At 36.6% G+C, this 72,089-nt stretch overlaps 2 protein-coding genes and 1 pseudogene across 6 annotated transcripts; 2 read left to right on the top strand and 1 right to left on the bottom strand.

Moving 5' to 3' along the window:
• Positions 1-26,205: 26,205 nt before the first annotated feature.
• Positions 26,206-29,258, top strand: LOC113290270. Of its 5 annotated transcripts, none has more exons than XR_003331571.1 (4): positions 26,207-26,387; positions 26,826-28,273; positions 28,411-28,742; positions 28,900-29,258. XR_003331571.1 is itself a non-coding variant. In XM_026539872.1 (4 exons), the coding sequence occupies exons 2-4, from the start codon at positions 28,156-28,158 to the stop codon at positions 28,940-28,942; spliced, it is 546 nt and encodes a 181-aa protein (XP_026395657.1). In that variant the 5' UTR covers positions 26,209-26,387; positions 26,826-28,155; the 3' UTR covers positions 28,943-29,258. The 5 variants fall into 5 exon arrangements, 1 of the variants encoding a protein (XP_026395657.1); XM_026539872.1 differs by having other exon boundaries at positions 26,209-26,387; positions 28,411-28,716; positions 28,821-29,258; XR_003331570.1 differs by having other exon boundaries at positions 26,206-26,387; positions 26,840-28,273; positions 28,411-29,258.
• Positions 29,259-37,261: 8,003 nt separating this feature from the next.
• Positions 37,262-39,221, top strand: LOC113286485. Its single transcript, XM_026535096.1, has 4 exons — positions 37,262-37,554; positions 37,657-37,899; positions 38,181-38,357; positions 38,803-39,221. The coding sequence occupies exons 1-4, from the start codon at positions 37,354-37,356 to the stop codon at positions 38,923-38,925; spliced, it is 744 nt and encodes a 247-aa protein (XP_026390881.1). The 5' UTR covers positions 37,262-37,353; the 3' UTR covers positions 38,926-39,221.
• Positions 39,222-46,229: 7,008 nt separating this feature from the next.
• LOC113290269 lies at positions 46,230-50,278 on the bottom strand (annotated as a pseudogene).
• Positions 50,279-72,089: the final 21,811 nt, after the last annotated feature.

Here is a 72,089-nt window from a genome sequence, read left to right as displayed (position 1 = left end):
ATTTTCATCACAATTTCCTTTTGAATAATAGTCTTACCAATGCAAAAGATACATTAACAATTTCAGACACTTTGTGATTAAACTCATCAAATGAATCTTCATCTGCCATGCAAAGGTTTTCACATTCAGAATTTAGGTTTTGAAGCCTAGCTTCTTTTTCACAGGTATTCCCTTTAAATACGGTTTCTAAGATATCCCACACATCTTTAGACCGAGTGCACGTAGTCACATAGTGCTGAAGATCTTGGTAATCGCATGGATGATTGCATTCAATCCGTCAGAATTTTTCTTTGCAGCAAGAATCTCGATAGCATCATAATCACCAATATCCTTTGGAACAGTTACATCGCCTACCGTAACAACCGGAGGAAAATAGCCATTAACAACATAAACCCATGATTCAAAATCTCGTGCTTGAAGAAAAGCACGCATAATAATTTTCCACCATAAGTAATTCGATCCATCAAAGAATGGCGGTTTGTTTATAGAGATAACACTTCTGTCCATAGAGTCAGATCGCTACAAACACAGACTTATAAGGTCTTAAACGTGTTTGCCTGCTCTGATACCAATTGAAAAGCGGGGGTCTAACAACCACACACAATATTTCGCTTAGCAATCTGTATGGACTAACTACAATATATTTTCAAGAGAATCAACTAAACAATCAGACTCAATCTTAAGTTTAGTATATCAAAGAGTTATATCTCTATTTCTCAATTCAATATACAATCAAACAAATATGAATTTGCAAGCCCGATTGAATATAAGAAATAACTTGGATTGTATCAAAAACCAATATCAAAGTGTCAATCAATTTAATCAACAACCAAAGGTTGGATTCACAGTTGATTGAACTTACGCACAACCTGTGATATTTCAATTATATAGAAAATATAATTCGGAAAAGAAATAACACAGACACCAGAATTTTTGTTAATGAGGAAACCGCAAATGTAGAAAAACCCCAGGACCTAGTCCAGATTTGAACACCACACGGTATTAAGCCGCTACAAACACTAGCCTACTCCAAGTTAACTTCAAACTGGAATGTAGTTGAGCCCTAACCAATCTCACACTGATCAAGGTACAATCGCGTTCCTTATGCCTCTAGAACCACGCCGGATTCTGCGCACTTGATTCCCTTAGCTGATCTCACCCACAACTAAGAGTAGTCGAAGACTTGATAAACTAATCTGTCTCACAAAGAAAAGTTTATTGAATAGATAAATATGTCTCCCACATATATACCTATGAGTTTTGTTCCGTCTTTTGATAAATTAAGGTTAACAGGAACCAATTGACATACCAGACTTATATTCCCGAATAAAAACCTGGAAATATCAATCACCTCACAATAATCTTAATCGTATGGTAGCGAAACAAGATATTGGAATCACAAACGATGAGATGAAGATGTTTGTGACTGCTTTTTATCTTGCCTATCGGAGATTAAATCTCGAGCAAATCTTAGAGAAGATAGTACTCAATCACGATAGAAAACAGCAAGATCAGAACATGCAACTACAGAGAAAATAGTTGGGTATGGCTTCACAATCCTAATGAAGTCTTCAAGTCGCTGACCTATTGGGTTTTAGAAAACCTAAGGTTAAAGGAAATAGACTCTAGTCGCAGCTAGTATCACACATAAGTTGTGGGGGTTAGGCTTCCCAGTCGCTAGAGTTCTCCTTTATATATTCTTCAAATCAGGGTTTGCAATCAATGTTACCTTGGTAACAAAGCAATCAATATTCACCGTTAGAGGAAAACCTGATTAGAATCAAGTTAATATCTTTCAACTGTTAGATCGAACTTAGCTTGTCACACACAAATGAAAAGTGACTTCATTTAGATATGAGTAACCGTACCTAAACGTGTACACCTTTGTTGGCTCAACAAAAGTTAACCGAAGTTAGCCATATAAACACTTTCATATCAGCCTTACTCATCTTAACCATAATTAGCTAAAATGACTCAAATGAAACTAGTTCTAGAGTTGTTCAATTGTTTATATTCTCATAGAAGTATACAAGACACAATTGAAGCAAAATCAGTTTTGATTCACTCAGATCAATTCATGAACATTGTAGCCGCGGTTTGCAAAAGATTGCAATATTCCTTATTATATAAATGTATCAGTTCATGAACAAACCAATTTTAGAACATAACCTACTCAAGTATGCAAACGGGTACGCATACTTAAGTAGCCGGACTTGGACTGTGTTTGCCAGTATGCAAACGGGTACGCATACTGTCATACACTTCCAAATTTCAGTTGAATCAAGTATGCGTACTGGTACGCATACTATAGTACTCGGACTTCAACTGACTTCGCAAGTACGAGTATATGTACGCATACTCTAGCTCCCAGACTTTACCTGACCTCGCCAGTACACATACGGGTATGCATACTACATTCCGGTATTGGATCAACACATATGCAAGTACGCATATTGTGCACATAATCCAATTATGGTTAAGTGTTTTAAACTCCCATTTCAATCATCGAAACATTATTAGAAGACGATACTAGATGTTTGACACAAACTATTAACTTCAAATCAATTTTCAAGTGATTGAATGATCAATACGAAACATTCTGAGTCTACATCAAACGACTGTCTCACACAAATCATGTAAGATGTTACCAGGTGATTTTCATTAAGAATATAAAATGAACTTGGTTAAAACGAAAGCTTACCAACATATATTTTGAGAAATATGTAAGTGAGTTAAACTCAACTCGAAATATCAAATGTGTATAATTGAAGTCTTGAAAAAGCGGGGGTCTAACAACCTCACCCAATATTTCGGTTAGCAATCTGTATGGACTAACTCCAATATAATTTCTTGGAGAATCAACTAGACAGACAGACTCAATCTAGATAAAAGTATATCAAAGAGTTAATATCTCAATCTCTCGATTTGATTTATACGAGCAAATGGAAATCTGCGAGTCTTTATCAAATACTAGAGAGATAAACTTGGATGGTACCAAAGACCAATATCCAAGTGTCAATCAATTTAAATCAACAACCAAATGTTGGATATTTTAATTAATTGATCTTAACGCACAACCTGTGATATTTCAATTATATAACAAAATATAATACGAAATAGGAATAACACAGACACCAGAAATTTTGTTAACGAGGAAACCACAAAAGCAGAAAAACCCCGGGACCTAGTCCAGATTGAACACCACATTGTATTAAGCAGCTACAAACACTAGCCTACTACAAACTAACTTCGGTCTGTACTGTAGTTGAACCCTAATCAATATCACACGGATTCAAGGTATAGTTGCGCTCCTTACGTCTCTGATCCCAGCTGGACACTACGCACTTGATTCCCTTAGCTGATCTCACCCACAACCAAGAGTTGCTACGACCCAAAGTCGAATACTTTAATAAACAAATCTGTATCACACAGAAAAGTCTACGATGATAGATAAATTTGTCTCCCACAGATAAACCTAAGAGTTTTGTTCCGTCTTTTGATAAATCAAGGTGAACATGAACCAATTGATAACCCGAACTTATATTCCCGAAGAACAGCCTAAAATTATCAATCACCTCACAATAATCTAAATCGTATGGTAGCGAAACTAGATATTGTGGAATCACAAACGATGAGACGAAGATGTTTGTGATTTCTTTTTATCTTGCCCTATCAGAGATATAATCTCAAGTCAATTATTCAATTGAACTCGTATGATAGAAAATGGCAAGATCATATCGCTCAACTACAAGAGAAGTAGTTTCGTCTGGCTTCACAATCCCAATGAAGTCTTTCAGTCGTTAACCTACAGGGTCTCGAGAAGAAACCTAAGGTTAAAGGAGAATCGACTCTAGCAAAACCAACTAGTATCACACAAGAGGTGTGGGGATTAGTTTTTCCAGTTGCTAGATGTCTCCTTTATATAGTTTTTAAATCAGGGTTTGCAATCCAAGTTACCTTGGTAACAAAACACTCAATATTCACCGTTAGATGAAAAACCTGATTTAACCAAGCTCATATCTTTCAACCGTTAGACCGAAACTTAGCTTGTCACACACAAATGAAATGTATTTCATTTAGGTTTGAGTAACCGTACCTAAACGTGTACACTTAGTTGGTTCACAAATAGTTAACCAATGGTTAGCATATGAGCACTTCCATATTAATCATATTCATCTTCTTCACATAACTAGTTCAAATGACTCATAAGAACTAATTGAAGAGTTGCTCAATTGCTTAGGTATTTATGTATAGAAAACAATTGAAACAAAATCAGTTTGATAACTCGAATCAATTCATGAAAAATATAGCCACGGTTTGCAAACATTGCATTCCTTATTGATTTATTGTTTAAGTTCATGATCTTCCGATTTGAGAAATATAACCAGCTTGGGTATGCGTACGGGTACGTGTACCATAGCTACCGGATTTGAGTTTAAAAACTCAACAGATATTTTCGGTCGAAAACTTCCATGGGAACGCGTCCGGGTATGTGTACCTAAGGAGAATAGTTTAACAGTTTGCAAACTCACAAACTTAGCAGAAATTTTCGGTTCGAAAACTTCCGCTGGTACGGGTACGCGTACCCAACCTATCTCCTTCACCAATACCGTATGCACACATATGCATACACTTGGTTTCCGTCACATGGATTTATACACTAATGTGCGAACACACTATAAATGCTTATATCCATAGTTGGTTACGTAATCTCAACTCTACATTTCAATCATTGAATCATTCTTCTATAATGTTATAACATTCGTTATTCACAACTATCGTCATCAAAGCTATTTTTAAGATTAAAACGTCATCATGACTTTCGTCACGGGTTAAGATGAAAAGTGGTTAAATCTAAAGCTTACCAACACATATTTCGAGAAAAAGATAGGCGATTAAGCTCGGCTCGAAATAGCAAATGTGTATGTATGAAAACTATCGTACTTATACGACTTTGTCTCAAGAGTAGGAGATAGAGTAGATAGACTTTTGAGTGATAGACAAGTTCAAGTATCCACATACCTTTTTGGTCGGATGAAGTTCCACTGGTTCCTTGAGTAGTTCTTCGTCTTCGTAAGATGATCACCATGGAGTCTGGAGCTCAACTACACTAAACTATCCTAAACCGAGATTTAGCTATAAGTAGTCTAGAAATCAAGACATATAGTTTTGACAACTAAACTTGAAAAACATGCTTGAGATAGCAACGCATGCAAGTTCGACCGAGCAATGCTCTAACAAGTCTATATAGCTATACGACTTTTGTCTCAAATAGGAGATAGAGTAGATAGACTTTTGAGTGATAGATGAGTTCAAGTATCCACATACCTTTTGCCGTGAAGTCTAATCCTCAACTACACTTTTTATCCTAATCCGAGACTTAGCTATATGTAGATTAGAAATCAAGACTTATAGTTTTGGCAACTAAACTTGATAACAAGCTTGGGATATCAACGCTTACGAGTTCAATCGTGTTGATAGTGGATTTTCGGCAAGGGCCAAAATCGTAAAGTCATGATACTGCATGTTTCTGACCCGGCTTCAGGAATGTATGTGACGATTCATATTTTATGATCCGTGAACCGTTTCACGATCTTTGACTGAGAGAACATTCCTCTCAGATCTATGATGAATATGTTTCTCGAAAGGCCTGCCAGCTGAGTGTTCGATGCTTCACACATTTCATCATCACATCTATATAGAATCAAATGATTGGGCGGTTCCCTAGACATGATGTTTGTTAGGGATCTTAACGCCTTCAGGATGCCACGCCGCTCGTTGTTCCCTGACTATACACCCCCTCGGAACGAGCATGATGCTTCAATTATCTCATATCTCGATTCTGCAAATAAATTAATTTTAGAGTGTCATTCATCAACTGAATTCCTAGAAGATAATCTATTATATCTCATTACTCCGTTCCATGGCGGATCCTCAGCTGGATTCTATGGATTAGTGATAGATAACCTTTTTATCGCATTACTATATTCCCTGAATCCCCACATGGATTCATGGATTAGTTATAGATACTCAACTCATTTTATTACTTCGTTTCATGAATCATTCTCAACCGAATTTCATGAATTAGTAATAAATATTCAACAATCAGGCGTCTGGGACACCACCGAGTATAAGTGTCGAGAAAATGGTGCAAGTGTACTTGGACATAATGCATGAACGAGCATTCGAAAATATGGACGAACGAGGAACTTATGAAGGAAAATAATAAAATAAATAAGAGGCTTGGGACCGGGCCCACCGTCCGGCCGGTCCCCTCTTCCGTTATTTTATTTTCTTAATTTTTCCCTCATCTCATGGAAACTCCTTCATTTGAGAAAACTCCCTCGTTTGAGCGAAACTCTTAGTTTCTCCATACTTTAATCGAACAAAATAGGGAAAGGTGTCACGGGACCGGCCACCTAGACGTCCGTCCATGCCCTAGTCGTGGCCGGTCCTACACCTTACAATCCCTTATTTTCTCATATTATTATTTCCTTCATCTCAGGGAACTCCATCGTTTGAGCGAAAACCCTAGTTTTTCAATATTTTCTCAAATATTGCTCAAACCATAAAAAAGCCAAAAAGTCAAACGGTCACATGACCGACTAGGGTACTTAGTCAAGTATTAAAATATTGTTATTTTAATATTTTCAAAATAATGGTCGCACGAGCAAAGTTCTATTTGCTCATTCGAGCAAAATCGAGATTTTCAGTCAAGATCAAACTCTTCTGAAAATCCAAAATATTGCTCAAACGCGCACCAGAAAAATACAAAAACTCTCAGGACTGAGACACGGACACTGAGGTGACACGGACATGCTACCTTGACCGACCAAGGCCGGCCCTAAGGCTTGCAATGAGACGGTCCCACACATCTTCATAATTTTGACCTAATTTGCTATCAATTGTTCGTATTGGGTCCAAACTCTCTCCAACCAACTTGGAATTTTCTCAATCGACCATCAGCTGGTCCCACGACCACTAAGGGTCGGTCCTATGACCCTTTGGTTTGTCCATCATCTCCCCATAACTAGGTTTTACTACCTAACGCTCGCACGCACTGTTTTAATAAATGATTAAACCAGTATTTGATCATTCTTTCACCAACTGGTCAACAAAGGACTTTGGTGCATGCTCACTCGAGCACTTGGGCGCTACATGGTTGGCCATCATCCCATGTAGCCGTTCCCTCCTTCACTCAGTGATTTATTTTCGGTAAATCAACAATTGATCAAAATTAGGGTTTCGAACTAATGTTCCGCAAATCATAATTTTGTGCAAATTCAAACACTAATAATTTTATGTTGATCCAGCAATCAACATCTGGATTAATTATACAATATTCGGTCTATCTACCAATATTTTAATTTATATTTTATTTGGTTATGCTACCATTAATTCACCGAATGAGCAATACTTGCTCAGATGCTCAAATATTGATTCAGCTATCAATATTCAGTAATTCACTGAACGAGCAATACTTGCTCAAATGCTCGAATATTGATTCAACCATCAATATTCAGTAATTCATCATACGAGCAATATTTGCTCATACTATCAATATTCATTATGTTTATTCAATTATCAACATCATTCATTCGAGAACCATACGTCCCAGCAGACATGTTCAATTCATGAATCCTAGAGAATTCAACAATCATGCTCGACTGAACAATACTTAGACCCATCGTTTAATCAAGTCAATGACTGAATAATCAAATACACATCTGCTCTGCAGACTCCACGTTTGTGAGACATCAATCACGTCACATGGGGGATATCAATTAGGGTTTTGGTCTGGCGACCAACAACACGTGTGTTCATCCATGATGAGAAATGTGAGTAACTTGTGCAAGCGGTTGAGGGAGTTAGAAAAGTAACGGGTGGACAATCAACCAAGTCTCCACACGACCTGGAACTGGTTAAACCACGATTTTCCACTTTCCCACTCTTTCACTCGAGCAACCGTCACACTTACTGGGGATCAATGTGTCTGTTGTTCTGGCAGTATAAATAAATCTCTGAATCCACGATTGAAAGAGAGACAACTTTCGTCAAACAAGAATAATTCTAATCCGAGCAATCACTCTCAAGAATTCAATCAATCGACCAGAACTTATTCCAACTCAACAGTTCACAGGAAACTTGCATAAACCTTAAACACATTCACAATCCTTGATCATCATTGATCTCACACACTTCTCAGCTTCCCTCCTACAGATCATCCATCTTCCCTCTTTGTGACCGAATTGACTCTGGAACGTACATTGTCTTGGTTTAGGCCGGAGTCCTACAGATTTATCTCTCGAACTCAAAGTACTCCCGTGCAGTGCATCTGTTTGAGGTTAGACAGTTTGGTCGGTTGAGGAGCCTCCGTCCACACGGTCGTCTCTCCATTTCCTAAAAAAATAGCAAATCGTTTTCCCCCATCTACAGATTGGCGACCATAGTGGGAGATTAATCTCTCGGTTGCAATCTCAAAATTTCACAAAATGGTTAATCTTAGGTCAGGTTCAGTTACAAATCCTAACACAAACAAACCCAGCACTAGGAACAACGGTGGTACCCCAGAAACTACTCCTGCTTCCAACAATGGTATTGGTTATACAACTCCTCCTCAAACTAACATCGAAAATCATCCTCTCTTCGGCCGGTCTTCCGAGAAAATTAGAGAAAATCAGCCTATCATAGATGATCTCATGAAGGTCCAAGAAGTTCTCGCTATAAATCAGAATGATATGGCTACCATTCAGAAGGAGTTATGCAATTATCTCAAAACTCTCACAGACAAAATGTTAGAGAAAACTCAGGAAGGGTCGGAGACATGAAAATCCAAAGAAGTTAATCCCGAAATCTCCCCAATTCACGTAGTGGAGGATGATGAAGTTCGCAAATCTGCAAAAAACTCACCAGAGAAGGAGTCTACAGGTTTCATCACTCGTGAAGATCTGGAACGCTTTCTGGAGGATCGAGGGAAAGGAAAGACGCCATCTGTCCGTCGTCACCAACATTCGTATCCTGCTGCTATGCAAAGAATTCCTCTCCCAAAGGGCTACACTTCTCCAATGTTTACACTCTACAATGGAACAGGAAATCCCCAAGAACATGTTTCTCAATTCTCAGAACCATTAGGAGAACACGAACACAACCATGTCGTACGCCTGAAGAAATTCTTGAAGTCTCTGACAGGTCGAGCATATACTTGGTACAAAAAAATTGCACCAGGGAGAATCATTAGTTGGGGAGAAATGGTTAATGCTTTTTAGAGGATATACTTCTTCGTCTCAGAGCAGATTACTCTCTCTGATTTAGGAAGAATGTCTCAGAAGAATAATAGACATCCAAACGACTATGTAGATAGGTTCAGAACCCAGACCCTGGATTGTCATGACCTGAATGTCACCGAATAATAATTGGTAGACTTGTGCATCAACGAAATGATCCTGGTCTACAGAGCCTTACTAGAAAATCTCTGGTTCCAGACTTTCTCAGAACTTCGTGAAGCAGCCAAGCGGTCAGGAACTACTGCTTCGGCCTTACTGGAAAGAAAAAAATATATAAAAGTTGAGGAACCACAAACTCAAGGAAGTACCAGTCTCCTAATCAACAAGAAGTACAATCTCTAACCTTCCATGAATGTTGCTGAAGGAAGCAAGAGGAAAGCCGAAGCGCAGCAACATAAGAACGCTCCTCCAACGTCCCATCCTACAAAAGCATCAAGGAAGGACAAACAAGCTCAAAACGCACAAACACCGACTCAACGTCAGTAAAATGACCAGGAAGAACCAGACTTTCCTTTCCCAATTGAAGAGGTGATCGAGCTATTGGAAGTATGGATTCAAGACGGTGCGATCAAACTACCTCCCGTTATGAGAGAGACGACAGAGGAGGAAATGTAGAATCCGCGCTACTGCCGCTTTCATAGGTATATCAGTCATCCAACAGGTGATTGCAGAACTTTGAAACTCATATTCAAAGAAAAAGCTGATTTAGGGTAACTGGGGACTGAAGGAGTACATAAGAATCCTCTCCCAATTAGAACCTTCACACTCTCTGAAAAACCAATCAAAGAAGTTGTTCAGTCATTGATCGAGCACATCTCTAAATTGCTTTATCTGTCAAAGGCTCGAAAAAGGGACATGTTCGCGGCTTCGAACCATATAGTGTCCGGGAAACGTCTGTCCATTCCAGAAGCGCTCCTTGAACCTCTGGTCACTGATAAAGAGATGTATGACTGAGGAATTCTTACCACGGTCAATCTCAAAGGAAATGAATTCAGGAGAGCGTTGGTCGATGTTGGCACGGCTGTCAACATTATCCCTTTGAAGACTCTCAGAGCTGCAGGCATCACTCGACAAGAAGCCGCTCATGCTCCCGTTTCAGTAAAAGATCACGAAGGAATCTTCAGGGATGCGTATGGTTACATCATTCTCAAAATGAAAACTGGTTCAACCTGGGCGGAAACCAAATTTCACATAATTATGGAAGACCCAGTATATGATATGATCCTCGGACGTACGTAGATTCATACTGAAAAGGTAACTCCAACACCTTCAATTGCACATTTCTCTGTTGAAGAAAGCTCGGATTCGGAAGAAATAGAAGATACTCCATCGTTCGAGTATCTGGAGGGAGTCAAAGCCTTGATGGAGCTAACGCGAAAATCGGAAAAAAATACGCATGCTTTCATCAAAAGGTTCCGCACTCAGGCAAGTCTTATTCCCCCTCATGCATCCATATTATCAATTTTCAAACATGTTGCTCTGGTCCGAGGGCTTCAGTCCACCAACCACTTAGCTATTGAAAAATGCTATGAATGGATAACCTCACCTCAACAATATTTCAGCAAGTGGTTGGATGCGGAGCCTCTCTGAATCGAACATCTCACCGATATAATCATTGCTGATATAATGACCAAACACAATAAGCAGTATCCTAGATATTCTCCCTTGCACGAGTGTCCATATGTGCCGCATGATTGGAAAGCTCCAAAAACATGGAATCCCACTGTATGAGGAATTCCGAACCAACAAAAAATATTTAGGGCACGAACGATCAAGCCTAACAAATCATGAAGGGGATTTAGTTATTAAAGCAACTAAACACAATCTCCATTCTGCAACAAACTCTAACTGAGAAGGGCCTTTTATGATTGCTAAGTCCACTGTTGAAGGATATTACAAGTTGGCTAATATGAAGGGCAAGACGAGTGTACCAGTGATACAGGAGAATTGGATCAAAACCTTTAACGCATGAGACATTCAACTTTTTGGGGTGTTATATGTTCAAGGCATGCTCGAGACACGTATTGCATTTTAGGATTTTATTTCACCTGTATTTTCAATTCCTCCAAAACGTTTGCAATACTTGCATTTAGTATTTGAATTCAATTTATCAAAGTTATTTTATTTAAAGAAAAATCTCTATCAAATCTAAAAGAAAATCATCAATCACTTACTTATCCAAAATCAATCAAAAAATCAAAACCAAAATTAAACCTCACATCTCTCAGAAGTTCAAGGTTCAAAAGATTATGGAAAAGAAACTAAAGGAAATTAGCAAAGAAAGATTTTTGCTCCTCTGCAATCTTCAGGTCTCGTAAGGAAGCTTTATCCAACTCTAGTTCTTCAATCAACTGAGCGATCTTAGCCTCCTTCCTCATCACAACATCACTTGTCAGAGGTACATTCTTTTCGACTACTTCTTTGATAGCTTCAATTCTCTCACGAAGCCAAACCACATTAAAACCCATTTGCTCAGAGTGGTCCGAATTGTACTCCCAATCAAAGAGTACATCTGAAGTAACAGTACTTCTAGCTCTGGTTCGTATATCATCTATAACCCGCAAGATATCTCCTACTTGCTTGGTCGAGAAATAACTTCATTTTGGGTCTATGGTGACGACGATATGACAGTATATCTTCCGTATTTCTTCATATATGCCGGCATATGCAATAGGAACGCTAAATCCACCAAATATTTCATGGTGTGGGAGTAACTCACCAAATGGAGGAACGAAAGCAATCCCTGCAATAGAATATTTATGCACCACTATACGAGTCTCAGTCATTGGAGCAGCTTCTCCTATTTATGGAGTAATCATTTCCATCAGTGGATCAAGAGCAGTTTCTTCCAGCTTCTTCTATTCCTGGCCCGGTTCCCTCCGTCTCTGAAATAACAACAAATTGAGCATCATTCTCTTCAACAAATTCAGTAGCAATATTCTTATGACCCTAAGATACGGAGCTGATAACACCACCATTTTGATTCTCAATATCGTTCAAATCATTGGTTCCATTATTCTCAACTTCGGCATTTGGCACCTAATACGAAGATTACATGATATTTGAATGATCCAAGAATGGAAACCAAAGTCAATCATGAAATATAATATGTAAGTGAACTAACACTATTTAAGTTCTTTACTATGCATTCAAAACATGGACAAATAGTGTAAAAGTCATAAAAGCACGTTTTACGACAAGTTCGCCTGAAGAGATTTTACACTTCCATGTATAAGACGATGAACTAGGAGAAATTGATGAGGAATATAAGGTTACTCATATACCATTCTCTTCGTATGAATTTTCTCTACAACATATCGAAATTTCATAACAATTGGATAAACGAGCAAAGAGATGTGGCCGAAACATTGGACTACATGCCAGCTGAAAATTTTCTGGAAGTCTCCTGGAAGTTTACTGTTTCGCCGATTTCAGCCCCAAAACATGCTCAAAATTCAAAAATTTTCTGTGCTAAAGCTTGGAAATTTCCTTGGCATGAGAAAACCGGGGTAGACCATAAAAATCCGATAACGGACGAAGATTCTACAACATTTTTACTAAGGGACCGAATTCTGGATTTTCTGGTGACGTATTTCGGGAAAATTTCTCGTGTATTCATATGGATTTTCATTCATTCATTCACAAATCAACAATTTTATACTTCTATGAATAGAGTACAGGAGGAACACTTACTTGAGGGGTTTCTAAGACGCTCGAAGGATTGATGTTATCGAAACCATGGTTAGTAGCATTATTATCTCCATTCGGTTCCGGGTTTTGAAGGTTCTCCATCTCCTCATTCCCCAAGGAAGAATGAGCATCATAAATGTAATGTTTATCCACAATAATCTCCTCCTGGATACATCAACAACAATTATTATTATTTCATTCAAAGAGATGCCATGATCGCTTGTACGAAAGAGATACTTACATCGACTTCTTCATTGGTGTTGAATTCCTGAATTGTTTGCCCGGGAGCAAGATGAAAACCGTCAATGATCGATTGAGAAAAATTCTGAAATAAATTAAAAAATATTTGTTTTGGGATCACGGACAAGAAAACCGTGATAAAGGAAGCATTAACAACTAAACAAAGAAGCGGCTGGGGACTGCACACTATTTGGTAACATCCTGTAATTCCTACTTGTGGGTTCTCCGCTTCAGGGACTTTCTTCAATTTCCGTGAAGTCTATATCAATCTGGGGTCTTATTACACGACCATCATGTGGTAAAATTAACGAAATAATTAAGAGGTGATCATTATGTATCTATGAAAGTCATAAGAAGAATACTTACTTGTGAACATATTGGAAGTACTTTTCGTTTATCACCACCGGAAGGATACTTCAACCTTGATCGCTCAGAAACCATCTCAATAGAAGGAGGTTCTTGTGCCAGAGTTTGAACAACCATTATAAAATCATATAAACGATCAAGTTGATGATTCCAGAAAATTACATAACCTGGAGTTGCATAGGCGACCCGGTCAGAGCAAAGGTACTGATATTCATGCCCATTCAAATATGTGCAATCTAAAGAAGATTTAAGTTGGCCGACTGACGGTTTTTCTTTCCGAACATCTGGGACACACTGATTGAGACCCATTTTTCAAGCTGTTCTAACGATGTTATATTCCCCAACTAGAAATTTTCCATGTATTATTGATACTAAGTAACCAGGAGTACAACTCAGTATGAAAGATCTCTCACCTTCACTCAGGTATGCACCAGATTCCAAAATAACATTCTCTTCATTGTCATTAAAAGTGACCATCTGTGAGACAAAAGGAGGAGTCGACACCCAAGAACGAAAATTAAACTCAAACTCATTGTCTAAGACACTGGTGAGGCGTGCCTTGCATCGAGGCTTCTTAGTAGACCAACGCATAATCTTGCATTATCCTTCTCAAAAAGAACTTAACGAGTATCAACATTCGGTCCTTGCAAGATGCTACGAGGAATTGGTGCATGATTCTTGAAGCGCTCCCACAATAAGGCTTGTAGAAACATTGTATTAACATATGTTTCAACTTTCAGAAAACCATTGGAAACACTGGAATCCACGACTAAGGAATTTAAATTGGAGAATAGTGAACCTAGGAACAGACTACCAAGGGGAAGTTTCTCACCTTGAGCTATCTTAATGGAAAAAAGAATCACGAATGGCTTCAGCAGGTTTCCATTATCTTCAAATACATCTCTGGATAACCACAGGAAAAAGAAAGCAGCAATATTTAATATGCCATTCACGGGTCTTTCAGGAGTCTCATCTCTCGGCCACCAGTGTTTCAAGCATTGAGCATAACAAGATTTACTGGATAATTTGTTAATATCATGCATTGTAGCTGTCAAGACATCGGATATTGCATTCTCGTCTGCCGAAAGTGCTGCAGGGAAATTACCCGTGACAGGAAGATGTAATAAAGCAACCACATCCTCTAAAGTTATGGTAAATTCTCCCCACCTGCATATGAAAGTATGAGTAGGAATACACCGGAGAGAGAGCAAAGCTACTATACCTCTCATATCATGGTAAACCGATAAATCTCCAGCTGCTTGAATAGCTCGTGTCACTTCTGCATGATGCAACATGGTTCTCACATGACTATACCCCAACATATGTCTTTCCCTTCCGGAAAAGTCTGTTAAAGGTTTTTGAGAAAGCTTGAAGTCTATTTTGAAGCAGTATAATGTTTCCCTTGTAGACAAAATCGAATAGTCGCTCGCGGAGACACCAATTTTCTCTGAAAAATATCCATGGGATTTATAAGAAGACGAAACGAGGAACCTGGGAGACGTTTTTCAGGTCTATATTGAACCACAAAGAAATCGTCATCAGTGTTGGGAATATTATTTGTTCCAGTTGTTTATTTTTCTTCTTCATCATCAACAGAAATCCTAGAAGAATCGTCTCTCGAAGTTGCATCCACAGAGATGTCATCTCTGGAAGCATCATTTTTGGAAGTGTCATCTTGGGAGTCAGTCATTCTTACAAGGAGGCTGTGACAGATGCATAACATTTCTACTTCACATCATTCAACAAAACAATGGATCATGGAATGAAAGTGCACATCTACAAAAACGGTAACAATTTAACTCTTACCTATTTACAGTTTCACTAGCTGTAGTGATTATAACACGAAAATTTTGAGAGTCTGTTGGCTTCTTTAAACCTGCAAAGACGAAAAAAAACCCTCATTATTCAAAATCATAACTTGATTTTCATAAAACTGCGAGCAATTCACGAAATTTCCATCATGTGAGCAATTCACATAATTTTCACCGTGTGCGCGATTACACAATCTTCACCGCGTGAGCATTCACTGATTTTCTACTGTGTGAGCATACACTATTAAATCATGAAAATTCACATAAAACATTATTTTATCACAAACAATTGTTTGCTTTCAAAAATTGCCCAAAATCAAAATTTGCTTTAGCCAAAAGTTTTAATCACGAGTAACTCACGTATTTCTTTTAAAAAAAATACGTGGGCAAATTTTTTAATTTTTTTTACGTGAGTTAAATAACTCACGAGTTTAAAAAAAAAATTGACGTGAACTAATAACTCAAGGAAAAAAAAAAATTCGCTCGAACGAGCGTTTGTCTATCAAACAAGAGTCTTTTCTATTTTTGTACAAGTCCAAATAAATTTTGTTTTTTATGAAATCTCATAGATAAAAAATTTCTTTACTGCAATTGGATCATATCCATTCAAAAAATATATACATATCTCTTTCATATTAGGGATTATTGTTCGTTCCTTATACTAACATACGGACGTACATTCGTTTCCTAAAACAAAACAAGTTTTCATTTACGCATGCATAAACGCATATGGGTTTTGAACAACTCATGGACAATGGACGTCCGACCTCCCAAATCAGCAGTGCCTCGTCTCTCCGTACTCACGAGATGACACTCTATCATGCTGACATGATCCTTATCTGGGCATTTTCTCGTACATGACATCATTGGAGAAAATCGCGGATTCTGAAAATGCCTTTGTACGACTAAGTTCAACTACTTATCTCGTTCACTGGAAAATCACCATCTAGTGCTTACTGCGGAGCATGACTGTCCCTCACTAAGCAGAGGACTTAATGTTGATGGTGGATTTTCGGCAAGGGCTAAAATCGTAAAATCATGATATTGCATGTTTCTGACCCGGCTTCAGGAATGTATGTGACTATTCATATTTTATGATCCGTGAACCGTTCCACGATCTCTGACTGAGCGAACATTCCTCTCAGAGATGATGAATATGTTTCTCGAAAGGCCTCCCAGATGAGTGTTCGATGCTTCACACATTTCATCATCACCTCTACATGGAATCAAATGATTGGGCGGTTCCCTAGACATAATTTTTGTTAGGGAGCTTAACGCCTTCAGGATTTCATGTTGCACGTTGTTCCCTGACTATGTAGAGAGACCGTGTATAAAATTTGATGATTGGGCGGTTCCTTAGACATAATGTTTGTTAGAGAGCTTAATGCCTTCAGGACGTCACACCGCTCGTTGTTCCCTGACTATACACTCCCTCCGAACGAGTATGATGCTTCAATTATCTCATATCGCGATTCTGTAAATAGATTAATTCTAGCGTGCCATTCATCGACTGAATTCCTAGAAAATAATCTATTATATCTCATTACTCCGTTCCATGGCTGATCCTCAGCTGGATTCCATGGATTAGTGATAGATAACCTTTTATCTCATTACCTCGTTCCCTGAATCCCTAGATGGATTCATGGATTAGTAATAGATACTCAACTCATTTTATTACTCTGTTTCATGAATCTTTCTCATCCGAATTTCATGAATTAGTAATAAATATTCAACAATCGGGCGTCTATGCCACCACCGAGTAAGTTCCGAGAAAATGGTACAAGTGTACTTGGCAATAATGCACGAACGAGCACCCGAACGAGCATTCGGAAATATGGACGAACGAGGAACTTATGAAGGAAAATAATAAAATAAACAAGAGGCGTGGAATCGGCGGGCCCGCCGTCCGGTCATGCAGCCGTGGTCGGTCCCCTCTTCCATTATTTTATTTTTTTAATTTGTTTCCCTCATCTCATGGAAACTCCCTCGTTTGAGCGAAACTCTTAGTTTCTCCATACTTTCATCGAACAAAATAGGGAAAGGTGTCACGGGACCGGGCCACCTAGCCGGCGGGCCATGCCCTAGACGTGTCCGGTCCCACACCTTACAATCCCTTATGTTCTCATATTATTATTTCCTTCATCGCATGGAACTTCATCGTTTCAGCGAAAACCCTAGTTTTTCAATATTTTCTCAAATATTGCTCAAACCATGAAAATGAAAAAAAATCAAACGGTCACATGACCGACTAGGCTACTCATGTCAAGTATTAAAATATTATTATTTTAATATATTCAAAATATTGGTATCACGAGCAAAGTTCTACTTGCTCATTCGAGCAAAATCGAGAGTTTCAGTCAAGATCAAACTCTTCTGAAAATCCAAAATATTGTTCAAACGCGCACCAGAAAAATACCAAAACTCTCAGGAATGAGACATGGACACTGTGGTGACACAGACATGCTACATTGACCGACCAAGGCCGGCTCAAAGGCTTGCAATGAGCCGGTCCCACACATCTTCATAATTTTGACCTAATTTGCTATCAATTGTTCGTATTGGGTCCAAACTCTCTCCAACCAACTTGGGATTTGATAAATCGATTGTCAGCTGGTCCCACGACCACTAAGGGCCGGTCCCATGACCCTTGATCGGTCCCTTATCTCTCCATAACTAGGTATTACTACCTAACGCTCACACACACTTTTTTAATAAATGATTAAACCCGCATTTGATCATTCTTTCACCAAATGGTCAACACAGGACTTTGGCGCATGCTCACTCGAGCATTTGGGCGCTACATGGCCGTCCATCATCCCATGTAGCCGGTCCCTCCTTCACTCAATGACTTATTTTCAGTAAATCAGCAATTGATCGAAATTAGGGTTTCGAACAAATGCTCTGCAAATCATAATTTTGAGAAAATTCAAAACTAATAATTTTATGGTGATCCAGCACTCAACATCTGGATTAATTACACAATATTTGGTACAACTACCAATATTTTAATTAATATTTTATTTAGTCGTGCACCAATAATTCACCGAATGAGTAATACTTGCTCAGATGCTCGAATAGTGATTCAACTATCAATATTCAGTGATTTATTGAATGAGAAATACTTGGTTAGATGCTTGAATATTGATTCAACTATCAATATTCATTAATTTGTCGAATGAGCAATACTTACTCAGATGCTCGAATATTGATTCAACTATCAATATTCAGTAATTTATCGAATGAGCCATACTTGCTCAGATGCTCGAATATTGATTCAACTATCAATATTCAGTAATTTATAGAATGACCAATACTTGCTCAGATGCTCGAATATTGATTCAGCTATCAATATTCAGTAATTTACTGAACGAGCAATACTTGCTCAAATGCTCGAATATTGATTCAACCATCAATATTCAGTAATTCATCATACGAGCAATATTTGCTCAGACTATCAATATTCATTATGTTGATTCAGCTATCAACATCATTCATTCGAGAACCATACGTCCCAGCAAACATGATCAATTCATGAATCCTAGATCATTCAACAATCATGCTCGACTGAACAATACTTAGACCCATCGTCTAATCAAGTCAACGATTGACAAATCAAATACACATCTGCTTTGCAGATTCCACGTTCGTGAGACATCAATCACGTCACATGAGGGATATTAATTAGGGTTTTGGTCTGGCAGCCTACAACATGTGTGTTCATCCACGATGAGAAATGTGAGTAAGTCGTGCAAGCGCTTGAGGGAGTTAGCAAAGTATTGGGTGAACAATCAACCAAGTCTCCACACAACCTGGAACTGGTTAAACCACGATTTCCCACTTTCCTACTATTTCACTCGAGCAACCGTCAAACTTACTGGAGATCAATGTGTCTACTATTCTGGCAATATAAATAAGTTTCTGAATCCACGATTGAAAGAGAGACAACTTTCGTCAAACAAGAAGAATTCTAATCCGAGCAATCACTCTCAAGAATTCAATCAATCGACCAGAACTTATTCGAACTCAATAGTTCACAGAAAACTTGCAAAAACCTTAAACACATTCGCAATCCTTGATCATCATTGATCTCACATACTTCTCAGCTTACCTCCTACAGATCAACCCTCTTCCCTCTTTGTGACCGAATTGACTCTGGAACGACCATTGTCTTGGTTTAGGCCGGAGTCCTACAGATTGATCTCTCGAACTCAAAGCACTCCCGTGCAGTGCATCTGTTTGAGGTTAAGAAGTTTGCTCGGTTGAGGATCCTCCGTATACACGGTCGTCTCTCCATTCCCTAAAAAAACAATAAATCATTTTTCCCCATCTACAGACCGAGCGTGCTCTAACATGTTGGATCAAGAATCTCTACGAGTATCGTTGGTGGAAAACTAGATAATTGCAGTGTTATTAGTTTTCGATTGATTTGATTGACTAACAGTTGTTGAAACTTTAATTTCACCTTGTTTGTTTATGCTTGAGAATCTTCTCTTCTGATATAAGATTCACTCAAACTAGATCAGAGTATCTACGCAATCTTTAGAACTGTTTTTAGATCTAAAGAAATCTTGTGATAATCCACTGTTAACAGACTCCGTTCTGTGCGTGATTGATCACAAGAGATACAAGTGGTGTTGTGTGGGTTTTGAAGATAAAAGAAGATTTGAAGACGAAGAAGATTTCTTATTATTTCTCGTATCTTGTGAATTGTGTGCACAAACCGTGATCGGCTGGGATCCAACTAGAATCATTTTATCTTTGATACATCTGATTGATTAGTTGCGCGAAATCGACATTCTCTATATTTCTCTTAGAGATTTATATTGATAGAGTGCCAATCTATACTTAACTATTTCGGTAGTTAAAGTTAGATTGATCTAACCAGACAAAGGAGTTTATTATATTAAACATAAGAGCCTTTGTCAACGACTCATCTAAATCTTGTAGCAAGATTGATTAGAATGGTTACCAAATAGATTCTTCCTTTGTTGTTTGGAATACGATCCAAAGGACTTGCTATTCACGTGTGTGACTCTAGAATTCGAAGGCGCGGGGATACTGAGGGAACTAAGTAGCTAAGGGTAATCTGCTTGGTCTCAACCATATGAAGTTGGTATTTGATTTTGTATAACGGCTTAATTATGAGAGTATTCAAAACTGGACTAGGTCCCGGGGTTTTTCTGCATTTGTGATCTCCTCGTTAACAAAATCTTGTTGTGTCTTTTACTTTGATTTCCGCATTATAATTGTTTATTTTAATAAATTAAAATATACATATACGTGATAGACGCATTTATGTGTATAATATATCTCAATTGTATATAGTGTTAGTGCTCGATTCTATACTTATTTGGTTATTTTATTTATTTGTAGGTGTTTTTAGAAGAATAAGGTTTTGCGGCAAAATTGGCTAAAAATATGGCATTTGGACCTCTGTAGATAGCATACCGGAAGCTCCCCAAAAGTGTACCGGAAGTACCCCAAAAATAGCTCGGAGGAACCACGAAAAAGTGCGGAAAACATCCCAGAAGAATTGCTAAAGGAACTCCTAAGTTAGATAAGGGGCACCCAATTTCAGGGCATGTGCTAAAGGGACACCATAACTGGATTAGGGGGAGGTCAGTTTCCTTCTCAAAATTCAAAACAGAAACTTGCGGGAAAAATGGCAGCAGCGAAGAACAGTTTTGAAAGTGGAAGAGTTTGGTGGATATTTTATAGCTAACAGACGCGTACAAAGCAACAGAAAAGAGATTTCTCTCTCAACTGCACGTGAAGAAAAAGGGATATAAACTCGGATTTAATCGAGTTATTTGGACCCTGTTGTGTATATAAAGGCTGTTGAGAAGTGGTAGAGAGTTTTTATCAAGAGTTTGGGGTCGAGCCAGAGCCATGGGGAGCGAAGAAGAAGGAGTAGCAGCAATGTTCACCTGCTGCTGCTGCTGCCATTAAAGAGCTTCAAGAACACGAAGAACAGACTCTCCAGGATAGTCTTATTTTCAGCAGCGTCAGCAGCAGAGAAGCGTTGTTCTTCAACAGTTCCAGCGCAGTGGATAAGTGTCGCAGTTTAGCTGCAGTTTTGTGGTATCGTTTCTTTTTGGACGTGTTTTGTGAGTCTCAGAACCACTGTTTTATAACTTTTGACTCTTTTAATCATACTTTGAGCATCAAATATATATTTTGAAAACATGATTATTATGATTAACTAAACCCCAACACTGGGATGATGGAGGAAGTCGTTCTTTACGCATATGATAATTATATTAATTCTTTTTTTGACTACTTGCACTTTTTATTAATCGATTTATGATTTTTCTTAATTGGTTGTGATATCGTATGATGATGTATGCTTGGTCGTAGTTCTTTTGATGCATCATGCTAGTGATATACAATAAATATTCTAAAAATCTACCTTGGAAAGAATGAGAGTCCTTATGATTTGAGCTATAATTGTTTCGAATAAATATATGAATTGTGTGAATGATTAATGGTGGAATCCTGAGTCCTAGTATCTCTTGATCCTGTGACAAACGTTTGTATATATTTTTATGTTTTTAAATCTTTACAAGTCCGAGCAACGAACCCTTATTTACCACAATCGAAATTTTACAACAAAACGTTAACTCCGTAATACTTGATAGTGATCATATAGAGTTTGGTTATTATCTAACCTATTATCAAGTAACACACTTTGCTGTAGTATTGTACTAATCTTGTATCCATACTCAATTACACAAGTTATCTTGTTGTTGTATTGTCTCGATCTCGTATACATAAACAATCACACGAAGTGTGAACCCAATCGTCGTATTTTCTCGATTTTGTCCATAGACGATCACATTCGGTAGAGGACTTATAGGTTAAACAAAAAGATTGTGGTGTATTTGGGTACCCTCGTCTTTTCAATTGGTATCAGAGCAGGCAAACACGAAAAGATCTAACAATCTGTGTTTGGTGCGATCCAACCTATAAGAAATGAATTCGAGTTCTCATGAATCGATTTCAGTTAACGTACCGCCAAGATTTGACGGAACAAATTATCTGTGGTGGAAATCTTCTATGAATTTTTTCTTCAATCACGCGATTTTAATACCTGGTTATTAGTCGTTGATGGATATAATCGCCCAAAAATTAAAAATGCGGAAACTAAGTTTAAACACTTAGTAGATTATACAAGGGAAGAAAAGACATCTGCTAAACAGAATTCAGATGGTTTGAATGCTATTATACATGCTTTAAGCAATAATCTGCAATGTCATGTATCCACATGCCAAACTTCAAATGAAGCTTGGGATAATCTTCAGATCGTATTCGAAGGTAACATATCAGAAAAGGAAGCTAGACCTCAAACTCTCACCTTTGATTGGGAAAACCTCCGAATGGATGACAATGATACTTTTGAAGAGTTTCATATTAAACTCTCTAAGATAGTTAATGCTTATTTCTCTCTTGGAAAAACTATTTCTGAAAAAGATATAATGTGCAAACTTCTCAGATCATTGCCATCTAGATACGAATCTAAAAAGCATGTAATCATAAAGGCAAACGATCTTTCAACTCTCTCACGAAGCACACTTGTTGGGAGGTTAAGATCTTTGATCATGAATCACAATCTATTCAAGCTAAAGGAATCGCTTTTAAAGCTGAAAATTTTACAAAAGCTCCTATCGAGAAAAATAGATTATTAGATGATTATGATGAATTGATTGCGGAAGATTCTGATGATGATGTAGAACAAACATTATCACTGATTACAAGACAGTTTCAGGATCTCTTAAAGAACAGAAATAAGAGATTTGTAAAAGATGTTCATCGATCTTCTCGCCTTCATGATCGAGTTCCATTCAAGAACAAAAAGGATCAAGAAGAAGATGATGAATATCAACCTCAATGCTTAAAGTGTAAAGGTTTTGGTCATTTGGCTAAAGACTGTCCTAATTTAAGGAAATACACTGGAAGCAACGCATTAGCTGTAACTTTAGACGAGACCTCTGATTCATATAACTCTGAAGAAGAGAAACATCTAATATTGCAATAGTTGTTAATTTAATTCCCTCATGTTCCATTAGTGATTTAACCGTTTTAAAAATGGGCATGTTTTCCGAGGTTGAAAAATATCTAATGGTGGAAGGAAAAATAAGACAAAGTGCAAAACTGTCTCAAAAACAAGGATTGCTGAGAAGTGCATATACAATTCCAACCAATCTCCGGAAACTTCATTAATTCGAGGTAACAAGAGAATCAGTCCAATCTCCGGAAACATGAAGTGTGAGCCGAATCGTCGTATTGTCTCAACTCTGTCCATAGACGACCACATTCGGTAGAGGACTTATAGGTTGAAACAAAAAATATTGTGGTGTATTTGGGTACCCTCGTATTTTCACATTCTAATCATGAAAAATGCCTCATAGAATTCATCCTCGTAAGTTTACTCAGGAAGATGATTTAGTTATTTGTAGAGCTTATGTTTTTCAAACAAATAAAATGTTCACAATGATCAGGTTTTTTCGCATTTGGGTTTTTGGCAGAGCATTTTTGCGACATTTGCAGAAGAAACTGAGAACCCAAGAATGCGTGAATTATTAGGAACCGGCTCGTTTTTCTAATAATTAACCATGTAGTCACGTAATTCCTAGGTTAGGTAATGCATACTAACCGACATAAATTTAATGATGAAACTGCTGCTGAAGTGGTACAAAGAATTCTAGCATATGACAGTTATCTAACGACAAATCTTTCGTCTTTGAAACTTGTTTCAACATTCTCAGAGATCTTCGCAGGTTCGATCCCTTTTGCGTCTTAAATGCTGCTCCACCAGCTGGTCATTGAATTAGGACCTTAATTAATGAGTTTTATAAATTTATTTTAATTGAATGATAGATTAGTTTTGATTTTCTTTAATCCAGTGTAGTTTTCTTTAAAATAAGAAAGGTTCAACTTAGTTATGATAATAACTAATGGTGCAAATACAAAGACATTTTCATTGATTAAATAAACATACCAAAATATAACACCAATCTAATATATAAAACGATAACGAATTAGTTCAGATACTTAATCACTTCACTCTACAAAAAAATAAATAGGACATTCCCAATAGTGTTTTCCATATGTGTTTTGTACTGTAGAAGTGTATAAATGCTTCTAAGTCCTGCAACCAGGCTTTGAGTATCCAATAATTCTATATGCACAATGTTTGTTTTTTGGTGATCTTCTTCCACATAAAGTTTGCGTTGTAGCTTCTTCAATTTGGCTTTAAGTTTCAAGTTTTTTCACAATGTTGCTATCTTTTTTTTATCTTCTTTAACCTTTATTGCATCATCTATCATATGTGGTACTTCAAGACATTTAGGATCTTGACATTGCAAATACTTGAGATTTTCCGATTATGATTCAATAATCATTCCGATGCCTGAACAACCTATTTGTGGACACTTAGAATACATCCAAGGGAATCACACCAGACTGTGGTTATCCACAAAACATAATTGATAAACCTATTTTGCTTCCATTCATAATATTTGTTTTCTTTTGCTTTTAGAATACATCGTTTTTGTTGAGAATGCTTTTGGTAGGTGGTGTTTAAAAGGTCACTTGTATGTTTCTATAATAAAAAATATAGCAATTATTATATAGTCGTTATAAATATTATCGTTATATAACCATTAATTTCCAAAATTTAGCCGTTATAAGAATTTCCGTTATCGAACGACTCTCTTTGGATTCTCTATAAATACTCCATATTTCATTGCATTAATCCCAAGTAATTTAATGTTATTTTGCCACTATTAAACCAAGTTAGTTAAGTAATAAGCACCGACTAATTAAAAATAGAAGTCTAATTTTTAAGTTTTAAATATTTTTGGTTTAATTGATATTGGGGAAGGATCCGATGACATGGTGGCATCTTTTTTTTTTCCTTCTAAAAATTCTCAACGACAATGAATTTGCAACCAAGATTTTGGTGAAATGCCTACCAAAAACGGGAGTATTATGAAATTACGAAACTTTCCTTCCACAAATTTTAATTTCAACTGCTAATCTTCAACGATTGATATTCAAAATGCTAAATGGTGATCTTATACATCTTGGGATGCTCTCATTTTTGGTTGGAGTATAGAGGCTTATAAGAAGAACATGTCACCAAAAAATTAGCTTCAAATTCATTATCTGTTGAGTTTGGTAGAAAAAATAACGTTAAAATGTCAAAATTATCACTCTAACCATGTCAATGGATCCTACCCCATTAATATTACGCCCCGGTCTTTAGTGGATATAACTTAGACAATATAAACTTAATATTTTAATAAAAATCTCGGACGGTTTTTAACCTCCTAATTATCTTAATTTGACGTAACTTCCATTTAATGTGCTCTTGATTGGTTTTTCCTTAGTTCTTGTAATTTCGGTTGTTAACTTTCATAACTGAACTCTTCTTTGCGTATATTTTTCTGGATTAATTTCTAATTGCACCACTCTTTCAAAAATGTTTTTCTTAAATTGGCACACATCTTATCGTCAACAATTTCAAGTTTGGGTTCGCAAAAAGTATAATAGATTTTCAGGATTTTTTTGTTCAAAATAAACCAAAAAATTTAAATAATTTCTTTTTTCATACTTCTCCCTTTAGATTTTTGGGAACTAACCTGTCATCCCAGTTCCCCTCTTAAGTGACCTCGCTCAGAAAAACGTGGCTTGCTGCTAGGCATTGTGCCGTCTTAAAGTCTTCGTTGGTATGGTATACCTTTAACTTTGACCAGAAGCAGTCCCTATCGGAGAAAACAAAGACACCACCCAATCTTCCTAGCCTCTTTTTAGTTAAAAACAAATCCCTCTGATTTTCTGCACTTCCCCTTTACCTTTTACTGATCTATTTCTCTGCATCACCCCCATTGTTCGTCTCTAGTTTCTTCTTTACTGTACATTCCAAGCAGTAACAGGAACATCCTTCCCTTGGTCTCCTCCTCTTCCTTCAAATCCACTCAGAGCTTGGTTTCAAGTAAGTCAATTTATTTCTATTTTATTTTTGATGTTTTTTGAGTATGGAGATGGAGTAGTAGTAGTAAAATAAGTATGTCAAGAAATGTTAACTTATAAAGGATATAATTTGCTAATTTCAATTTAGGGTTATGAGTTTTTGTTGATCAGGAGTTAGTAATTGGGGTTGGGTTTTATTTTTCTTACATTTTTCTTCTCTCACAATACCCTCATGAATCTTGTCTACATGCACTGCACTACTTTTTACTGTGTAAATCACAGTTTCAGTGTTGACAATGCCTTGATAATTTATACCAAACAAATTGACATGTATGCTCAATTTGATTCCCATTTCATGATATAATATCTGGGTTGAGGTCTTGCACTTATTAATTCTGATTATGATTGAATGTAATGGTATAAACCTCATATACTGAACTATATTAATGTATGACTGGAGAAAAAAATTGGCAGGACATTTCAATTTAGGCGAATGGCTACGCCCGCGGTGGTCACGGTGGTCACGGATATTCACTGTACAGTTGTTGATACGAAAAAACAACGAGTTAGGTGCAATTATTGTGAAAAGGAGATAGCTGGTCGAACTCGTCTTAGGCAACACTTGGGAGGAATTGGTAAAGATGTATCACATTGTCTCAAAGTTCCAGAGGATGTGAAGGTACAAATGAAAAATGTCGTAATTGAAGGAAGGAAAGCATATGGGAACAACACTAAATTTCTTAAATCGCTCGAATCACATGCTCTATCGAAGACGAAGTCCGGGTCCAACGACCCCCATAAGCAAAAAGGAAACCATGTTTCCAGTCAAACCAGTGTGTCAAGGAAGAGAAACCAGTGCACTATAATCGAGTCTGGATTAAAAAAGAAAGATGAGGGGTGGATTCTGCAAGAAGAACTGAGAGCAATACAAGAGCATGTGCGAGAAGTTGTGCATTCATGGGGAAGCACTGGATGTAGTATTTTGTTGGATGGGTGGATCGATAGGAAAGGGAGAAATTTTATTAATTTTGTGGTTGATAGCCCACGGGGTCCCATATTTGTGAAGTCCGCTGATGTGTCAGATATTATAGGAGATGTGGTTGCCATGATCACATTGTTAAGTGGTGTTATTGAGGAGGTCGGGGTACAGAATATTGTTCAAATAATCTCATATACTACTCTTGGTTCACTGAACGCAGTGGGCAAAAAGTTAACGGAGAAATACGGGACTATATCTTGGACTGTTTGTGCATCTCACTGCATAGGCCTCATCTTGGATAAGATAGGAATGTTGGATCCTTGGAGAGGTGTACTTGATAAGGCAAAGGAAATTACTAAGTTCATTTACACCCATGAGACAGTTTTGAAGATTATGAAGAAACACACTTCTGGTGAGGAGCTAGCCAGTTCCAGGAGGATTAGGTCACTGACGCCATTTCTAATACTGGAGAGAATCGAGTATCAAAAGAATAATTTAAAGATCATGTTTAGTTCGTTAGAATGGAAGAGCTCAGCCCTAGCTTCAACAGCTGATGGAACGCATGTGACTGATTTAGTCACTGGAGAGTCGTCTTTCTGGACTGGAGCCCATATGCTTTTGAGGCGATAAAAGAGAAGTATAAAGACCAGAAGATCAAATATCAGCCTTTCTGGACAGCAATTGATGGAATAACCAACTCCATAGCCCTATCCATTCTGCTGCCTTCTTTTTAAATCCAGGTCTCTTTTACTCTAAAGATTTCAATGAAGATGATGAGATTAAGGAAGGGCTTACAGACTGCATCGAGCGAATGGTAGAGGATAAACGTGCTCGGTATTTAATATTATTAAAGTTGGATGATTATATAGTGGCTCGTGGTTCTTTTGGCAAGGGAGATGCTATTGATCAAAGAATGACGCTTTCTCCAGGTTTGAAAATTCTCAACTCTTGTTTCCTTAGGATAATAAGACATCTTCTAACAGACAGTTCACTAGTCACTGCTATCCGATCTTTATATATTTAATTGGGTCAGATATTTAAAATGTGATTGCTTCTCTGCATGTAGAGAAGTGGTGGTACTTGTATGGAGGTGAATGCCCTGAACTGCAAAATTTTGCTATAAGAATTTTAAGTCAGACGTGTACTGGTGCCTTAAGATATGGTCTGAGAAGGAGTCTATCTGAGCAACTACATACAAATGGAAGGAACTGTATAGAGCAAAAACAGTTGACAGACCTCACATTTGTACATCATAATCTTCGGTTGCAAAATCCTGTGTCTATTTCAAGCACAGATTACAGAGATATATTTCTTGAAGAGATTGATCCATTGGATGAATGGGTTGGTGGAGGAGACGTGAAAGAGTCAACAGGTGAACATGATGGTGATTAGATTAAGGTATACCGTATTTGAATCTTTAGTAGACAAAAGCTTGTGGTAGTATATGTAGATAATTAGTCTGAAAATATTTAACAGGAATGGAATTTAATAAATTGTATCTAAGGAGTCAGTTCAGGAGATGCCACTCCTTGGCCTACCTTGTTCTATTTTGCAGCTTGTGCTTCAATGGGGGCGTCGAGATGTTTCGTGGTATTTGAAAGGTTTTGCGGGAGTTGATGCTATCTGCCTTGCTTTGGACATTGTGGAAGGAGAGAAATGATCTAATTTACTCGGGGAAGTCTGCTACACCGGAAGTGTTATCTCGAAGGGTTAAGTTGTTAGCGTTCCAGTGGATTAAGGTTTATCATCCTGAGGTAATTGTAACTTCTGTGATTTTCTGTACAGTTGGAATTCCCTCCACAGATGGGATCCTCCTTGATTGCTTGTTTTCTTTCGATGTCTGGCTTCCTAACTACCTGCGCCTAGCTACTAATGTACAGTGTATCCATTTTTAATCCATCTCAATTTTTTACTCCAACAGTAATATTTTTTTGGTCCAACAGTACTTTATATGACATCCCCCTCGTATAGCATTAGACAAACAAGACTACGAGTCTAAAAGGGAAAAACATGGGGATCTGGTTCACTCTCCCTTTCTGTTCGTGTATTTCTGATTTCATCCGTCCCCTGGTCGATATTTGTGGAAGACTCGCTAGTGTTGGCTGCATCGGGGAATTTTCTTGCATTATTTCTAACAGCAGGTATTACTCGGCATAACACTTAATAGAAGAATCCTATTATCGGGGCATTAAACGTTTTTTTTTTTTGGGCTTTTGAGGTCATGAAATAGTAATTCATAGAGCCCCTTATCCTGGTACTTTATGTAATACCTAATCTACCCTTAATATGATTAGTGCTAATTAATTTGTTTAAGCTAACTAATCAGTATTAGTGAATGAATTAGACTAATTAAATGATTAGGCTTTTGGAAATCAAAACTTGATTTCGATTTTGAAGAAGGAAAAATGGTGATTCGGTGAACTGTTTTGGAAAAAATTGAAGAAAAATGATTAAGCCCTTCGTCACAAAATTCAGGATAACCTTATAATCAACTCCCAACATCAATTTTATTAATTCCATCAATTTTATTAATTCAAATCTGTTAGAAATCAGAGCAAAATCTGAACATTTTACTTGTTACGGCCGGGAAAATGTATCGAACCAGCCGTAAATAAGTAATTACTTAGTTTGAGCTACGATAAGTTGCTTGCACATACGAAATAAAGTCATATATATAAGTAATTACTTAGTTTGAGCTACGACAAGTTGCTTGCACATACGAAATAAAGTCATATATACTTCCATTTTTTTTGCGTGTGTCTGAAAATCGAAGATACACTTCGACCCCATCGCGGTTGTTAGTGTTACCCATTTCACTACAAAAATTTCAAAAATCTTACTCCAATACGATTGACTTGGTAAACCACGTTTCCTTCGTTCTTCTCCCCTCTTTGGATAGCATAATACAAAAATTTTCAAAGAGATATGTAAGTCTTCTTTCAAAGTAAAGTTGGGTTTATCCTTTGAGTACATTGCATTGAGTTTGTAGGAGTTTTGGTGGAGATTATTGATGTAGAAGGTGTGATTTTGATTTGAAATGGGTGGTTATATGGAGGTGGAGTTATTTCAAGTTTAAATAAGTGGTTGAACAGCTAGAACCTTCTATAGATCAGTCTTCAAACGGATCTATTTTTCAAAATTCAAAAAACTAGCCGATATGATGTGGTACAAAAGGAAATTATAGGTGTTTACGATTAGGAAATCGAACGCTACACTCAGCCGTAATTCAGTATAAACCTGCAGGGTTTGTGGTGTGTCAGATTTACAACTAGTATTTCTAGTCGTAAATAAGAGTTGTTACTTTCTGTCAGAATAACGGTCTGGATATGTATCCGTAACCAGGAGTCATTTTCTTTTGGGGTTATCAGAGTAATATACAGCTAGGTAATTTCCGACCGTAAACAAATTACTGATGAAGTTCCTAGCCGTTCTGACATTACGATCAGGAACTAGAAAGGTTGACCAAGCCGTTTTGGAGTTCTAACCACAAAAATGATACACGGCCTGGATATGTAGCCGTAACCAGGAGTCATTTTGTTTTTCGGTGACCAGAGTAATATACGGCTAGGTATTTCCTAACCGTAAACACGTTAAGGCTATCTTTCCTAACCGTTTTCATGTTAACGGTCGGGAGTTTCTAATCGAAAAACTGTGCAAGTTTATTTGACAACAATTATATGCATTTACGACTAGGTTATGTGAAGCATCGACCCAGCCGAAAGTGCATAAAAAATTCAATAATGTTGGTTTTTTCCTCATTGTTCTTAGATTAGACAAATGGAAAGACTAACATTCATTCGTACATGCATAGTTATAAAAATGCATCCGTCCAAATCCATAACCAAACAACGAAAATAGTAAATAGACAAAGTTTTAGATAGTAAAAAATTCATGAAGTAAAATACTAAAAAGCGAGTAAATAGTCATTTACTTGATTCCTCCTCCGAATCCGAGCACAAAAACGAATCCAAATCGTCCTCTTTCTCCTGGTCCACAACTTGTTCTACAACTCTAGGTTTTTTACCTCTTCTATTGCCACCTTGAATTGGAGTCTTTTTGCCTCCACCATGTCCACCTTGAGCACTTGTTCCAGCACGGCTAAATTTTTCACCCCGACCACAACCACCTTTTTCACCTTTTTTACCTCCACCTCGACCGACTCTATCGCCTTTTCCTTTCTTTGATTGAACTTTCTCACCGGAGGGAGTATGCGAGTCGTCGCTAGAAGAAGGAGACCTAGACCTCTTACCTCTCCTTGATCATTCCTCTTCATACACATATAAACCTCCTTTCTCAAGGATTATTATGCCTTTAACTCTATTCCACAGTAATCTTTGTTCAGGGACTGTTAACTTCTCACCCGAACTAATCATACGGGTCATGTCCTTGACCACCCAATTAACTCGTTTAACCTATTGTTTCATATCAAATTCACATATTGTAATTATTCATAGATAATTGAAAACAAACAACATATACAAACAAAAATAGGAGTGTACGTACCACCATCTTCTCTCAAACATCTTCTTCATTGATGTCCTTAATTTTGAACTCTCTGCTTTCTTGAAGTGTCTCTGCGCTTCCGGATCCAAATTTTCCACATAAATATGAGCCCACTCTTGATACCATTTTATGTAATTCGCATCCGCTTCGGAAGTCCCATGAGAAGCTTCAAGTGCTCTTCTAGTCATTTGGTTTAATTCTTTGGAACGAGCATTCCAATGCTCGATCAACGGTGCTGGTTCATAGGTCAATCTGACATCTTTGTCCTTAAATTGGGAGTTGGCTACCATCAGCTTAAAACGAGAGTCTTCAGGTACAATTTTATGGACAATACCAATTTGGCGGAGCGTTTTACGAGGATCCAAAATGACGAACCCAGTTGAATGAAACAAAGGTCCCACACAGGTCGCCACATCAGAAAATACTCTATCACCAACTTCATCTTCTCCATCCTCATCAAGTTTCAAATATGGATCAAAAACCACATCATCAATTGTCAAAGCATCCAACTTTTTCCTCATTACGACCATTTACGTCTCTTTAATTAGCCTTATGTTGGGTCCCTCCAAAGGGGTATCTTCCTCCTGTAGGTTTCTCTAGAGCCCATTTTGTATCCCGAGAAGGTCTCAAGCATTTAAAATGACCGTAACCCATGACTACGGGAAAAAAAAAGAATTATAAATAAGATATTACACACAAACCAATATATGAAAGTAAAATAAATAAATATTTTTTATATTTAAACAAAAAGATACCTGGATAAGAGCAACACATCCCGTAATTTGTGTTTCGTTCCACATAGAACCTTTGCAAAGATTGTCCATCACACTAGCAAGGAGGGCGGTGCCCCACGAGTACCTAGGTACCTCATTTGTTTCTGGATCGAGACTGAGAGTCTTCAACCACTACAAATAACAAGCATTTACCTTATTTCCTGAGAAATCGGGAAAAAAGACGGTCCCAAGAGCGCGCAACAAGTAAGCTATAGTTGTATGTCTATCTCTTTATGCGTCCATCACCACCTTTCCACTAGTAGTCTTACGGTCAGAATCCTCAAACTTCTCCCTCAGACTAACCATGTTAATATTCCTTGCCATATTAACTGTTTCACGACGTTCACCCGGTTGACTAAATTCCCTTTTAGCTCTAGGCACGGCTGACCCGCCACCTATCTCAAACTCTTCTTCCGCTTCATCTTTGCCCCACCCAAGACAGTCTTTCGCCAAAAAACAAATTTCATCAAAAGGAATATAATTGTTGAAAACCTCAAACATAGCCTTTCCTTCCAAAGCAAGACCGATGATTTGCTTTGCATCATCCGAAGTGCTAGTCATCTCGCCGAACGGGAGTAGAAAAATCATTTCGGGCCAGAATCTTTCTCTAAAATCACAAACTGTCACAACATCACAGGTCTTCTGCAAAGCCTCGATTCCATACCATAACCTCGAAGCTTTTACCAAAGCTACCACATCTGGATGCTCTTTGTCCAACGGCCAAAACCTTCCTTGTTGGTGCTTTAGTTTAGGGACCGCTTTATCGGGAAACTACAAAGAATATAATATTTTGGTTGTTTCAATTAAATATCCATAATGAAATGAAAATAACATATACTAAGTTTGATTTATTACCTTTGCGGCACAGACCTTAGCAGCCCATGATGACTGGTAACGAAACAAGATAGATCTATCTTTTGGCTCACCACAAGGTCTCCCATTCTTCTTGGGAGGTAAAAAAACCATAACATCAATGATTTGTCTTGTCGTTTCTTTTGGTGCATACTTCTTCTTTTCACTCTTCTTCTCCTCAACTACAGATTTACCTTTATCAATAGCAGCACCACTAAAAGTGCCAACTCCAACTTCAATTCCTACAGTAACAACAAGTACACCTTCACTTCCTCTACCAAATCCAACTTCAGTTCCTCCAGCAACAACAAGTACACCTTCACTTCCTCCACCAACTCCAACTTTACTCCCTCTACCCGTGGAAACTACAACTTGACTACCTACAGCAGTTCCAGCTCCAACTCAATTTCCTCCACCTTCACTTCCTCCACCAGTCACAACTCCACTTGCATTCCTTGAGTTTGCACCCAATGGTTTTGTGTGACGAGGTTGTGGAGTCGGGTCACTACAAGTTACTTCTTGTGATCTTTTATTCTTCTTTTATTTTTCTCTGTTCAAAGACAAACAAGACCAAAAACCAAAAGTAGATAAGTAAAAACGATTGGGAAATCTATACATAATCCAGCCGAGACACTGAAAACGGTTAGAAAAAATGGACAGTCCCAGACGCAAAAAAAATTACGGATGGGATATTTAGTAATCGACCTAGACTTAAAACAAGTAACGTCTAGGAAACATAATTTGCGGCTTGGTTACTCAAATTACGGATAAGAAAATATATACGCGAAAGATACAAATGGTTTAATATTCAACACAGTAACACATACGACTAGGAAAAACATAGTCGTTATATAACAAACGTCTAGGAAACACAATTAAAGGTAGAAAAAACCTAGATGTAAACACTACCACTGAATTTTTTTTCGAACACAGAAAAATATACGTCTAGGAATAACCTAGCCGTAAACAACTTGTTGCGGATATGATTTCTGAATTTTGTATGCATCGACTAATTTACGGCTGAGAGTTCTTGTAGATCACAACCGTAAGACATATTTACGGATTGGTATTCTTAGAGATCCCAACTGTGAGACTCATTTACGGCTGGGAAAACAAGAACTCTCAGCCGTCAGTAGTTTCAGAAACTGTTTTTTCAGACCTAAATTTTTCGAAACCAGAATAATCAATAAAACGCTTAAATAAAGAGTGTGTTATTCAATTCATACCTTATTGAAGTGATAACATGAGTCTCGGCGGCTGGTTCATCTCCTTCATTCACTTCTTCTTGATCTTCAGTTTCATCTTCAGTTAATGAAGTTGAAAAGTAAGTACTGAATTTCGTAAACAACATTAACCCGTAAATAACTTGTTGCAGATAGGATTTCTGAATTTCGTACGCATCGACTAATTTACGGTTGGGAGTTCTTATAGATCCCAACCGTAAGACATATTTACGGCTTGATGTTCTTAGAGATCCCAACTGTGAGACTCATTTACGACTGGGAAAACAAGAACTCCCAGCCGTAAGTAGTTTCAAAAACTGTTTTTTCAGACCCAAATTTTTCGAAACCAGAATAATCAATAAAACGCTTAAATAAAGAGTGGGATATTCAATTCATACCTTATTGAAGTGATAACAGGAGTCTCGGCGGATGGTTCATCTCATTCATTCACTTCTTCTTGATCTTCAGTTTCATCTTCAGTTAATGAAGTCGATTTCTCTGCTTCAAAAGGAGGTGGATTCGATGAAGATTGACCTAGCTTTTTCTTCGGTTTCATGGTTTTATATAATGAATTTAATTGATGGAGATTTTTTTTTTTGAATTGACGATTAATCGTTGAAAAACGAAGAAGAAGAAGAAAAAAAAAGGAGAGTATGAGAAGAAGAAGGGGACATACGTTATTTTTTTTTTCTTTTAATGATTTTCAGTTTTTTTTTTCTTTTAATGATTTTTCAGTTTTTTTTTTATTGGATTAATTTGTTAATGAAAGGGTAGAAGGGTAATAAGTTAAAATGATTGAAGGTATTTTTGAACTTTTACATAAATCAGGTCTATCCCTATCACGTTTTGGTTCCAATTAGTATTTTAAGCCCCAAAATCTCAGCCTAATACAGCCCCAATAATAGGATTCTAATAGAATGCATTTGCAAAGGCCGGTGATATTTCAGACTGATTATTTTGTGAATAAAATGATGCTGGATGTTTTTTTATTTTTCTTTAAATGAAACTCTAAGAACAGAATGCAAATGCAACAAGTGTCTAGAAATACTATAAAAAACTTGTTTATTTGTTGCTTGTATTTTGTTTTTGTTTGACAATACACTTATTAGACGTGTAAACTATTTCGAAAAGAAGGTTTCTAGCTGAAGTTTGACTAAACTTTTGCAATTGAAGGGGTCTGGACCGTATGGTTATGGAAACGCTAAAAAAACTGAGAGATAAATCTCAATTATGGTACCCTCCACACAAAACGTGGCCCCTTGTTAACTCCGGTGGGGGCAGGTCCCACAGTTCTGTGAGACTGTGGAGATTAATCGGAATTTATTTTTCGGTTTCTCTATCATCTCCCATGTGTACATTGAAAGAGTCCAACGGCTAGTGTGAATTTGTCGAATGGGTTGACATTGAGGTTTCCACCAACTAACGATTAACAGTTTGATTTCTCAAACTCATTTTTCTTTTCATGAAAAGGACAAATAAGAATAGAAATTGAAAACTCACATAGCAGTGGGCTCAATGATTAAGTTAACAAGGCTAGCTTATGCCAATTCAACATTCCAATTATAAATCGGAGTAAACCGAGAATAATACACATAATTTAGTATATAATAAAGACCAACATAAAAACGTATACTTATAAGCCATTATAAATTGATTTGTATGTCTATACGTGTTAGAATACAAACGATTCTAGGTTCGATTTCAGGTACACTTTTCAAAACTCAGCCTCTCCAAATTTTACCTTATTAGACAGTGAGTACTCATTGTCACCGGAACCGTGAAAATCGTTATATAATGCTATAGGTTCAAACTCGTTTTTTAAACATTGACCACAGCTCACCCAACTGCAGTGGTAGATGATATTTGTTGCTCATAAAGAAAAGGTGAAGAAGATGATACTTTCTTAAACTTTGGCTACCCATATACTTCTTACCAATCTTATACAGTATTTATTTATTCTTACACTACTCCTCTGAGATGAGGTTAATATAGAGCCATAGACCATGATGAGACCAAGATGAATCCTTTGTCCATGTCTGCTCGTGACTCTTCCACCGTGCCACTACTTCATGCCATGACTAAAAAAATACTTAATTACCGTAACTGTAGCTAGCTAGAATCTAAAGACTAACATCGGCTCAAATTTTACCCACGTCACTCACCATAACTGTAGCTAGCTAGAATCAAAGTGTTCGAGAGGTGAAGCAATGAGATGCACGCACCCATAAGGAAATTTGAGCCTATGAATTTATGAGTATGTCCCACTGTAATCATGGCCGTCGTCTTGATGAAGAAACTCGGATTTCAGAACGTCCATTGCGTTTTTCGGATCCGTCGCTTTTGTTGTCGGCAGACAGAGGCATCTTCTTTTCAACATAGAGAAGTAGAAGACCCATTGAACCACTGGTTGGAACTTAGCACTGTTCGTTGTCCACAACGACAACAACCAAATTAGGGGTTTGGGACCCAACAATAACTTCCACCGCATCTTCATTTTGGCTTACCCACTAGTTCTATAAATAAAGTATAGATCATCAAACCTTGGAAACCAGAAAAAAAAAATACACTTGTGTGTTTGCCCGCATGTAGCTAGTACTAGACAAGCTAACAGTACTTGAAACACTTTCCTGTTTTTCTTGTTTCGGTAATTCAAGTGACATGGAAGAACAAGATGATCATGATGTATTAGGAGAGGCTGAAGCCGAAGCTTTCATTGAAGATCTCTTTATTGATGATGATGATGATATTTGTGATGACAATCCATCTTCATCATTTATGAGTTCCGAACTGAATACAAGGAAGAGATTGATTAGACAGTTGCTCACCTTGAGAGGGATTGTCCCTAGCATTACCAACAAGGTATATATATATATATATTTATTTTTATTTTATTTATTTTTTTTGATTTTACAAGAAGCTCCATGCCAGGATTTAATGATTTCCTATGATTTGAAAATGCAGATGGATAAGAGATCCATTCTCGTTGATGCTATGTCTTATCTACAAGACATAGTTGACCAGACAGAAATTGAACTGGAAAAACAGAATCAAAATATCTCTACTACTTATACCGCTGATGCTGCTACTAAAGATCTCGTACATGCCATTGTTGGTTCTCCAGATGATTCATCCCCAGCAGATGTTGAAAGTCTTCCCCAACCATCAGTAGCACCTTGTAGTGCAATTTATCCTGCTATAACGAAGGTAAATTAGTGTATATCAAATTATGAAATTCCAAATATATGCACCACCAGTCGAGTACAAAGTTGTACCGGATTCAGATATATACTTCCGAGTTAGAGGTATAAGCTGAATATGGAAAAATATGTAAGAAAAAAATATTTGTATTTGATTTAGGCGAAGTCAGATGATAAGTAAACAAAAAAACTAATACAAGGTTAGATTATATACTTATTTTGACATGGTGAAAGTTTCCGTCTCATCATTTTCTATCTTATTTTGTTTAAATTTGGCGATCTAATTAGATGGAAGCTGAGGAAATCGACAAGGAAAATTATATATTGAAGATTATAAGCAACAAAGCACCAGGAGCCATTGCTCAAGTTCAAAGATCGTTAGAAATGTTAAAAGGCATTGAGATTATGAGTGTTTCCATCTCGAAGTACGATCAACATCACATGCAATCTACTGCCTTCCTCTTAGTAAGTTGTGTATATATATATATATATATATATGTATATGGGCATTTAGAAACACTAAACTCCATCGTTTATCAAATTTAATTTTAATAGTTAATGTTTAACGGTTGAATTTTTAAAGTCATAGATAATAACGTTATACGTTTTAAAGTCATTTCAGTTGGAAAACGAAACAGTATATTGATAATAATCGGGTTTTTCCTTTGTCTTTTTTTGATATCCCTTTAGAATTGTTGCAACTTCAAAGCCTTTATCATATGATATGAATGACATGTATTTCTTGGTTTATTCCTCGACAATAAGTTGATGTTGTACTTATAGTTAATTTTTTTAGAAATAACGGAGTCGATGGTAAATAGAAAAATATATACGTAGTTAAGTAACTATTTTATTAATCATCAATTATTCCATCATGTACTAATTAAATGAGGAAGTATGTGTTTTTTAGGTTAAGAAAATAAAAGGATCGCTCTTGGCGACCGATGCAGAGAGCCTCCTAGAAAAGGTGAAAACTGCAACTACACAACTCGGTTTTCGTCTACCGAGTGTTGCTTCTTCAGCCAACGATTAATATATTGATTCAAATATGACAGAATAAGCTCAAGGGCAAGAATAAAGAGATATGAAGCAATTTACCTTTTTATTGTATGTTGGATTACTCAGAAAGAAATTAGTATAATCAAGTATGGAGGCAAAGATAAAACAAGAGAAGCACTCACTTTCGTAATTAAGTCCACCATCATTTTATGGTGTTCTAATTTATAGACATTCAAAAATATTCCACTGGACCTTTCTCTCTTCTCCCTCTACTCAAAAAACTAGATAAAAAAAGCCCATCAACTTTTTCTTCTTCGCTATTAGAGCGATTTTTATCTTCGCCATTCGGGAGATTCTATCTATGTTTTTTTTCTAACGATTTGTTCGTGTTTGGTTTTCTTGATAAAAGTACATCGGCGATTCAGCAAGGGCAAAGATCAATCTCTTCTTTATCAGAAAAATAGATCTTGGATTCAGGTTAGTTGCACATAAAGAATTTTGGGCATAGCGCTCCTCTGTCATTGGAGCATCTCTTTTCCAAGAAGAAAAAAATCTATCAAAATGGTCGAATTATAGTTTTGTATACCATTCCTTCTCCAACCTCATAATACAAGATTTGGGTGCTATCGTGGTAGATCCCTCTTTTTCTTCGCGATTTATTTACGTTTTGTATCTTTTTTTGTATTTGTTTTATATAATGATGTACTTGTTTCTCTTTAAAACCATCATGTAAACGTTTCTTGTGGAATGAAATACTTGTGATTTGATGATAACAAAAAAAAATTCACTGGAGACAACTTTTCTGGTTAAAATTGCTCATTTAGTCATTGAACTTTTGTAATCACTCTGGAAGTTTCTAATTGATATATTTAACTCGTCTCTTCAAAATAAAATAATGTTCAAGGTATAAGGTTGAATCACATATTTCTATGAACATCATATGTCGATGAAATTTATGACTTGAGGTCAAAGATACGTATAAGAGAGATGATGGTATATCCGGAAATGATTTCCAACCATTTAATAAGATTGTACTCTTCTTCGATAAGGATGCTCCTAAGAGAAAGGGCTATGGAATGACTGTTTTTAACACTCATTCACTACCTGAACGAGTGAGAGACTGAGTGAAAGAGTGTGTTTCTAACCATGGAAGAGGCTAAAATACACACTAAGAGGCACATGATCAGCCTCTTGGAGGGAAAATTTCTTGAAGAGGCTGATTATTAGCCGCTTGAGGGAGAAAAAATCACCCAAGAGGCAGAAGATCAGCCTCCCTAACATGATTTTAGATATTTTAATATATTTTTTTTGTTTTTTATCTTCAGGAGGCAGAAGATCAGACTCCTAGGACAATTTTTTCTCCAGGAGGCAGAAGATTAGCCTCCTGACTCAAGTTTTTCTCAGGAGGCAGAAGATCAGCCTCCTAGTGAAGACTGTTGACCACTCATTCATTTGAATGAGTATGTGAGTGATTTTTGATGAATGAGTGGGTGTTCTCACTCCATAGCATCACCTAATTTGATCAAATCTAGTGAAACTCATTCATTTTGAATGAGAACCCTCACTCCATAGCCCTTGCTCTAAAACAAAGGAGTAATTTGCCCATGAATTTGTCGATCCACACAAACACATATGCTGATTGAAAGCGATGTAGTGATGAACCGTCGATGTTTTTAAATCGAGATAAGCAAGCCACGAACCAACCATTAAAATTTGCACAAAATTGGTTAAAAAGACCAAAATCAACAATTTCTGAGTGAAATAGACAGTTAGATTTTGATACTGTTTAAATGGACAAAAATGTAAAAATAGGCAGGATGTAACCAGTTTCATCGTGCCCTTTTTTCAAATATTTTTTCTTATTTTTAATTTACACAGGATGTATCCAGTTTCATCCTTGCTATTTTTTAAATTTAAGCTAGGATGTATCCAGTTTCATACTTACTATTTTTTTTGGCCATTTCACCCAAACTATTTTTTACTCGTCCATTTGAACCGTGATTTAAAAATATTTGGACAAATGACCCATTTTCCGTAAAATTTGAAGAACTCGCCCCACAACGATGAATAAAAATCGCCGCAAAACGGCGAAGAAATATGTCAAAAGACACCAGAAACGATGTAAAAACATCTTATTCATTACCTACTACCAAAAACTTTGAAAAAAAAAAGAGTTCTTGCTCAGATCTGGTCCCAAAAAACCAAAACCGAGCTAGTCAGCTCAAAGATTTTTTTTTTCTAGGTCAAAGAGTTATCTACATGCTGATATATATTGTTGGTAATTAATTTTGGTTTCTGCTGGTCAGAATTCAGTATTCTCTTAATATACCATGCACTACTTGCTTCCGTTTAAGGTTCCTACAAGTAATTCACCCGTAAGTCTTTACGTTTGCACATTATTTAGTCTGACATCTTTTTATAAATCAGGGGATTATATCAACATCTAAGAACTGGATTTCAAAATGCACACCATATTTTCGAAATAGACAGGCACAAAATATATATGCCGAATTTTAGATTTCGATTGTCTATTTAGGCTGGGTCTAATCGTAATTCAAGATTCAAGTTTTTCACCGGATCCACGTCATCAAAAATCATCGGCCTGGGCGTAGTGGGAATCCAAGATTCCTAATAGATACATTGTTTGAAGACGCGTGGCACGCACTTAGAAACAACGTTTCATTGGAAAATTCAAATGCGCCATTTCTACTGCGTATTGACCGTGTTGACCAACCACTGTTATTGTTCATATCTTACGGTAATTAAATGACCATAAATGTTTATCTTTTTATCTGAATATAAGCAAAATTTGCCGATCGAGTTAGTTGGGAAATTGAATAGAGGAGTCAGTCACTAAAAAAGGTGTGTGATGGTAATTCGAAAGACAACTGGTCTTCATTCGTTATAATCTAAGCTTTGGTGCCCTAAAAAAGTAATGTTCATTGATTTTAGTTGTTGATTAGCGGAGTTACTAAGAAGAAATTAAACAAACACCATTAGTTAATTGTCAATTGGCTTTCTTGGTGCAGGAAACGATACACCCAACATGCATACAACAAAACAGAAGAGAAAGAGAAAGCGAAAAAAAGACAAGGCATCGAGTTTATCGAAGTTGGAAGATCGAGCTCACAATTTTGCAAAGCCAACAAAACAGCTCTTGTACGTCGATTAATAAAACCAATGCGGAGTTACCAACAGGAAATTAAACAGACTGCATTTGTTAATTGTCATTTGGCTTCTTGGTGCCCGAAACGATACAACATGCATAGAGCAAAACAGAGGAGAAAGAAAAAGACAAACCGTGTTGACCAGTCAACGTGTATTGACTCAACGTGGCACGTTGTTAGCAACCACGTGGGGAAGAATATTTCCCTAGAATATTCTTTGATACGCAGTTTGTAACCGCGTATTTTGCTTTTCCCACACGCAGTTTTAAATCGCGTGCCCGGATTACTTCCATCTTGGATCCAAGCCACATGCAGTACTTTCTGGGAAGCAAGGCAATTGTAGCAGGATAAACGACACTTCCACATTGCTTTATCTTGGATCTTGGAGATGATTAGACCGAGCCTTAGATAGGCTAAATTCCGATTGCAAGATAGTTTTTTTCCAGGTATATATCCTTATTTATTATAGACATATCACTAAAACTAAATAAAGAGTTGGCGCATCTGACGCTCCCATAAAAATAAATAAATAAAACAAAAACTATAAAAACACAGTTACTAAAGGCAGGAACTAGCTTTACTAGAATATGCAGAAAACAACATTATCCTGACCAGCAAGAAAAGTAAGTACTGTATACAGTTTGTCATCTTTTTTGAATGACTTGGGACCAGAGCTGGCTCGTGGCTACCTACTCATCAATGTGGCTCCGCCCCTATATCATGATAATTTACTGATATATAAAGAGGGTCATTGAAGGAGGGCTCCATTAACAGCTGCCTAAGAAGATAAGCTAGCTACTTCAATCTTGGGTCTTGAACCACAATAGGGTGGGCACACTTTGCTCGATTCTGCGGTTGCTAGTTGATGGGCCAGCTGCATCTTTAAATAGGGGTTATTTCCATTTTTGTTGGGGTCATTATATAGTAGATTACGCGATGTAACTCAAAAAAAAAAAAAAAAAAGTGGTGCTAATAATTAAAGGGGAAGACATACTCCGCCATGCATCTTTCTGAACCGAACCTCGCTTTATCTTTTCTTTTCTGTTATTTTTCATTGTTTTTGCTTATTTGGGGAGTAAAGTTATTTCCTCTTCCGGGTGTCGTGATATTAAATTTGTTAGCGGAATTCTTTGGTGGGGCTAGAGGCGTAATACGTGTCGGCCCGGCACAGTCCAGTCCACGAAATCACGTGCTTAGCGTGCTACGTGCTGGATTGGATTGTGCCAGAGATTCAGACTTGTTGTGCTGTACTAAATGGCGTGTCGTGTTGTGTTGTGCCAGAAAAATAAGCGTGATGTGCCGTGCTGTGTTGGGCTAGCACATTTATTTTATGTTCTCCAAAATAAATATTTTTGAGATATTTTAGTTGGTACATGTATTATTACAGAAATAAAGTAGCATAACGAAAATAAAATGTCAAAAATTGGCTAAAATAATGATCTTTTTGTGAAATATGCATAAAATGTGATGTATTGTGTAGTATTTTACGCATGACGTGGCGTGCTTTCTTCATGTGTTGTGCCGCATGCTAACACGTGCCGCGTGCTGTGCTGTGCCGCTGTGCCTATTTGTCTGGCACAACACAGCACATTAAACAAACGTGTTGTGCCCGTGCTGTGCTCGAGTTTTAACGTGCTGTGCTGTGCCATAAACGTGCTGGCCCGTCCCAATTTATACCTCTACGTGGGACCATTGTACGAACTGGCCGTTGTAATTGCTTTTCAAAAAAAATAAGGAAAGAAAAGCAATCAGATATGATCCAACAAGAAGCGAAAGAATGGCGAAGTCAAGGTGTTTTGATAGAAAGCTCCAGCAGATTCATATCTCACGGAAATGATTTCAGATTACGCTTCAAGGTCTTGTACAGGGAGATGATATATACAAACCGAGAGATATGTCCTCCACTGCTGAGATGTGGAATGGTAGAACTGCAATGATAAGTTTGGTTGCATTGGTGCTCACTGAGGCTGCTAAGGGGGGAGTTCTTATATAATTTACATAATTTTGATCCCTTCCTGTATTTTGTTCTTGGAGTTTAGAAGGTTAAATTTTCCAAGCCCCCCTGTAAATGTTTTTGATCATTACATATATAAACTTTGTGCACGTTTTCATGTATTACACTTGATTCGATTTTTTTACTGCTTCAGGTCAAATAGCAATGTTCACAACGACGGATCTAGGAATTTGTGTTGGGGTGGGCTATTTTTCATTCGTCTCAACTGCGATAAAAATAAATATGGTAAAATATCTGAAGAGTATAAGTTGCGCAACGCTATCTTTCCTTTAGAGCACAAAACTTTTCGAATCAAATTTATTTTCCATAGAGTATATTCACAATTGCGCTATGTATAAGATACGCAAGCAAAACTATGAATTAACACAAACCTTTGATTTGATAATGCCCCCGTAGGCCGCCAATTTTTTTTGGGTTCTGTAAATTATATTTTGGTTTCTAAAAATAAAATATTAGTTATCAGTGTGTCAAATATTTTAGATTTATGCTTCTTCTATATTTCTTTCTTTGGTTTGCAAAATAATTACTAAATCAAAAAATTTTAAATTTGTGCATATAATCATGATTAGATATGAAATTTTTCTGTATCATACAAGCAAGATATTTATTTCTTTGGATGCATGCATATAAACGTGTCCTCACTCTCGTTGCATATCAATATCAATAGATGTTAGTCATACAACTACATTTATGTTCCTTTTGTTAGATCTTCTTCAAGATACGTGTTGAGATTATTAGTCTCACATTGTCCGGACATTTAAGATCCTGCGGTTTAATTCCTTAGGGCCTCTCCACTCATAGCCAATTGGTTTTGAGTTGGATGCCCGTATTCTAACATGGTATCAGAGTAGGCTATTTGCGTCGAGTTTATGAGCGTCACCCGATTTAATTGTCCACGTGTTAGACCCAACGAGGCTACACGTGAGGAGGCGTGTTGAGATTATTAGTCCCACATTGTCTGGGCATCTAAGATCCTGCGGTTTATAATTCCTTAGGGCCTCTCCACTCATAGTCAATTGGTTTTGAGTTGGATGCTCGTATTCTAACAATACGTCAAGTTTGATTTTCTTTTGTATGGGCTATCCAAATTTAGACCTGGGCTTTTCCTCGTCTCCCAGGGAATTACCAAGGTGAAGGTGAGCTATTACAGATTTTGGGTGAAACCTGTTTTGAGGCATACTAAAATTTTTTGAGGCATACGAAATAATGCCAAAATAGGGTCACCAAATAAAAAATAACATCACCCCTTATCCACGTTTTTTGATAATGGCATAACTACCCTTACATAATTGGTGTTAATGATTATGATTAGATTTGATTAGCTAGGAATTTTAAGGATTGATTAAAAATTATATTATTAGTGGTGAATTAGTAGATGAATCAAATTTATGTGAGAGAGTTGGGATTCTTGAGAGGAAGAAGAAGAAGTGAAAAAAAAACTTGGGTTTTGAATTTTGAGATTTTAATGATTAGAAGTGACCAAAATGTGTGATTCAAATCATAGGTAGACTTCTATACGAGGTTTAATTTCTTTTTATAAGTTGAATCTGTCAAAAAGTTTAATTTTTAAAACCCAGATCTACTGACCAGATGAACAGTTCGGCTGGAAAGTTATCAGCCAAACTTCACTCTTTAACTGACGAATTTTGGTTCGGCTGATTCGAACAAAATCTAGCAAAGTCGCATTAGCCGAACATAGTGTTTCTCTAAATCATACACTAGGTTCGGCTCAAAATTGATACTCCAAGATCAGCCGAACTGATCTTCTGAAAACCCTAATTTCATCTTTGAAATCATATTCTATCGATCAAACAAAATAAAATCAATCAAAAACAAGATGGGTTTGTTACACATACATTCTAAAATACATATAAGAGCAATTGAGATTTGGATTTCACACTCCAACATCGCTCACTTCGATTCGTGTTTGCTTTGCTTGATCAATTTCTTGATTGAATTTGAGTCCAAGATGTTTGAGTTTAAAATTTATTTTGATTTTTGATTTTAGGTTTTTGATGATAAGGGCACTCTAATAATTTAAATTGTTTAAGGATATATAGGTTATTGCAGTACCTTTAGACACCCCTTATAAGCCCACCCTAGATAGTATAATGTTGGAATTTACGGTGGCAGAGTTTGACCGTTGGTAGCCTGAAATACGAAAACCCCCCAACAGAGTTTGACCCTCTAATACAGGATTTGAATATCATTTAACGCAGTTCTAGTAACAGGAACCAAACTACATCTATCTAAGTTGAGAAAAAAAGGCATTAAGTTCCAATGTTGTATGTGAATTCCTTGCTTTCTTGCCTCCTTTGCCAAAACATCTGCTATGAAAGTTATCCCCAAATAATTGCACGTGAACCTGAAATTGAAATTTTCAGAGATGATTGCTCGACTTCTCCACTGAACTAAGCTGCACTACCCTTGAGCATAATCAATCACTCTGACAATCTTCTTCAATCCAAAAATCTGTGATGACCATGTCTTGCCCAATAAGCTGCTTCCAGCAAAGTCAGAGCCTCCCCCTTTTCAGGACTGGTTGCAAAGAATGTCCCAGCTCTAGCTTGGATAGCTGCACCATCTTTGGTTGGGATTGCTTCTGTGACACCAAAAAGAAGAGAGTAATGAGTTTTTAGCAAAAGCAGCCATCGATTCGGAAAAGCAGAGTAAATATGGGGTTTTTAGCTGGAATATGCTGAATGCCAGCTTCTCAGCAGTGTCGCATTAGCGACCAACATAGGTTTACAATTAAGTTAAATTTCATTTTGAAGATGAGACAACCCAGATTTGTTTGTTGTAACAAGTATCATTATTTTAAATCACAAAATAAGCAAATCTACAACTGTCACACATATTTTCTTCTATCAACTCGAGTAAGGTCCTTTCTCACAAAGCAACTAATCTATTGATGTTTGGAACTTTTCTATGCGAGTGTATTATAAACCAAGCATCACATATATTTTCTATAATCAATTAGAGCAAGGTCCTCACTTATTATATGTTGTTTGTGTTTACCTTGTGACTCATCAAGGAAGCAGTATGGGAGGTAGGAAGCTAATAAGGCTATAGGTAGAACTGAACAAAAATCAATAAGGACTCTAGACATGTGTAGTAAGTTTAAGAACTTGTGTTTTTGTCGTGCCAGATAGTTTGTCAAATTGGTTATGCTCATGGACAATTCTGGTTGCTTAGTAGTCGGTACAGATTGTAGTAGCAAGGTTATATCAACCAGCATAGGCTATGGTTTGCTGAAAACCAAAGAACATATTTGAGAAGTAAAAAAATGAGGTGTCAGATAGAATGACTCAGGTCAAATCCTGATATTGGAAGGGGAAGTTTTGGCATACCTCTATTAAGAAACCCTTCTCTTCAAATGGGCATATGTTGTAGACATCAATTAAACTTTGGAAGTTGTAGTTTTTGCCAGTTTCATATATCATTCCCGGCATTTCAATTGACAATTTCTGCAGTAAGTTGAGAAATTTAGTAAAAGGTATACATGTCGATCAGCTGGTTAATTGGTGAGCTTACTTTAAATAAGTAAAATTCATTTTTCTTATTCATTTTATTTGAGTAGGGTTTGATATTTCCCTTTCTAGTATCATGCTTAAGTTTCTTATTGAAAACACGGATATTATGAGTTAGTAAATTATACCGTGGATTGCATACGCACCTGAATCTTGCGACAGATTTGCCCGGTAAGCATAAGAGAATTCCGACGATTGAAATATTCCAATAAGTTGGCTATTGACCAGTCACTTCTCGTTCTCCTTCCTTCTAGCAGTAAACTTAGTCTATTTTTTTAGGGAAACATGTGATGTTGCAAGAAGATCAACTGCATGCGTGGTTGCACCCAATAGGACATGCTGCCATGGAAACATCATCTTAGGCCAGCTAAAGATACAAAGCCCATTGCACTGGTCACTCTAACAGTAAGAAAGGTTAGGTAGATGATCATAAGACCAACTCCTAACATCTTGTTTGGCTGCATATTATTCCGAAGTAACACAAAGAGACCCCAGATAAGTCCTGACATGAGAAATCCCATAGTGTAGATCAAGCTACTATCTCGTGGAAGCATGTATGATGCAGGACTATTAGACCAAGCTCCAATCAGCATCGAGATTCCCAAACCCACGAGTGTGTTGAACATAGGCCCAGCGTAGCATCCTGACATCGCAATTTGTACTCCATCCCCACCGTTAATAGCCAGAGCAACATTTGACATCAAATCACCCATAGAGTTTCCCCATGCAAGTACAGTTAATCCAAGGATTGACGGGTTAATCCCAAAAATGACCCCCAACGCCACCAAAAGCGCCACAAGCTCATTAGCCACAATGTAGAACCAGATAATACTCATGAAGAATCCCCCGAAAACCCAAGGAAATAAGAACCTTCGAGGTGGATGATCAGCTCGTGTAAAGTATGCTGCAAGACTGCCAAGTGTAGCACCAAGTACAAATCCTATAATGTAGGAAAGGACTCTGCTTGTAGATCTCATATTATCTTGTGTATTCCACAAAACTGCAAGAAGTATTGGAGCCAAGGAAGCACTAGCAACAGCAAAAACTTTCGACCACCGTTCTTCCTCAACAACAGGAATTGTTAGCCGTCTAGGGAGAGCCAAAGGCATCTCCATCAGGGTAAATAACTTAGAAGAACAAGACATTTCCTTTCTATCCGCAGATGTTTCATCATCAATCCAACCCCATAATAGCCTCGAGCTTTCATCCACACCATGCATCTGTGAGTGATTCGAATAAATAGCAACATTTGATGCCCACATCCATTGAGGTAATGTATTCTGTAGTTCTGGTGAATCATTCTCATGATTCACCTCAAGCAACGGACTATAAAAAGATTCTTCATCTTCACTTCCATTCGAAAAAATACTTCCTCTAACAGGAAGCAACAGCGTCACAACATCAAATCTCAACTTAGGCGCATGTTTCCTAAAGAACTCATTTGCAGCAACAGCAATCGCATAAACAACATAAATCGAAACAAACGCAATTGCCCCAATAACACTAATCCTACCAATAATCAAAATCACAGACAACGACACAAGAAGAAACTTATATCTCTAATGAAACACTTCCTATCAATCTTCACCCTCTTCTCCGCAACAAAGAGTGATAACGTCCCAACAACAACACAAGTAACAAAAACAGCTCCGCCCAACACACTATTCAACCCAACTTCACCAGCGTCCGTCCCAACAAATGCAGCTATACTAGCAAACACATCCGGTGCACCATTACCCAAGGGAAGCAATGTAACACCCGCAACAGTCGGTGGCAATTTCAATAATTTCGACAACTTAGCTAACGAACAACAGAAGTAATCAGCAGCAGTGTTACCTAACAGATAAAACAATGCTCCAAGCCATAGTGCAAGTACCATGTATCCAAACACATGAAAATTCTGACAATCACAGTAGAAAAATGTAATGTAATCGAAGTAACCACCAGAAGTACACGATGGATGTGCTTTCAAGAACTCACATTCACTTCCAAAACCTTCATGTTTTTGTATTCCTGAACACAAAGTTGGACTCTTTACTGCCAAATTGTTTTCATCATCAACTATAGAGGTTGAATTTGACCCAGTTTCAAACATCCTCCTCTGTATAACTCCTCCAAATTCATTATTTGAATCCAAATTTGGGGAGAAAGACTCTAATTTACTATGAAATGTATGGTTTTGTGAGCGGAAAAAGAAAATCACTAAAATTAAACTACATATACCACTGAAAATACCTCGGTAACGACGAGCCATTGCTGTGATCAAAAGGGAATCTGGGCTTCTTCTTCGATCACTAAATACCGAGAATTTAGGTGAATGGTTTTCTTAGAATTGGAACATTGATTTGGGAGAAGATTGGGTTGTGGAATTGGAAATTGTGGATTTGAAGATTGAGATTTAGATTTGGGATTGATGTAAATTAAGGGAATTTGGATATACCGACAAATTTAGGGTTTGGGGGAGAATGAAGGAGACAAAGTGGGAAGCTCCTCGGTTCTTCCTTCCGTTTACTTCTGAACAGGTTTGCATACTGCGCCGGCTTTAATCGAAAATGCTTGAGACCTCCGGAACGTTACTCTCATGACGTGTCAACATACTTCAATCATGGAGTCATGGACACGCCCGTGGAGCAAAAAGGTTCACCATATCTTTAGTTTGAGCCACAAGAGGAAAGAAACTGCTGAGGAATTTATTATGTTAATTTGTGGGGAACGACTAGACTTAATCATAGATATTTATTATGTTGCTGTGAAGCTGAGAGTCTTAAAAGTCTATGTTGGTTGTTTAATTACTTGGAGTCTTTTGAAAACTCCATGGTTTGTATTGTAACCCATATAACTCTCCCAATTTGGAATTGTGGTATTATGAATGTTAATGTACGAAGCTTGCCTCTTTTTTCTCGGAAAAAAAAAAAAAAACATTTTCGAGATTTAAATAACAAAACTCCTAATTACTGAAAAGTGTGGGATAAAAGTTAAGCATGAATATTAACAACATGTTTGGATATCAGAAGTAAAATTGTTTTTGCTTCTTCACAAAAACAACAATATTCTGCTTCACTGAAAAAATTTAATTCTTTTATTTCTAAAAGTCATTCTGAAATTTTATATACAAATTCGCTTTTTAATTTTTAACTTTCAGAAATCGAAAAATAACTTTTGGATGTGCATCCAGAAAGGCTATAAAGGCGATATCAATTCTAACGATGCGTATATCATTTCAAAAAATATGATAACTAAACATTACAGTCATATTACTCAGACCGTACCCCTACTAACCCTAGTAGTACCCTCCTTTAGTAATTATGAATTTAACGGTTTGGCTATCAACACTAAAATTGTAGTCCCTCCGTTCCTTTTTAATAGGCTGGTTTTGTTTTTAGAAAAATTAAGGATATTAAGAGAACTAATCATTGAAAGTGGTCTTCATGACACTTGTCAATAAAAGAAGTGAAGTGAAATGGTCCCCATGACACTTGTCAGGAAAAGAAGTATAGTGAAATGGTCCACATGACACTTGTCATCAAAAGCAGTTAAGAGAAAAGTGGTCCCAGAAAACTAAAGTAACATTTGACTTTCCCAATTAGGAAACCAGCCTATTTTTTTAAAACATTTATTTTAGAAAACCAGCCTATTAAAAAGGAACGGAGGGAGTAATTTATAGGAATTTCAGTTTGGTACCCTCCTTTATATATGGTCTAACTTTTCGAACAATTTTTTTTCGTGTTCGTCATGCTCATACGGGGTATTATTCTCCTCATAAATGACTCTTTCTTTAGAAAAATGGTTGATGACTCGTGGTTTTGAAAAGCATTTATTTGACTTTAGAACATTTATTTTAGAAAACCAACCTATTAAAAAGGAACGGAGGGAGTATTTTATAGGAATTTCAGTTTGGTACCCTCCTTTATATATGGTCACTTTTCGAACAATTTTTTTTCGTGTTCGTCATGCTCATACGGGGTATTATTCTCCTCATAAATGACTCTTTCTTTAGAAAAATGGTTGATGACTCGTGGTTTTGAAAAGCATTTATTTGACTTTAGAACATTTATTTTAGAAAACCAGCCTATTAAAAAGGAACGGAGGGAGTAATTTATAGGAATTTCAGTTTGGTACCCTCCTTTATATATGGTCTAACTTTTCGAACAATTTTTTTTCGTGTTCGTCATGCTCATACGGAGTATTATTCTCCTCATAAATGACTCTTTCTTTAGAAAATTGGTTGATGACTCGTGGTTTTGAAAAGCATTTATTTGACTTTAGAACATTTATTTTAGAAAACCAGCCTATTAAAAAGGAACGGAGGGAGTAATTTATAGGAATTTCAGTTTGGTACCCTCCTTTATATATGGTCTAACTTTTCGAACAATTTTTTTTCGTGTTCGTCATGCTCGTACGGGGTATTATTCTCCTCATAAATGACTCTTTCTTTAGAAAATTGGTTGATGACTCGTGGTTTTGAAAAGCGGACAAATATTATATTACGAATTTAATTGTAGGGTATCTAATATAAAATTGATCCAATCTACTGTGCGTCCCAGTTTTAGGAGTGCTCAAGCTTGCACTCATTAAGTGTGATTTTCCTGTACTAACTATTGGAAGTTGGGTATTGGAGGATGAAATCCAGAGAACATGAAAGAATGTTGTATCATTGACTTTAAGGCCTTGTAATTTTTTTCGGAAAATATTTCTATCTTTCCCAAATAACTGGCGGATACAATTAGTCAATGAAATAATGTTTTCAGGATACAATGAAGCCCTAACAATGTTGTTGGACCCAACATTTGTACTTCCTTGACCCAACCAAAAACACGCAATTTATGGATTCTGATGATGCTTAGAGAGGAAAAAAATCAAAGAATTTTTGATGATGCTGAAACGGGAGAAAGCCTTCGCAATTTATAGAGGGTTTCATGTCTTTTGGAGATGCCTCTTCATCTCCAAGAGATGCTTTCAAAAGGCATCCATTAATGGTGTCTCATGGAGAACACCTTATGGGAAGAGACGCGTCTGTAAGATTTTTTGGAAAACCAAATTAGGTTTTCAAATTCAAAAACCAGAAAAGTTTCTACGAGAATAATGGAATTTGATGACACAAAGTACAAAAATTACATAACTCAAAACTAACATAAACGAATAATGGAAAAGTACTAAACATTCATAAGATGTCAAGGAATTTGATGTCCTTCTAATGGTTTCAGACGTTGTAGTTTCATTTCATTGTAAAAATTAAATATTCCCAGGAAAAGAAAATGATATGCCTAGTAGATTGGATCAATTTTAAATTAGATACCCTCCAAATTCGTAGTATAATAGTGCTCCGCTTTTCAAAACCACGAGTCATCAACCATTTGAATAATTTTTTGAAGAAACATAACAGTAAAGTTGATTTAAATATTAAAAACATAAAACTTATTATTCCATAGGGGAAATTTTTTTTTCCGATAAATCTAAATCTTGACGTGGAAATCAAATCCTTGAATTGCGTTTCCACATTTTTTAGAATTTGAGGGTTTTATTCCTCTCACGATACAATTGCTATCTTTATTTTGATCATCAAGGATTTCGATTGTGAAATAATTTTGTTGTAGCAAATATGTTGCCACAACACTGTTCGAAATTTGTATTGAAAGATATAATCTTAACCGTTAGATGAATTAAGATTTATACATGATGAATGAATTGTAGATCGTCATAATATTCCACGAGATGCATTTTTTGGTTTTTTTAGAATTGTTGATGAATTGGGGGTGGTACCTGGAAAGACACTCCGATGAGTAAGAGTTGTAAGCAGGTTTTTATGGAGAGAGAAGGATTAGAAATGTGTACCCTTCCAATTGGAATTCCACCTCTATTTATAGGTTATGGAGGAGTTGTATCCAGTCCAGTTTTTGTCTAGAAACATTTTGACTATGTATATGGACCAAATGCTTTCCAGGTTCACCTGGTCTAAACCAATTTTCCTTGTTTGTAACTTCCAAGTTATACCTGGTCTTCTTAGTAACTGATTCCTCCTTTTCCTGAGGAGCTGTAACTCCCAGGTTATACCTGGTCTTCTTAGTAACTGATTCCTCTTTTTTCTGAGGATCTGCAACTTCCAGGTTTGAATATGTACCTGGTCTTATCCATAACTTATTATCCTTTTTTAGGGATCTTTAACTTCCATGTTTGAATATGTGCCTGGTGTTTTATGTAGAAGGATAATTACTGACTGGGCTATAATCACTCTTCCATATTTTTTACCCAATGGCCCAATACTGGGCAAAATTATGGGGCTGGAACACTCGGGCCCATGTACAAACTATATGGTACAAACAAATTTTTAATTGTTAAATGAATTAATTTTTGCTATTAGAAATGGAATTTTGAACATATAAGTTAATGAAATGAAATTGTACAAAATCTTCAAATTTATTTCCACCCTATCAAATATCAGAAAATATAAAATGGATCTGGTCCATATGGATACTTGAATTTTTCATTCACAGAGTTTTTTAAAATGTTCTCATTCACCGGAGCTCCTGGTTGATTTTCGTTTCTGGTTGATTCCGACTCCACTTTTATTATTTTTTTGGTAATGTTTTATTACTTTCGCTAATAATATTTTAGGAAAATATTCTTTTGCACCACAATATATTTTTCAGCCAATTAATCCAACAAAAACATTTATCAAAATAACTAAATCTAATAAAATATTATAAAACTACCAAAAATACAAAAAAAAAACTTTATTATTAATATAGAGAATTCTAAAGCAATTATCTCGAAGAGTAGAATGTTGCAAAAAATAGATTAAATCAAAAATCAATCACACATTTATGATATCATCATAAAAATCAAAAAATTAAATCAATCATGCATCAGAACCAATCAGATAATTAATGAATTAAAAAAATATAAAAAAAGTGTTCAATGTCCAATGTCCAGTTACAACTTTCAGAATCTTCAATTAATTAAAATTAAAAAAAAAATAAGATTATACTTCCAATAAACTTCCCTAAAGGTACGTCGTGTGGATCCCATCTTTGTGGATTCCAAGGCTGTTTTGGGAGCTATTAAAAGCTTCCCTAAAGGTACGTCGTGTGGTCGAGATGGTCTACGGGCATAACACTTAGTTGATGTTCTTAGTGGAGCGGCGGCAGCAGTGGCTGATGACTTGCTTGTATCTATCTCTGCGGTTGTCAACCTTTGGTTGGCTGGAAAATGCCCTAGTGAATTGGGCGAATACATTGCTAGCGCCCCGCTGACTCCTTTGCTTAAGCCGGGAGGAGGTCTTAGGCCTATTGCAGTCGGTACAGTTTGGCGTAGATTAGTTTCTAAGGTGGCAGCTTTTGCTGTTGGAAAAGACATGACTTCTTATTTAGGAGATTACCAATTCGGGGTTGGTGTTCCTGTAGGAGGTGAAGGTATTTTACATGTTGTAAATCGCCTTTTAGAAATGAAGGGTCATTTAGACAAAATGTCAATGTTGCTAATTGACTTTTCTAATGCTTTCAACATGGTGAGCAGATCTCAGCTCATCAAGGAAGTCTGTCTTCATTGTCCAGGTATTTTTTGCTGGGTAGAATTTTGCTACTTACGTCCGGCTAAGCTTTATTATGCCCAATATATTTTTTCTTCTTCTCTTGGTGTGCAACAAGGTGATCCCCTCGGGCCATTTTTATTTGCGTTGACACTTCACCCCTTAGTGAAGACCATTGCTTCTCGATGCAAACTCGACTTGCACACCTGGTACCTTGATGATGGTACAATAGTTGGTGATACTCTAGAGGTAGCTAAGGATTTGCGTATAATTGAAACCGAAGGTCCAGGCAGGGGGTTACATCTCAATATAAAGAAAACAGAAGTCTTTTGGCCTTCCCTTGGTCCCAGGAGTACAATGGATGGTGTTTTCCCTCCGGATATTGGTAGGCCTTAAGGTTGTTAAACTTTTTGGTGGTCCAGTGAGTTTAGGTATGGAATTCATTAGCGACATGTTGTTGAATAGGGTGCACAAAACTGTTCAACTAATGGACGCGATCAAAAGACTCAAGGACCCTCAAAGTGAGATGCTTTTACTTCGCAACTGTACTGGTGTGTCTAGACTCTATTTTGCTATGCGAACTACCAATCCTGCTGCTCTACAACCTGCCACTAATCTCTTTGATGAGTACTTGAGGCTTCTGATTACTGGGGATGGTGCGGGTTTTTGTCATTTACAGAAGAGATTAGCTGCCTTACTTATCAAGGATGATGGACTTGGCATTTATAGCATGGCTAATACTCGTGCTTACTGTTATCTTGCTTCTCAAAGCCAGACTACTTCAGTGCAGAAAGTGATCTTTGGTAATTTATTCTCAACGAACAAAGGTTCAGCTTATCAGTTGGCTCTTCAGACCTTCACCCAGGTATGTGGATTACCGTCTACTTACAGTGTCGATGATACTGCCCCCCCTTCCATGCATTCCCTGGCAATAGTTTATTTTGATGCAGTTAAGAAGCAAATCCCGGACCAATTTCATATGTCTGCAAGAGATTCCATCCTATGGCAATGTAACTGTGTCAAGCACGCTCAAGACTATCTTTTGGCGGTACCCATTAGTGGGCTTAATCAATGCCTTGGACCTAGACAATTGAGAGATGTGCTCTGTTATCGTCTAGGTATTCCTTTGTTTGTTGAGAATAGTTTATGCCCAAGTTGTAACAAATCTATGGACATTTTTTGTGATCATGCGCTTCATTGTGCTAAAGATATTGGATATAAGTTTCGCCATGATGTTGTTCGTGATGTTGTCATTGACATTTGTTACAAAGCTAATGTACCTGCGCGCAAGGAGGTTTCTCTTGGTCTTCAGTCGGATGATGGAAAAGATCTAAAACCTGCTGATATCCTTGTCCTTAACTGGGAAAATGGGAAAGATGTTTGTATGGATGTTACAGGTGTCTGTCCATTCACTGGTGATGGTGTCCGCTCCATCGCTCCTGGTAAGGCTATTTCTGGTGCGGTTTCACGTAAACGTACCAAATACTCGGACAAGTGTGTTGCACATGGTTATGGTTTGGGTGTTCTAGCTTTCTCTACCCTAGAGGAACTTGTTAAGGATACTCTGGTTTTTTTCAACCGTCTAAGGAATTGTTTGGTTAGCAATGACGCTAGTAGTGGCTTAGGTAGTTTCATTTTTTATCGTTTAGGCGTTGCAATTCAAAGAGGAGTTGGGGCCCAGCTTGTCGCTAGGTTGCCAACCAAATGCTTGGTGTAATTTTTTTTAATAGTTAGTATTATTACTAAAATGTATTATTTTTCTTCCAATAAGAATCAATAAAAAATGAAATCGATCGTGGGTACTAACCTTTTAAACCGACGTTGTGTCATTCTTGCGAATATATTTTTTAGTGATGCTGTCCAAAAGTGAAAAATTACGTAATCATTAGAATGTGAAACAAAAGATTAAAACAAGATTAAAATCAAAAGCGAGCCAATACAGAAACGACAACACAAAAATTCAACCAATAACAAAATAATAAACCTCATTTTCATATTATTTTTCTTAATTTCGTTCATACCATAATTAAAAATAAAATAAATCTAAACAAAAATAAACTGAATAAAGATTTTCTAATTTTGTTATGCTTTGATATGTAATATATTTTTTATACATAATTTGTTGCAACTAATAAATATGGTGATATGAAATAGTCTAGGTATCCAAACTATCCGAAAGTAATATATTATAGGTATTTTCATTTCATTCCATTTGAAAGAAAAAAAAACCTAGATTAATTAAGTTTCTAAACATGTGTAAAGATACTCTAAAATACGAAATATATCTTTCACGCAAAAATATTTGCAACCACTAATTATGGTGGTATATGAGAATAATGTAGCTATCCAAAATTACAAAAGTTTCATATTTTTTTGGATGTTGTTTCCTAAACTAGGTATTTTTTCCCTAAACCGAGATTTTTTTTCCTGAAAATTCCGTAGATACTGTCCATATAAGTCACTCGAGCAAAGATAAGGTTTCATCGTTTTTTTTTATGGCTAGGGCTTTGCTTTTCTGTTTCTCAGTCTTTTTATATCTGTTAATGGTGATTTTTGATCTGCAAATGTTGTTGTACCTCTTCTTGCTATACTGATTTAGATGAACATATGGGATAATATCGTGTATTGATAAGGTGATTAAATATATTTTTTTGATCGTCTATTAATATATTCTTTTGTGGTATTTGTATTTTGTTATTGTAAGTTTTATATTTGTTTGTATGCGTTTGTTTTTTGTTTCGCATATGATTTATTTTTTTTGTGACGAAAAGGATTAGATGTTTTAAATATGATTAATAGCTTCGATAGACATGTTTGGATATTTATTATGTGACATATGAACCCAATGTTTAACATTTGCTCTGATTTAGGTTTTATCTTTGTTTATTTTTGAATTTAAGGTTTTTTAACGTGGGCGTTAGAGCCCCAGGCCTGTCAACATCCATATAAGAAAACTCCAACAAAACAAATGATGTAAAAAAACCCCAGAATTCCTAAACTGTCTGAAATACCCTTCACTTTTATTCGGCTCAAAGCTAACAGAGCAAATAAACCCTACTCATTTTTTTGATACCGTCATTACCTTATTCTAGTTTTCGTTCCTAGTCTCTGAAACATAAGAAGAAATTAGATCTACTTCGTCCGTCGCGAAATCATCTTCCGATTTTTTATTTTTCCTTCTTCTCTTCTTCAATGGTTACTTACTTAAACCAATGAAACCAATTCTGACCTAAATCAGATTTACGAATTCTTTCTGTCTTCATCCGTAGCGAAAATCATCATACGATTTTCGATTTTCCTTTCTTCTCTTCTTTAATGATTACTTACTTCAACCAATGAAACCAATTCTGACCTAAATCGTCTCTATTTTCTGACCTAAATCCTCTGAAACAACAAAATGGTGAAGAATAAAACTAAACAAGAGAAAAGGAGAGATGAAAAGTCAAAGAAAACAGTGAAATAAACTCCAAAAGGTAAGAATCGTGTAAACTCTGTGGTGATGGTGTTAATTATTTTGGTCTTTTTTGATGAAATCACGTAGGCATTAATTCTGGTAGTTTTGATGAAACAATTTTTGGTTTCATCATTTTCCCCTTGTCGAATTTGGTTCCACCTGAACTGTTGATGTGTTGATTAATTCTGGTAGTTTTGATGAAACCATTTTTGGTTTCATCATTTTTCCCTTGTCGAACTTGGTTCCACCTGAACTGTTGGTGTGTCAATTAATTCTGGTAGTTTTGATGAGACCATTTTTTGTTTCATCATTTTGCCTCGTCGAACATGGTTCCACCTGGGCTGTTGGTGGGTCAATTAATTCTGGTAGTTTTGATGAAATCATTTTTGGTTTCATCATTTTTCCTTGACGAACATGGTTCCACCTGGACTGTTGGTGTGTTGATTAACGGTTTCATCATTTTTCTCTGGTCGAATTTGGTTCCATCAATACTAGTTTGGCAGTGTTGGTTAATTCTGGTCATTTTGATGAAACCAATATTGGTTTGGCAGTGTTAGTTTATTCTTGTTTTGGATTAAATCATTATGATGTTGAGATTAATTCTAGTCTTTCTGATGAAACCACAAGAACAGTGTTGATTAATTTTAGTCATTCTGATGAATTCATTTTTGGTTCCATTATTTTCCCTTTGTTAGATCTGGTTCCACCAGAACTGTTAGTGGTGTTATTCTATTTTGGCATTTTTGGTGAAACCATTTTTGGTTTCATCAGTTTCCTTTTGTTATATTTGGTTCCACCAAACTGTTGGTGGTTTTAGTTTGTTCTTGTTTTTTCGATGAAACAATTTTTTAATATCATACGGACAATTTTATTTTGCAGGTCTAAACATTGAGACATTTATTTTGTAATTTCAGGGAAGATTGTGGACTTCATGTTTGTTATTACATGAAGAGCCTCTTGAAGGGAAATCATGAAGTCTCATGAGGTGAATCTGTCAAAAAAGGTGGAAAACATGAGAGCGAATCTTTCCTACATGATACTGGTGGACAAACCACCAAAAAATTAGAAAAGAAGAGACTACTGTCATTGCACACACAAAAATTAGTGTAATATCAGCTCATTGTAATACTTGTAATAGCCTTTTGCAACATTATTTGTTTTCTTTAAAAATGCTTATAATAGCAAAAGATTTAAATTGTTTATGAATGGTTTCAATTATGATTATCACATTTATGTTTATTGGCACCACCTGCAACTTAACCCAAACCACATTGATATACTGGACAGGCAGCGAAATGTTATATGTTTATAACTGTTTTATGATGAAACCAAAAAGGGTTCCAACATATTTTGGTTCCATTATAACAGTAAATATGATGAAACCAAAAAGGGTTCCAACATATTGCAGGTCTTGATCCTGATTTAAAGTCTTAATCGTAGCCTGTATTATTAACTTAGACCCAGCTGCATATAACAATAATATGGCCGGTAATACATGGTTCGTTTGTGGCCTTCGGACACACATATACAGGAACTGGGGATGTTGATATTTAAAGGCAAAATTTTGATATATTTATAGGCATGGAATATGTTCATGTTCTAAGGCACTTGTGTTATTACACCCAGGCATAAAACTACAACATATGACACACCAAGCATAATTTGATATATTGAACTAACCTACTACAATAGTCTAACAAAAAATCTCAAATAATATCAAGTCATTTTAACATTAGTGATACAATTAGAAAAGTAATAATTTTATTTTTCTCCATCCATAATTCATATAGGTTTACATAGAAATCGTACTTATATATGTTTAGGTGACAACATGCAGTATCTTCAAGTGATCTTTTATTTTAACATAGAAGTTAAAATGATGAAACCAAAAAAGGTTCCAACATATTTTTGTTCCAAATATAGCAGTAAAAATGATGAAACCAAAATGGGTTCTAACAAATTGCAGCGTAAACCAAAAGGAAAAACATAATCTTAATAAAACAAAATGAAGCACCAGCAGAAAATTACAAAATTAACTATAAAAAAATATAGACAGTAAAATGAATTCTCAAAACATAATAAAGTGTAAAACATCAATTTAACAATGTCGGAGAATCTTCATGAAGATCACACATCATTTTCATAAGCTGCAATCGTGTTTGATGGAGATTCGACTACTACAATTAGATCAATCTGAAGATGATTGACTTGATAATTCGAATGATTAAACTGTACCTTCTCTTCTTTTCTCGAATTAAATTGAAAATAATTCCAGATTTGAAAAACAGAAGTTCTTCAATTTCTTAAACACTGAAAATCAATCTTCAGATACAATTCGAAGCATTCAAGTCTATGATTTCCTCGCTACTTCAATTAAACTGAAACAAAAACGAGATCTCAAAAATAATTTATGAGATGATCAGATCGAAATTGAAGCTAAAAATTATTTATGAATTGAAAATAATATCAAGTCATTTTAACATTAGTGATACAATTAGAAAAGTAATAATGTTATTTTTCTCCATCCATAATTCATATAAGTTTACTCAGAAATCGTATCTATATATGTTTAGGTGACAACGTGCAGTATCTTCAAGTGATCTTTTATTTTAACATAGAAGTTAAAATGATGAAACCAAAAAAGGTTCCAACATATTTTTGTTCCAAATATAGCAGTAAAAATGATGAAACCAAAATGGGTTCTAACAAATTGCAGCTGAAACCAAAAGGAAAAACATAATCTTAATAAAACAAAATGAAGCACCAGCAGAAAATTACACAATTAACTGTAAAAAATATAGACAGTAAAATGAATTCTCAAAACATAATAAAGTGTAAAACATCAATTTAACAATGTCGGAGAATCTTCATGAAGATCACACATCGTTTTCATAAGCTGCAATCGTGTTTGATGGAGATTCGACTACTACAATTAGATCAATCTGAAGATGATCGACTTAATAATTCGAACGATTAAACTGTACCTTCTCTTCTTTTCTCGAATAACATTGAAAATAATTCCAGATCTGAAAAACAGAATTTCTTCAATTTCTTAAAAACTGAAAATCAATCTTCAGATACAATTCGAAGCATTCAAGTCTATGATTTCTTCTCTACTTCAACTAAACTGAAACAAAAATGAGATCTCAAAAATAATTCATGAGATGATCAGATCGAAATTGAAGCTAAAAATTATTTATGAATTGAAAATAATATCAAGTCATTTTAACATTAGTGATACAATTAGAAAAGTAATAATGTTATTTTTCTCCATCCATAATTCATATAAGTTTACTCAGAAATCGTATCTATATATGTTTAGGTGACAACGTGTAGTATCTTCAAGTGATCTTTTATTTTAACATAGAAGTTAAAATGATGAAACCAAAAAAGGTTCCAACATATTTTTGTTCCAAATATAGCAGTAAAAATGATGAAACCAAAATGGGTTCTAACAAATTGCAGCTGAAACAAAAAGGAAAAACATAATCTTAATAAAACAAAATGAAGCACCAGCAGAAAATTACACAATTAACTGTAAAAAATATAGACAGTAAAATGAATTCTCAAAACATAATAAAGTGTAAAACATCAATTTAACAATGTCGGAGAATCTTCATGAAGATCACACATCGTTTTCATAAGATGCAATCGTGTTTGATGGAGATTCGACTACTACAATTAGATCAATCTGAAGATGATCGACTTAATAATTCGAACGATTAAACTGTACCTTCTCTTCTTTTCTCGAATAACATTGAAAATAATTCCAGATCTGAAAAACAGAATTTCTTCAATTTCTTAAAAACTGAAAATCAATCTTCAGATACAATTCGAAGCATTCAAGTCTATGATTTCTTCTCTACTTCAACTAAACTGAAACAAAAATGAGATCTCAAAAATAATTCATGAGATGATCAGATCGAAATTGAAGCTAAAAATTATTTATGAATTGAAAATAATATCAAGTCATTTTAACATTAGTGATACAATTAGAAAAGTAATAATGTTATTACTTTTCATTAGTGATACAATTATAAATGAATTCTCAAAACATAATAAAGTGTAAAACATCAATTTAACAATGTCGGAGAATCTTCATGAAGATCACACATCGTTTTCATAAGCTGCAATCGTGTTTGATGGAGATTCGACTACTACAATTAGATCAATCTGAAGATGATAGACTTATATATGTTCAGTGTACAAGTGAAACCTATATTATCATAGTACAAGTAAAACCGATATATCGGTCCGTACAGAACGATACACACATTTTTATTGTTTCTCCTTCGTATCGCCGATATTTTCAATATCGTAAAGATTTTTTCCGATATCCTATAAAAACCTTTAATATCAGCCTACACAACCGATATTGACTACCTTGGTCACAAGTAGGAGAAACATTGTCATCCATTGCAGCATATATGGCATGCTTAGTGGAATACACATTTGGTTTGAAAACACCATCCTTTCCTCTGGTAATCATGGGATGAGCATTACTAGTTGGTAGTGGTGGAGACGAATACACTGAGTTTAGAAGCTGGTGTTGCCGATGACATTGTTGGTGCAAGAGTGGATACAACAGGAATAAGTTCATCAAGACCAATATGCACCTGTAAGTATGTTGAAGAATGAAGGATATGAGAAGGAGAAATGGGAGGAACTTGTGTACTTGTGGAAGAAATAGAATGACCACCTGAAGTAGTAGTTGAGACTGAAGAGGGAATAAAAGTAGTTTTCAAAGGAAAAATGGATTCCTGAAAGACTACATGTCTGGATACATAAACCCTCCCTGAACTTGTGTCTAAGTATCTGTAACCTTTATGTTGTTGACTGTAGCCAATAAGAATAGATGGTTTGCTCCTTGGATCAAGCTTAGAAGTAGTATAAGGTCTGAGACATGGATAACAAAAGCATCCAAAAGACTTGGGAAATGTCTAATCTGGTTTGTGATGAAAGAGTACCTCATATGGTGTTTGATTGCCAATAGCTCTTGTAGGTAATCTGTTGAAAGTATAATTAGCAGTATGAAAAGCTTTTACCCAAAAGGAGTCTGACAATCCAGATAGAAGTAAAAGGGTTATACCAACATCAACCAAGTGCATGTGCTTAGATTCTGCAACTCCATTTTGCTCAAGAGTACGAGGACAAGATATTTCATGAACAATACCATGTGAACTGAGAAAAGTAGATAATTTTGTGTGTAAAAATTCTCCTCCTCCATCATTTCTAATAGCGCCAATATTAATGTTAAGAATATTTTATACTTGATCTTAAAAAGGAATAAAAATTTGTTTGAAATATGATTTCTCATATAAAGGAAAGATCCAACAGTATTTGGAGAAGTCATCTATGATGTTCACGTAATACCTATATCCCGAGTTAGACTTTACAGGACTAGGACCCCATAAATCAAAATGCAAAAGCTCCAGAGGCTTTGTTCTGCAATGATGAGACTCAGCAAAGGGTAATTCGTGACTTCTACCAACACAACACTCATGACAAAACAATGGTGTTTTGAGTACATTATTTAAAGCTAAAGACCTATAAACATACTGTAAAGTCTGAAAAGAAGGATGTCCAATTCTTTTGTGCCATATGTCAGCTGATGTTGAAGATGTTATACCAGCAAGAGCCATGTTAGTCGAAAGTATCAGTTTTTCTGAAAAACTGATACTTTCATCTCAAAACCAACCTCAGAAACAGTATAAAGCAAACAAAGACAACATGTCAACACATCCACAAGTTCATAATCGAAATCATCAACCATATGTTCAGAGGTTTCCTTAGTTTCTAGAAAATAGACGAACTTTTATTGATTTTTAGAAACTAAGATATTTAATTTCAAGTAATGGGGAAAAAAAGTTCAAACTTCTCCTGAGACTGCTAGTTTCAAGAGGAAGATACTAGATGACATCTGCCACGGTGGGACGGCCGACCGAAGAAACCGGTGGGAAAATATCATTTTTCGTGACACGGCGCGAAAGTAACATTTTTCCTTGACACGAGGGGAAAGTATTATTTTTCCTGACACGGGGGAAAAGTATCATTTTTCCTGACACGCGGGTGAAAGTATCACTTTTCCTGAAACAGAAAATTATCCGATGCATAAACCAAAATATGGCTGCATAATGTGTTATGCATCCTTTGTGGTGGTTTGCATAATACATTCAATTTTCGAAAATTATGCCTAAACTGAAAGTACCACTTTTCTTGAAACGGAGGGAGCAAATCGTTTTACTAGTTGCAACGAAAAATAAGTTGATGCATAAACCAAAATATGGCTACATAAAGTATTATGATGTATCCTTTGTGGTGGTTTGCATAATAGATATGAATTTAATTTTCGAAAATTATGCCTAAAGTGATAAACACCTCCGATTTTTTGGTAAAAACTCTAAATTTGATATTCTTGTTTGTACTTATTGCGTAGATTGTTTTAAAAGCATTCCAAAGAGATAAAATTTATAAAATTTCAAGACACGGATTTTTAGATACGTTATATTAAAGTTTGGTTGTCAATAATACCCCTAAAAAAATAGGATACATAAGTAGTTATAGTAATTGGAATAAAATGGAAGGACAATTTGGAAATTTCCAGGGTATGACACCAAATGCAATCTTTTTGTGTCAAACTGGAAAAAAAAGTCATGTCCCACGTTGACACAAAGTCACCATATATAGAGTTCTCCCTCGCTTCGCTCGGTCGGCCTAATTAATACACTCACATGTAAACTGGCACCAATATTTTCTTCAGTGGCCAAACTGCAGCAGCAAGTCGCAGAGAATCTAACGATTTCAACACTTCTTGCACCCATCTCCTTGCACCCCACCAATTTCTTTGAATATTTATTAAATATAATTATCAGCTGGGATCCTCATTGTATTTATCACATAAGGACTCTCATGGATTCGATGTAATCTATTCGTTCCTGCGCATCGCAACATGTGTACCTGAGTTAACTGAAACAAGACTCTCCATGTACGCCACCATCTGGCATCAGAGCAGGCTATTTGCGACGAGTCTTTGACCGCGCATTTACTCCACGTCACCCGATTTAATTGTCCATGTGTTAGACCCAACGAGGCTACATGTGAGGGGGCGTGTTGAGATCATTAGTCCCACATTGTCTGGGCAATTTAGGATCCTGCGGTTTTTAATCTCTTAGGGCCTCTCCACTCATTGCCAATTGGTTTTGAGTTGGATGCCTGTATTCAAACTTGGTATCAGAGCTAGGTCCGTGTGTGAGTAGGCCCAACAGTCACCACACAACGTAGGTCCACGTGTTAGACCCCACGAGCCTACAAGCTAGAACTACTTAGATTTAGAACAGAGATTTAAACAAGAAGATAATAGAAGAAGAGATAACTGTAACTGAATTTTATTGATATTAAGGATATTGTACAATTGTGAATTTCATATACTATTTATATACACGGTTCCTTGAACCGTAGGGAAACTGATTTCCTAAACAAATCCTTATTTCCTAATATACAAAAGATAAGATTACTTGCCTAAGAAGCTATCGTGTGTTATTTCACACACGGACTATATACTGTGTTAACACCATCCCGCAAGCGTAACGGGTTATCCTGAACCGTTAGCTTGAACCTTAAAAAATAAAATCGATCCTTAGATAATGGCTTTGTAAATATATCTGCAATTTGATCCTTGGAAGATATAAACCAGACATCAAGAGGTTTAGAAGCAACTTGATCACGAACAAAATGATAATCAATCTCAATATGCTTTGTTCTTGCATGAAAAATAGGATTAACAGTGAGATAAGTAGCACCACACCATAGAACAGGAGGGGATTGAGCGGAAACACGAAGTTCTGAAAGAAGTGACTGAATCCACATAATTTCAGCAGTAGCAAATGCAAGTCCCCTACATTCTGCTTCAGTACTCGAACGAGACGCTGTTTTCTGCTTACGAGCACTCCAAGAAATAATATTACCACCCAAGTAAATACAATAACCACTAGTAGAACGTCGATCATCAAGAGAACCAGCCCAATCAGAATCAGTATACGCACTAAAAGATAACTTTAGACAAGAAGATCGTCGCAGATATATACCAAACGTAGACGTATTTTTAAGATAACAATGTATACGCTTTACCAGACCCTAGTGAAAAACAGTGGGTGCATGCATAAACTGACATACCTTATTAACAACATATTCCAGAATGGGACGAGTAAATGTCAAATATTGTAAGGCTCCAGCAATACTACGATACTCAGTAGCATCAGTTAATAAGGTACTACGATCAGAGGAGATATCACCAGAAGTACTAAGTGGTGTTTTAATAGGTTTAACACCATCCACTTTTGCACGAATAAGAAGATCATGAGCATACCTTTGTTGAGAAAGAAATAATCCGGAGGAAGTACGAATTGCTTCAATTCCAAGAAAATAAGACAAAGATCCAAGATCCTTAATTGCAAATTCTTGTAGCAAACGTTCAAGAGTAGATTTAATCCCAACAGAATTGGATCCTGTAACAATAATATCATCCACATACACTAATAGATAAATAATGCCATATGAACCGTTGTAGATAAACAGAGACGAGTCACACTTTGAAGTAACAAACCCAATTTGTAACAAAAAAGTACTGATCCTGTGGTACCATGCACGAGGAGCTTGTTTAAGACCATAAGGAGAACGATGCAACTTGCAAACGTGTATAGGAAACCGAGAATCAACATAACCTGGAGGTTGTTTCATGTAGACCTCTTCTTGAAGCTCACCATGCAAGAAGGCATTTTGTACGTCAAGTTGATGAATAGACCAATTAGAAGTCAAAGCCAATGTAAGAATAATACGAATAGTGCATGGTTTAACGACCAGTCTAAACGTCTCAGAAAAATATATACCTTCTTGTTGATTGTACCCTTTAGCAACCAGGCGAGACTTGCGACGTTCAATTTCACCATTAGACTTACTTTTGATACGAAATACCCATTTACATCCAATAACATTCATAGAGGGATGATATGGTACTAAAGTCCACGTACCGTTTCGAAGTAAGGTATTGATTTCATCATCCGATGAGACGCGCCAATCTGGATCCGTGTGCGCTTCTGAAATACAAGTTGGTTCTTTAAGAGAATCACATACTAGAGCATATTTAAAAGCACTAAGAGTCTTGGGTTTAAAAATTCCATCCTTTGCTCTAGTCACCATTGGATGTGTACCAAGAATAGAAGTAGAGGTCGAGTTAGAGACTGATGTTGTAGTAGAAACGGAAGCTGGTGCAGCACCCGAGTATGAGGCTGTTTCGGTAGTGGAAACTGAAGCTGGTGCAGTACCTAAGGAGGAGGTTGATGTAGTAACTGAAGCTGGTGCAGTACCCAATGAGGAGGTTGATGTAGTAGCTGAAGTAGTGCTTGGAAACAGGCTGGTAATGATTGGTGCTGGACCCGAGCAAAAAGAAGATTCTGTAGCAGTTGACGATGCATGAGTGGGGAGCAAACCGGCAGCATCTGACTGCATAGTCAGAGAGTAATCATTGGCTGAAGAGGATACATTTGTGGCGGCTGGCAGTGGAGACTGTACAAAATGTTGTACAAGTGGAGGAGACACCTGTTGAGACTGTTCAGTGCGTCTGGAGCCACTAGAGTCGAGAGAAACTGTACCAACTTGTTGGATAGGGTCATTAACTGAAACTGGTGGTAATGAAATAGATAAGGGTAAAGAAGCATGTACCTGAGAAGTGATCGACGTCGGCGGAGGTGATGATGTGGAGGCAAAAGGAAAGGTAGTCTCATCAAAAACGACATGACGACTAACATAAATACGACGCGTAGGAATATGAAGGCACATGTAACCTTGTTGAGATGGACTATAACCAATAAACACACACGGAGATGAAAGAGGTTCCATTTTATGAGATCGATACGGACGTAGGTAAGGATAACATAGACAACCAAAAACACGAAGAGAGGTGTAAGATGGTGGAAGACCAAAAAGAGCTTCATATGGAGATGAATTATTAATAGAGGTGGAGGGAACACGATTCATTAGATAACAAGCAGTGTAAAAAGAATCATACCAATACGAGGATGGTACAAAAGCCATGTTTAGGATTGTAAGACCAGTTTCACGAATATGACGATGACGACGTTCCACTAAACCATTTTTTTCAAAAGTATGTGGACATGAAAATCTATGAAAAATACCAAGTTTCTGAAGATGCGGAGTAAGTTTGTGATACTCTAGTGCATTATCAGATTGAAAAATTTTGATTTTTCGATTGAAAAGATTTTCAACATGCTTTTGAAACAGAAAAAATATAGAAAAAACATCAGACTTTTGAGACATAGGAAACATCCAAGTAAAACGACTAAAAGCATCAATAAAAATAATATAATGTCGGTATCCTTCATTAGATAAAATATGAGAAGGTCCCCAAACATCTGAGACAATTAAATCTAATGGATTCAAATAAGTAGTTTTACTAGAATTAAAAGGTAACTTATGACTCCTATGCTCATAACAAGAGGAACAAAATTTAATAGTCTGACTAGAAACCGGAAGTGAAAACTGAGAGATAACTTTACAAACCGTACGAATCATTGGATGTCCCAATCTAGAGTGCCAGTCTTGTAAGCTAGCACGTTCACCTATGCAAACCGTAGGGAACTTAGACGAATCCTCAAGTTGATAGAAATCACCCCTCCTACTGCCGCGAATTAAAACCTTCCTGGTACATCGGTCCTTCACAAGACAAAAATTTGGATGAAATTCAAATAAAACATTATTATCAGTTGTAAGCCGAGATACTGACAATAAGTTATGAGAAATTTTTGGTGCAAAAAGGACATTAGGAAGCTGTAACTTACGGTTGGGAGTTCCCAAAACAGAAGATCCAACATTAGAAATTAGAATAGAAGAGCCATTACCCATTTGAATTTGATCAGGACCAGTGTACTCATTCGAAAACTGAAGACGAGAAAGATCATTCGTTATATGATCCGTAGCACCACTATCAGTAGTCCATGAAGGAGTTGGTAATAAACCATTTTGAGCAGTATAGACACGCGGTGCGGAAGCTGGTGGTTGACGACGTGGAGGACGAAAGTTGCGATCAAACCGGTTCCAACAGTCCGAAGCTTCATGATTTGGACGACCACAAAGTTGATAGGAAATCTCCGATCGGTTGCGTTGCGATTGAGAGGTAGAAGAACGATTTTTGTTGGCTTGAAATATGAACGAGGTAGATGAACTGTTGGGCCGAGCTGGTACTGTAGCGGAGTGGGTTGGGCCTGAGTTGTAAGCTCCAGAAAAACGAGACGAAGTTGAAGAGACATTACGGGATGGAGCAACAGCCATGTTAGCAACAGGCTGAGCATGCAATGATTTTTCCTGATGCTCAATACGTAATTCAAAGGTTAGAAGAAAAGTAATAAAATCCTCTACAGTAAGAGAACCCATTGTGGTAGTCAAGGATGTAACAATGGCATCATACGAGCTGTCAAGGCCAGCGAGAAGACAATGACGGAATTTTTTGTCTGTAACGGTTGTATTAGCAGCTGCAAGACTTTACACCAAGTCTCGAGCATGATTGATATACTCATGCATAGTCTTTGAACCCTTCTTAAGAGCACGTAGCTCACAGTGAAGATGAATTTGAGCATCAGATTTAGAGGCATATTGAGCTTCAAGAGAGTCCCATATTTCTTTGGAAGTTGTAAGACGATGAACATGACGGAAAACAACAGGTATAAGAGAGAAAAATAACCAACTTACTAGGATTTTGTCTTGTTTTGTCCATGAAAGAAACGTTGATGTAGGAGATGCATCGGCAACAGGAGGTGCTGGACAGCGTTTCGTACCAGTAACATGACCATCAAGATCGTAACCTTGGAGGTATGGCAAAAACTGAGCTCGCCACAAAGAGTAGTTGGTTTCATCCATCTTAAGAGTGATGATATGGTGAGGTTGAGATAATTGAACAGAGGCCATTGTTGAAAGTAGAGAAGGAGAAGATGATGTAATTACTGCAGAAACTGTAGAACCTTCGGTAGACATGATTTTGGGTTAAGAAAGGATAATTGATGAAAGGGGTAAAAGGACCTAAACCTAGCTGATACCAAGCTAGAACTACTTAGATTTAGAACAGAGATTTAAACAAGAAGATAATAGAAGAAGGGATAACTGTAACTGAATTTTATTGATGTTAAGGATATTGTACAATTGTGAATTTCATACACTATTTATATACAAGGTTCCTTGAACCGTAGGGAAACTGATTTCCTAAACAAATCCTTATTTCCTAATATAAAAAAGACAGGACTACTTGCCTAAGAAGCTATCGTGTGTTATTTCACACACGGACTATATACTGTGTTAACACTACACGTGAGGGGGCGTGTTTAGGATAATAGTCCCACACTGTTAATGTCTCCTTAATAAACTTAAAATATAATATGGAAGGGCCACTCCACTCATTGACAATTGATTTTGAGTTGGATGCCCGCAGACTTTAATTTCGGGACCCTCATTGTAGTTATCTTATAAGGACTCTAATGAAGGCCTTTAATGGCTACCCTGTTTATTCGTTCCTGCGTATCCCCAACACGTGTACCTGAGTTAATTGAAACAAGACTCTCCATGTACGCCACCATCTGGACCATGTGCTTCTTGTACCCATACCTTATTCTGTTCTGATATCTTTCCTTTTCTTCCAAGCATATTTTCACAACGGTATATCTCTTCTGCCATTCGTCATATGAATAAATATTATCCCCATATAATCGAACAAGTAATAGGGTTTCACGATTCTGTAAAGACATTGTGCTTTGGGATATCCAACGTCGTCATCAGTTGTTGATCAGTCTTAAACATTTTGGACTCTCTAACTCCGTAATCTTTAATCTCCCATATCTCAAAACCAACCTTAGAAACACTACAAAGCAAACAAAGGCAACCTATCAAAACATCAACAAATTTATAATCGAAATTGTCCATATGTTCAGGCTGTGGTATTTCCTTGAATACTTCTTTTTTCATGTCAAAAAAAAATTATTACCCGTGACTGAGAGTCACTACATGTAAACGTTTGTGCTAACAAATGGAGTGCTCCGTTCAGAAACACCCCAGGATCTCTACTAACATTGTGTTTATGATGATTAATCTCAAATATTGGTTACAGAGATAATAAAATTCATTATAGAATAAAGAAGATAGATAAGGTATTAATACATGTCTCAACCGACACTAACAGACAAAAACAAAGTGATCTCACACGTGAGAAATAATAACATCTTATGACAGGATGGCTGTTATCCTACACCACTAAATGAGCTTAACCTGCACTGCATCTGTCTTCACTGATGACTCTGTCTTTAGCCCCCCTCAAGCTCAAGGGCAGAGAAGTGACATTGAGCTTGGATCTTAACACACCAAATCTAGGAGCATGAAGATCTTTAGTAAATATATCTGCAATCTGATCCAGAGTATGAACATAGAATACATCAAGAGACTTTGACTGAACA

This window comes from Papaver somniferum, chromosome 6, assembly GCF_003573695.1.
Source record: "Papaver somniferum cultivar HN1 chromosome 6, ASM357369v1, whole genome shotgun sequence".
NCBI lineage: Eukaryota > Viridiplantae > Streptophyta > Magnoliopsida > Ranunculales > Papaveraceae > Papaver > Papaver somniferum.
Note: the sequence above shows the minus strand (reverse complement) of the source record. Positions and strands in the feature narration are given on the sequence as shown.

What these genes read in the sequence shown, in the direction of transcription:
- LOC113290270 (XM_026539872.1), top strand. Translation starts at nt 28,156, where the DNA reads ATGGTAGAGGATAAACGTGCTCGGTATTTAATATTATTAAAGTTGGAT. An exon ending in AAGAATGACGCTTTCTCCAG is followed by an intron (nt 28,274 to 28,410) that starts GTTTGAAAATTC and finishes CTCTGCATGTAG; the next exon opens with AGAAGTGGTGGTACTTGTAT. An exon ending in AGACGTGAAAGAGTCAACAG is followed by an intron (nt 28,717 to 28,820) that starts GTGAACATGATG and finishes AATATTTAACAG; the next exon opens with GAATGGAATTTAATAAATTG.
- LOC113286485 (XM_026535096.1), top strand. Translation starts at nt 37,354, where the DNA reads ATGGAAGAACAAGATGATCATGATGTATTAGGAGAGGCTGAAGCCGAA. An exon ending in TCCCTAGCATTACCAACAAG is followed by an intron (nt 37,555 to 37,656) that starts GTATATATATAT and finishes TTGAAAATGCAG; the next exon opens with ATGGATAAGAGATCCATTCT. An exon ending in AATCTACTGCCTTCCTCTTA is followed by an intron (nt 38,358 to 38,802) that starts GTAAGTTGTGTA and finishes TGTGTTTTTTAG; the next exon opens with GTTAAGAAAATAAAAGGATC.